The 53,672-nt window shown below is 42.5% G+C and overlaps 2 protein-coding genes across 4 annotated transcripts; one reads left to right on the top strand and one right to left on the bottom strand.

The window, feature by feature from the left end:
- Positions 1–21,150: 21,150 nt before the first annotated feature.
- LOC148645289 (lipopolysaccharide-induced tumor necrosis factor-alpha factor homolog) lies at positions 21,151–37,365 on the bottom strand. 3 transcript variants are annotated; one of them, XM_088613436.1, is made up of 6 exons: positions 37,208–37,343; positions 35,422–35,498; positions 27,705–27,837; positions 25,830–25,901; positions 23,746–23,890; positions 21,151–21,895 (listed from the first exon to the last, which is right to left on the bottom strand). In XM_088613436.1, the coding sequence occupies exons 3-6, from the start codon at positions 27,823–27,825 to the stop codon at positions 21,787–21,789; spliced, it is 447 nt and encodes a 148-aa protein (XP_088469562.1). In that variant the 5' UTR covers positions 27,826–27,837; positions 35,422–35,498; positions 37,208–37,343; the 3' UTR covers positions 21,151–21,786. The 3 variants fall into 3 exon arrangements, with proteins under 3 accessions (XP_088469562.1, XP_088469559.1, XP_088469560.1); XM_088613433.1 differs by lacking the exon at positions 35,422–35,498 and having other exon boundaries at positions 37,208–37,365; XM_088613434.1 differs by lacking the exons at positions 35,422–35,498; positions 37,208–37,343 and adding an exon at positions 29,984–30,335.
- Positions 37,366–40,377: 3,012 nt separating this feature from the next.
- tekt4 (tektin 4) lies at positions 40,378–51,971 on the top strand. The gene is made up of 6 exons (XM_088613432.1): positions 40,378–41,432; positions 42,988–43,058; positions 43,828–43,971; positions 47,270–47,492; positions 50,643–50,797; positions 51,351–51,971. Exons 1-6 carry the CDS (start codon positions 40,899–40,901, stop codon positions 51,562–51,564), a joined length of 1,341 nt encoding a protein of 446 aa, XP_088469558.1. The 5' UTR covers positions 40,378–40,898; the 3' UTR covers positions 51,565–51,971.
- The last annotated feature ends 1,701 nt before the right edge of the window (positions 51,972–53,672 follow it).

The raw sequence follows: 53,672 nt of genomic DNA, 5'->3' as shown, positions 1-53,672 counted from the left end.
TTGAAACGTTTATGTTCTTTCTTATGAGACAGGTGACCTTTGAGACTAACTACACTGGGTCTCCACAGGACCAGAGCTGAAGACAGATGGGTAACATCTATAGAAACATTGCTAACTTGGATACATCTAAACTTGGGCTATCACAGGCCTCTTCAAGACTAGTAAGACTTGAAAACAGCTTTATCAAAGACTCCTAGAATAGCAGCTTGCTAGTGAAGATCACCAGATCTGTTCACATAGCAAACAACTACTGGAATTGAACCATCCTCTGTTAAACAACAGTTTGCTTCCGTAACTTCATGTGCTCGTTGTGATAATAGCGGTTTTGGAAAGAGTGTGCAGGCTGCATCAGCATTGCTGCCTCGCAGAGCTGGGGCCCCGGTCTCTATTCCGGACCTGGGGTGCTGTCTGTGTGGAGTTTGTGTGATCCCCCTGCGTTCTTCAGGGTGCTCTAGTTTCCTCCCGCAGTCCAAAGACATACTGGTAGATTAATTGGGTTCTGGGAAAACTGGCCCTGGTTTGAGTGTGTGTCTTTGTGTGTGCCCTGTGGTGGACTGGTGTCCCCTCCAGGGTGTACCCCGCCTTGTGCCTGTAGCTTGCTGGGATAGGCTCCAGCTCCCCTGTGACCCTAAACTGGAAACAGCAGTTAGAAAGTGGATGGATGAAAGAGTGTGACTTATGCATGAGGTGACTTGGAAGCCATTGCATATACAGCGGTAAATGGATTTCTTCACTCTGCAAGGGCTTAGCCAGTATTCAAGTCTGTCTCCTACCGGACAGTGTGTTCTCCTCTCTTTCAGTCAAAGGGACTCCATGTCCCCGACAGGCTGTAAGCACGCAGAGAGAGAGGATCTCTCCGTAACAGATCGGGAAGCACAAAAATCTATCACCCAGACCTTGTTTCAAGAAGGAGGTCAGCCTACATCGGATTGAATTAGCTCACAGACACCTCAGAGCCTACACCACTCAGACTGCGTGCGGGCGCTGTTTTGGGAGAAGAAACCGTCTCTTTTCAGATTTAGCCGATTATTTTTTGAGAGTATGCATGGGGGTGCCTGGTTATTTCTTATTGGTGTGTGCATTGAGTGCATGCCTGTCTGCGTTCCCATGTGCGGGCGCAGTGTTTGCACATTCATTTACACTAAATGACAGTAATTGTCTCCTGCCAAGGCAACTAATTTATCAGGAGAACCAACCAGTTCAAATTAACAGCAGCATTCTACACCGACATTGACCCAAGTTACAAACAATGGAAATAAAAGCAGGACCGCATGTCTGTATTGGCCTGTTCCAACACCTCTCAATGTTTCAACTGGCTTCATTCTAAATTCACAGCTCACCCATTCAATACACAGGACAGTAAAGCAATCTTAGGAAACAATGACTTTAACAATAACCCTACATTGCACATATCCCTGCATCAGAAACAGGAGGGGTTTCTAAACTTCAAGTTAAAAGGTCCCTTTCAAAGCTTTAATTTCCAATAAAGAGCTACTGCCGCATGTAATTATTAGACTGATGTAAATTAGACCAAAATCGCAAACGCATATGGTATAGATTTGACTCTTTGTGAGTTGGGAAACGAATCCCAGCTTTTTCTGGGGAAACCCTGGACTGTCCAACTTAGAAGCAAGCGACTCGCAGCACAGTGATAACTCAGAAGAAGGGAAGTTTTTTTTTTATTATTTACCTTGTGAATTAGTCTTAATGAAGGACTCAATGGACTGTTATCCTCCTGACTCTGCAAAACTCACAAGAAGATGTTCAGTGATGGAGTGTCGCCTGAAGCAGGACTTGTGTTTCTACATTCGAGCAGGTTCACAGAGATTAGAACTAGAGGACACAGGATAACAACAAACCATGTCAGTGTGCACAAAATAAATTTGAAAGTGAGAAGTGCAAGGGATCTATATAGTGCGTGCAGGGTGCAAATCACAAACTTTTACTATTAATATTCAGAATGCATTTTTTTCTTGTCCTCTCAAATGTAGCGGAACAGTAGTGAATTAGCTGGATTATTTGCAAATGGAAAGACTCTGGATGATTCCCAGCGGTCTTGCATGCCAGCTGTCACTCCAATACAGTCACAGCTGTTTTATTGTGTGTATAAAACAAATACAAAAAATCATTTGACAGGAGATTTAACACCTGAGACACACAGAGGGGATTAACCCAGACTGGAGCATGCAGGGTGAAACCCTACATATTAGTTCACAATGGATGTCTTTTACAGGAGCATGAACTGATGAAACTGATCATCACAGTAAGGATCAAGGTCAAATAATCTCCTTCTGTGGAGATCTCACTGATCTTTAAACAAATTGTAAACTCGTGCAAAATTCTGGTACAACATGTGGCAGGTGGCTAGACTAGCAGATAACAAATAGCTAAGCCATGCAGAACAATCTGTGCATGCATGTAGCATAATTGGGGGTTTTCAATTAATGTAAATACGGATATCAATAATACTACTAATGATATGAATAATAATTCCTATAGCGCTTTTCTGGACACTCCAATCAAGGCAGTTTACAGGTAATGGGGACTCCCTTCCACCACCACCAGTGTGCAGCCCCACCTGGATGATGCGATACGCTCCCCATACACCAGCTCTCAGTAGGGAGGAGAGCAGAATAATTAGGAGGCCATGATTGGTAAAGGTCAGGGGAGAATTTGGTCAAGGCACCAGGGTAGCGCCCCTAATCTTTTCGAGAAACTCGAAAACTCGAAACTCGAAACTCGAGAGTCAGGACCCACATAGACTGTGGGGTGAACACCCCTACTGGCCCCACTAACACCCCTTCCAGCAGCAACCTGCGTTTTCCCTGGATGTCTCTGATCCAGGTACTGGCCAGGCTCACACCTGCTGAGCTTCATTTGGTTGCCAGCGAGTTGCAGGGTGATATACAGTAGCTGCTGACTCCGCTATGATATCACACGATGCTCAAGAACATCAACATGCATTACCTCTTCCAGCACCGTGTCAGTTAGACTTCGATGTTGACTTGAATGCTGTGAACTGAAGCTCCTAGCGATTGGTACAGTATGTCCGCACTATTCTCAAATCCTGGGTAGGCCTTCAAGGGTTTCTGTCCAGCTTTTTGTCAAGTCCAGTCTGAGCTGGTTTTCTGATTTTGATTTTATATACAACTGAGGACACGGGCATCAATGACTTGTCATCCACCTGAAGAAAGTCTTTGATGGTAACTACAAAGTCATTCATTCAGTTAACAAAAATCTACATAAAACAAGACCTACAACCCATCCTAACACATATACTGTAAGTTAGCAAAATAATCCAAGGGCCTTATGACAACATTATGCAGTAAGGTAGATTTTATGAATGTTTATGAAAGTTCTATTAATGTTTTAAACATTTAATAAAGATGTGGCAAAGCATTAACAAAGGTTGTTAAAATGCCCTAAAAAGAGGACCTATTTATGTAGGCCTAGTGGAGCTGAGAAGACATTAGAAAGTATTAGTACTACATTTAAATAACCTGTCTGTTTCAATAATCATTCTGCAATGCATTTATTTAATACTTTATAACATTGATTTCAATCTTTCATTTAACTTGCATGAAACAATATTAACACAGATACAAACCACACCTAAGTGGAGTTTACAACCACTTCAATGGCTGAGATTTACCACAATACATGACTGGAAAGTCGTATCCTTCTGTCCATGATGAGAAGATTCTACACATCCCACACCAAGTGACATTATAGCTGGGTGATGTATTATTACCAAGAAACCTATAAGAGCAGCCATCTAGATTAATGGAGTAATTAATTTTGCATTTAGCTGCGCATTTGTTTTTTCAAAGCGGCTGTGGCATTTTTCCTGAACATGTCATTCTGGAGAGATAAAGATCAGAGTTGTGACTTGAGAAACGCATCTCTTACATCGATACAAGATTTCTGAAGACACGGTCACAGACAGACATGTTGATAACGGTGCCTCTCAGGTGCTGATGGGCAACTCTTCCTTCCTGATCGTCCAAAACAATGTGTGGTAGGGATTTCTGCCTGATGGCGCTTGAATGAATTTAGTTATTCGCATGATTTATTCAACAAAACTCCTCTCCGTACCTTTGAATTAAAGATCTCATTGCTGCCAACGAAGAAAGTACTGCATCAAAAATAATGTCGTAGTTATGGTCAATGGGAAGTCTTGTCATTGATGTCTCAAAAGAAGTAACCACTGAGATCTGTTGCTCAACCACTTTAGAGGTCCTCAGGCCCGGCCAATACTGTAATACTGAAAAGTGAATCTCTATAAACAGTTCTGCCTGGCCCTGTCATATCCACATGCAGCTTCTTGTATTATTGCTATGCTAATATCTAGGATGAGCCAGTTGCTGGCCAGAATATGGCACTACTGGCACTGCCTTAAGTTTAAGGGACACTATGAGATTCAGTGAAATCCCAGAGATCTCAATGCATTGTATGTCAAACTCTGTACTTTAGCTTATCCAAATGGGTCTAAAAGAAAAACCCAATAACAAACAAAGTCATGAATGCTACACAAATTGCACATTAGGTTATGTAATGGGAAAACAGCATACAGCAAAGTGCAGTATAAGTGACTCCGTTAAAACACAACTACTTGACAGCGAAAACAAGTCCTTGATTTTCATATAAAATGCCTCTCTCTTTAAAATGCTTATGGGACTTTTTTGTAAAGATGGTTTTGCACTTCTGAGGATACAGCATCCTCTGTTCTCCCCGCACAGTATTCAACTTCTCAATTAGTTTAATGTAGGTACAAAAAACCAAAAGGGACTAAATGTTTTAAATGCCTCTTTTTGTAAAGCAAGCTCATTACCAGCAGTTGAAGGAGGTCGTGCAAAACCCTTTCTAGAATAATGCAGTCATGCAAATGACCGTATATGTCTTTTCATGCTTGCAATAAATATGTAAAACCTATTCAAGGCATCCCCACATTGCCCAGATCCTCAACTTTCATCTTATTAAAACAGCATCGGTTAATCCAAGCCTGCATTAGTGCATCGTGCAAAAGTACAAAGCAGGTTGCCATCGGACATGCAAAGCAGAAGAGCCAAAGGATTGGTAGAAAAGTAAAAAGAAAAGCTTTGAAACTTGTGGCTCACGCATGACTGCATCCTCAGCTCACTGGAGGCCAGAACCATTATTGTTCTTCCGAAGGAAGCCCCAGCTGAAACGTGCGCGAGAAATCAAAACTGAATAACAATGACAAACAGAATTGAATTGAAGTCTGCTTGTCTTTAATCGGAACCTAAAACATCTCATGCTGAACAGGCAAATTCAGTTGCTAGCACACACACAAAAAAATAATCAGTTTTTCTTTCTCTTTTGGTGAACAAGAGACAGCAAGAATTCAACTTTCTAAAACTGTTGGTAGTATATTTCGTATTATCAGTATTACACTGCACTAAGCAATTGGTCTATTGGTCTGACTTTGGATATTCTGATGTCCAGTTGGTCAAGAACATCCAATTCTGAGATTGCTGTGAATGCCCTGCTCCATTCTGTGGTTAAATATGTGTTCTGTGCTTGTCCTGACATTTATGGCAACTCAAGAGTTTGACCGGGGCTGTACTCGGATTATAAAAACCCTCCAAGAATGATCATATTTACAGCATAACAGGGAAAGATAAAGTTTTGTGCTTCTCTTCTTCTCTCGGAAGAATGGCACTTTTTTGTCAAAGATTGAAACTTGCCTCCCTACACTTTCCTCCCAGAGAGTTAGCGCTGACTAGATGAGCAACAAATCTCTCTTCGCTTCAGGTCAAGAGGATCCTGACAGATGAGCATCAGTTCTGCTCCTGCGGGTCTCCGTTAGTTTTACACCACTGGTTAGGGATCACTGGGCACAATCGGCCTGAGATCTGTGTAGACCTTATGAATCAACCCACACGCTGAGCAATTGTCTTTACAGGCCCAATCACCCAGCACCCACTAAACCTTTTTTTTTTCTTACCGTTAAGGAATATCCTCCAACCAAGCAAAACGAACAGCAGGGAAATCTACAAAAAATGCGGAACATTTAATAGCAAAAGGCACTTCTTGACAGAAACCACTGGGCAACCGCAGCACGGAGCGCCTGACCTCGTGATTTCTGATTTATATGAAAAGAGGTTTCCTCTTAAGCTAAAAGCTTTTTTATGACCCGAAGAGAGAAATCAGAAAGCCCTGTAGTGTTTGCCAGGGAGGTCGGTTCAGACAGTGGTTCAGCCTTGCGAAAACGGATGCATGTCCTCATTCTGCTGAGGAACGAGTAGAGGTCGATTCCTCTTTCAAAAGCAGAAAGAACAACGTGTTTTGACTTTTTCGCATGCGTGCAAGCTCTTGTAGGGCTAAAATAGAACACTGTAGGGTTTCACTCCATCCGTTTACTAATCACTTCTTCCATTACGGGGTCACGAGGGAGCTGGAGTCTGTCCTGGCAAGCAACAGGCACAAGGCGGGTTACGCCCTGGATGGGATGCCAGTCCATTGCAGGGCACACACCCACACCAGGGCCGATTTCCCCAGCAGCCGTAGTAGGATTTCGACATCTGCAAATCTAACAGTCTGGCCGATGGGGTCTGGGTGGAGGAGAAGCAGGGTGGGATGAAACCGCGGCCGAAGGCTGTCGAGCGCAACATTCAATTCAGCCACACAAAACTGACTAGTATCCCCAGTACCACTGGCACAGCTTAGCTGATGTCATGATGGTGAATCTAACCAGTGAGTGATCTTCTCCCAGGCACCCACAACCCAGCGACCGAATTGTAATGAAAGCCCACGGTTCAACTGCAAGGTCACTGTGCTCTTAAAAAAAAAAAAACTCACCCTCTTCACCTCCATCAAAAGAGACACCGCAGCCTGCTTGGCGACTTGGAGACCCACTTGTGCACCCCTTCCTATGGTGATCATCATCATCATCTTCACAGTCACCGCTTCTGTACGTCGCAAATTCACGTTGCCGATTTTAGCCGATGGCTGTACGATTATGATTATTGGTGGTTGTTTTAATAGATAGATGTTATTTTCATTAATTTAAAGCCAATGCATTAGTACATTCATTAGAATATAGGGGAGAGTTACTTAGAGTACGTCATTTAACCGTACTCCCTATACACTGGAGTACAGTATGCAATGAGGTGGACTTGGTTAAATGTGAAGTTGGGAATTCGAGGCAATTCTCTGCACTGAACCCTCTCGAATATCAAGCCCCTGCTGTGGATGGATATTGTCATCCATGTGGTGCTGAGTAATCTTGTCAGACGTGCTGCTTGCAGTGTCGAACAGCTGTAGATGAGGCTGCTGGGAGGTGTTTCTCTTTTTTTAAAAGCTGCTGTTCGCCGTTCCCCGTTCCTCCCTTGAAAGAGACAGCCGATATTCTCTGAACCATGAAGTCTCCCCCCCCCCTCCACTTCTATGCATTTAATTACTGTGGCAGTGCAGGCATGCCCTGTGTGCCGCTGGGATTGCATCGATCTGAGGACAGGCAAACAATGAGAGTGCCGTTCATTTCGGGGGGTCCCCCTGTCAAGCGCTTCGTGGAAGCCTGTCTCTGCGAGTCTGTGCTCCAAAGACATCGACGTCTATCCGACTCGCTGACTGCAATGAGAGGTTTTAAGCAGCAGCCTACGCTGTTGGAAAGTCAGGGTACATGCACTCAAAGCCAAAAGTGATATTTCTCATAGTGCACAAAATAAATACAGTATTGAATGTATGGCTTTTATCATATCCTGTATGAAATAGCAACCAAACTGGACAATTTTCACTCTAGATTAAAATCCAACCCCAGACATAATTCCAAAACTTCATACAACCAAAATTACGTATGCATTTTCTATTTTCACTTCAGTTTTGTGCCTTTCAATTTTGGCAGCCGCTTTCTGACGACCAGGAAGCAATTTTGCTCTGGGACGCGGAACTGTGATAATCACGTCAAAAGTCTTTGCACATTGGGAAATAAAGAGTGAAACTGCTTTAAAGAGAATCTGCCGAATGAGATTAAATCAAAACATGGTATATTTTGTGATAGGTGGCCCAATTGTGATGTAAAGGGATTGTTACCAGGAGATTTCCTCTTCAAAGCTGAGCTATGCCACTGTCTCAGCTTTTATTACCCTTAACATCCCATTAAATAATCTTGTGGTCAGTCTTTACAATGGCATAAAACCAAGGCCCAATTGTAATTATTTGAGCATATCCTATCTCCTAGTCTATGTTAATTACTTTAGACAAAAAGCAACCTGATAAATGACTAATACTCAGAATTTGTCTTACTGCAGCATCTAAATAATACTCTAACACAGAGACCCCCCCCAAATACCAGTACATATTGAAAACATTTAGGATACAGTACATATAGGATGATAGGACCTACTGCATTACGGTCTTATATTTATAATGATAATTGTACAAAGCTGTTGAAAATAGAGTGTAACATCCTGTCTTTTTTTTTTTTACAATTGCTTGAATCGTTATTGTTGTGCTCTTTTAAAGATTGAAAGATTGCACCCAAAAAGGTATAAGCCTACAAAACGGTAAAGCAAAATCTTAACAAATACAATAATTGTTACTATAAACAGATGCACAAAATGGGCTGAGAGGAGAAAACTGTACACGTACACGGGGTGCCAGAGAGCGAACGATGCTCTTTTTATTTGTCTTTGCAGAACAATGGATTTCTGTGCTGTCTGATCACTGATTTCCAGCTACGGTCTCTCTGAGCTTGGAGAGGTGATGCCACTCTGTCAGGACGCGAGCTGTCTGCAGAAGGAAAATCAATTGTCTTGCAAGAGGGGGAAAAAAAAAGGAAAAATGAGATGGAGAGATTTTTCGGAGCCCCGAGATTTTCAATTTAATTAAACGTCTTTGTCACTCCGGTGATTTAGCTTTGATACACCAGAAGTTACCAGCCCCTGTGTACCTCCCTCCCTCACTTCTCCACCCACTCTCCAGTGTGACTGCCAGCAGTGAGCCTTCCGGGAATACATACAGCTCGGTAAGGGAACCGTTCACACTAAAAGTCGCTAATTAATCAGGCATCAAAATTTAAATTAAAATTTGATTGTAGGCAGGCTTTCAACGCTGACAAAAAAAAGGTCTTAAATCCTTTATCCGTTTTCTTCCAGTACAAGGAAGTAGAAAATTAGATTTAGAGAGGTTCCGCAAACTGAGAATGTAATGCTTTTGGGGGGCCAATACGTTAGTGCTAGGAGCCCAAGAAAAGAGAACATTAGGCACTCTTTACAGTGACAGTGCTTACTGTGGACATGAAATGTTACAGCGATATAGCTGTAGAAGTAAGATGCATGTAGCATTGCACCACAAGTGTGAGATACTTCAGGATACTGATATGCCCCAGATGTGTTATTATTCATTTATTTGGCTCATGCATTTTATCCAATATTTACATCCACTTACACAACTGGACTTTTTTTTCTGAAGCACTCTGTTTGAAGTACCTTACTCGGAGATTCAGCAGTACCTCACTCAGAGAGATACAGCAGCAGTTCTCACCTCCCAGGGATTGAGGTGAGAGGTTCGCAGCTTGTTTGGGTTGTGTGGATCACATGCTTGGGGGTGTGAATGTGATAACAGCTCAAGTCTGGGGTCTGACTGCACACTCGGCAGGGGAACGGTGATTCACATTAACTGGAATGAAGGCGCAAAATTGGCAGAGCGGCGGCTCTGTGGCTAAGGATCGGCGCCTGTGGCTGGAAGGTTGCCGATTTGTATCCTGTGGCCGGCAGAGGAATCCTACTCCGTTGGGCCCCTGAGCAAGGCCCTTAACCCCAGCTGCTCCAGGGGCGCCGTATAAATGGCTGACCCTGCGCTCTGACCCCAAGCTTCTCTCCCTGTCCGTGTGTCTGTGTCTCTCATGGATAGCAAGTTGGGGCATACGAAAAGACAAACTCCCATTACAAGAAATTGTACAGTATATGGCCAATAAAGTGATCTTATCTTATGATTCACAGCTGCTGTAGTTGCACAGGACTTCCAGCAGAGGGAGGACCAAAGCCTAATAAGTGTGTGGCAGTCACAATCCACTGGGCTTGCCTGTGCTTACTCCCTGGAATAGCCTACCAAGTCAATAGACCGGGGATTTAACACTGTCTAGCGCCCATACAGTACAAGGTAGAACAGGTATGAGTTCCCAGAGCTCTGCAGGTCTGGTGCAGTCACATAAAACCGCACAACCACCCTGGTACAGAGTGAGAAGTTGTTCTGCGACTCCAGCATGGACACTTTCTGAACAAACCGATCTGGCCTGATGATCCAGCTCCATCACACGCATCCCTAAAGAGGAAATAAAGACTTTCCTCACAGAACAATGGGCATCTTAAGCCTCGATGTCACCTTCCTGGTCCGAGGAAAGGGAAAATCAAGAATGCTGCTTTGCCTAGCAACATGTTACAAAGAGACAGACTGGGACTTGTGCCAGCCCTCCAGATGAAGTGATTTGCCAATAAGGTCGGGATTCTGATGAATAACAGAGTATCAGACTTCCATTTGGTTCTGACTCTTTTAATGAATGTGCAACCTCGTTCCCCCCCCTCTTCCACCCTCCATCTTCCCCTGCCCTGTTCAGGATTGATAAATAAAACTCCACGCTAGCCTCAGGCTCAATTTAAAAGCAAATGCATAAGAAAGAGATTGTTAAATATTTTCCTTCGACCTAAGTGAATGCATATTCACAGTGCTACAATACTGCTGCTGCTTTTTGCCGACTGCCAGCAGCTTCAAGAACATGTCCCAGGTTCTCAGATCTTTTGTACAAATGCAAAGCAAGTATCAGCACTCTCTATCGGTCCTAAATGAAGTCACTCAATAGCACATTAAGTATAATAGATAATCCACTACAGCATGCTGGTTTATCACTGTTCCATTTCCTAAGTCTTCCTAGAATGAAGTAAGTAAATTTTCCTACTAAACTATCGTAGGACACAGAGTTGCAACATGCCCATCTGCAGCTTTAAAAGCATCTAAATAAAAGGGGATGTTTCCACAAGTAGTGATATAGACCTGGCTTTCATGGTGAGATCGGTTAGGTTTTTTTCACCTGAAATATAAGGTAAAGTAATATAAGGGATTGTGTGGAGTTTGCATGTTCTCCCATGTCCGTATGGGTTTTCCCCAGGCGCTCCAGTTTCCTCCCACAGTCCAAAGAGAGACTGGAAGTGAAACCGGCTTCTGGGAAAATTGACCCTAGATCTGAGTGTGTCTGTGTCTATGTGTGTCCTGCGATGGACTGGCGTCCTGACCAGGGCGTATCCTGCCTTGCGATCGTTCCTTGCCTAAATAGGCTCGGGCACCAATCCGGCCCTGGATTCGATGAAGCGGTCGGAAAATGATGGATGTCGCGTGTGATTTCTCCAACATGTGTAGTATATGTCCACCTGTTGGTGTAGTCCTGCCTCACAGTCCACTTGCAACATAATCGCCCACACGCCATCCTTTTGAGGCGGCTGGCTTTGGTGGTGCTTCTCTTTGTTCTAAACCAGGATGAAAGCAGTTCTGTGGGAAGTAGCGATCGAGAGGCTGTAAGTCCTGGGCTTGGGAAGTCAAACAGATACGGGGGCAGAGAGGATGCTGTGATGGGCTCCCCTGCCCTGCAGTACAGAAGCCCCCAGCAGGCTCAGCCCACTGCCTCGGGAGTCATGAAAGACACAGCGCACTTCTTGCAAAAGGTCAGGGGCCATGTGGGGCCGCTTCAGACGGGAGAGAGAAACAGAAGGCAAGTTATAATTAGAGCCAGCCAGGGGATCAAGCACAACTTGTTTTATCTCTCCCTTCCCTTGCGGAAAACTTAACATACCGCTCGTTTTCCCTCAAACCGAAAGGACGATTTTCGCGCCTCCTCACCAAAAAATGCTTCCCAAAACACATGGTGCAATTAAAGGGCACTTAATCAACTCCATAACTGGTAGGCTAACCATTGCAAATGATTGCATTATGACTAGATTTGTTTAGGATGTGACAGTGCCGCCCAGATAAGGTCATCAAAATAGATTTCCACACTGTTTCTCTATTTGGAAAAGAGTTGCAATGTGGGTTCCATTTAATCTCTGGACATCGCTTATGGGAGGTAAGGTCTGGGCTTCTGAAGTGTCATTATTTGCCAACAATACCCTGGCCAACATGAGGTCGCCTGGCCCTGGCAGTGTTCAATCCATCGAATGCCGCCAATCTGGAAATACTGACATACCCCAGACTCAGATTCATCAACATGTGCTCTGAAAGCCCAGGCTACACACCTGACTTTCATACCAGCAAAGCTAAACAGTTCTCAAGTGTTGGCTAAATCAGGCTCATATGCCTTGAGTGATCCCTTTTTTTTTAAATCGCTTTTTTGGGGGACAATGGACAAAGATCAGGTGAAGCTGCCAAGTTTACAAGAAACTGACCTGTAGTTTTTCCCTTCCATCCATTTTTAATTCTCTGTCATTGCTTCTGCCCTGTGGAGCTCATTATTTGAATGTACAGTATCAATCCACATAATAGTGTGCTTGACAAAGACGGAGGCCTGCATGACCGGAGATGAATGTCAGCCTACTAACGAATTATAGAGGCTGTGCTCATGTTTGTCAATAGGAGATTATGGGCACGTTATGAGAGTTGTTAAGCATTTGTAGAAGCATATCTCAAAGACAAATGATGAAAGCCACAGTCAGCTGATTTACTAGGTTTTTGCCCAATCTGAAGATTTATTCCACATGCATATGCAATGGAGGGCTCTGAACACTCCATCACAAGCCTTCAGCTCCGATTATGAAATAAAGTTGATCTGGAAGACATACATCAGCTTTTCCTCGGGTCCTTTTACACACCTCTGTAATTACTAGCCTGACAATAATGGAGGAAGAAATATCGGGGACACTTTACGATGAGATAAATAAAGAGATGGATATTTGATATTGTATGAAGGAGTGGGGACACTACAACTCGTGTTTCATCAATCTATCAACATAATTATTTAACACAATAGGAATGATAACTAAAAAAAAACATTCCCGTTTTCGGCTTGGGATTGAAATAATTCCTAGCTCTGACAATGCTCCATTCCCCTTGTACCTGAATATTTTCTTCTGAGAAGATCTTAAGTACTGTACTGTATAGTAGTTGCCCGTTTTTTTGTTTCTGTTTAGAAACGCATGATGAAACACGTTTTGGAAAGGAATGGAATTGAGAAAAGATATCAGTGTTACACCATGTCTTTTGTGGCCTATATAACTTGCTATATTTAGTATAAAATACAGGCAGTACAGTGGCACAGTGGTTAGCCTAGCACTCAGTGTGAGGGGCAGCGGTGATCATGCTGTAAGTGTTAAAGTATAGCCAGGCTGGAAACATGTCAGTTGTGAAGTGCTTTTTAAGGTCAGCACATCTTAATAAACTTCCTTGGCTAACGAGGGAACAGGAGCATTGTTTGAGGGCCATGGGATGGGAGAGAGCAGAAGACTTCTGCATAGGGATCAGTTTCAGATAAGGCCTTGTGGCTTTATGAAATGGACCTTAAACACATTTAATAGGGAATGCTACCGCTAACAGGAAGACTCGGGTTTCATAAATCTCCCCGTTATAAGGGCAGCTCTGAAACACAGCATTAACAGCTCTTCTCCATCTGCCCACCTGAGCCAGGCAAATCCTGAACCCTGAGCCCAGCTGAGCCAGCCCCATGCAGGGCTACCAGGTCTACCACCGCACAGTGGGGGCTCAAGGTCTCACACAGCGGGCAGGAGAGGGAGAGTCGCAGGACAGCAAAGCTCGGGGCGAGTGCCAGTTGCCACCTTAAAAGAATTAGGCTGGGTGGGAATTGCTCTCCCCCGTTTTAGTTTTTTTCTTCTCTGCAATGCTTCCGGTTTGTGCTCGTTATTTTTAATTCCAGACTCTGCATCCGTATTCTTTCTTGGCTTGACAAAATAACTGAGGGAAATAAAACTCATACAGTAGCTACTGGGTCACTGAATTGTAAAATAACCTTCCAAAACTCATAAAGGGTGTCCCTGTGGACTCTCCCTTTGAAACAAGACTCAGGACAGTTTTTCTGGGCCTATAATCTAAGAGAGCTGTCTATGTGTCACGTGCAACACAATCTTATTTACCTTAAACCATGGTCTTCCCTCTGGTTACTGTAACACACTTTCCTGGTTGTCCTGTTGGCCTGTGATGTCAAACCTGGATCATTAGACCCAATGTGACAAGATCCAGGAAATCGTAGCTCCCAAAACCGACCTAAGTAAATCCCAGACTCAGGATCCAACAAAAAGAACCCAAGTCCAGGTGGCCTCCTCATTCACAAGGAATTTCTGAAGTCAGTCCAGGAACCTTAAGATTTAGGCTCTTGCCATTGTTGAGATTGCCATGATCCGTTTCAATTAATGCAACGCATATTCAACGCCTGCGGAGAGGGGAAGCCACTGGACCTGGGAACTCAGGGGGTAATCTTCTGCTGCTGGGAGTTTTCATCTCTTCCCTGTGTCCGCATGGTCTACTGTTGGTGAGCAGTATTGAGGAGCACTATCTGCGCTAGAGCAAAAAAAGATTGACTGAACTGTACTACACGGAGCCCTCGTGGTTAACGCGCACCAGCGAAAGTGGGTAGTGAGAGCCAGCGTGTGGAGGGTGGCATTTTTGCCCAAAGCCAATCTGAAGGAACAAATAACAGTAACCAAGGGGTGGCATGAGACTGTCGATAGATTATCAATAGACTAACAATCGTGACAATTCGGGTTAAGTGCAGGCGTTTCAATAACTGTCAGCCGGTTGCTGGGACCGTTTACACAGTCCATGTTAATGAAGGTCCTTTTCCAAGTGGATCGCACCAGGAGGGGGCCACTCAAGACCCGAACCCCGCACAGACGTCTAGGTTAGATAGAGCTCGGTTTCAAAACTGAAAGCGCGCCGACAGGTCGTCCGTAGCAACTACCACAGTACGTCCAGGCCCTCGGCTTGACTTCGAGCAGCCTGTCTATAGCTCGAAACCGCGCGCACCCAAAGCCTTCAGCAAGGTGCAGAAAGCGCCCTGGCACTCCGCCGAGGCCCGATTCTCTGCAGGGTGCTTATCTTGCAGGGACAGTTGTGCCTCCTGCCCGGCTGGTGGTCAGGGAGAGCACAGTAGTGGTCAGTGCCAAGCGAGAGGCTCCTGCTCCATTCACTCTTAATTGCCAAAGCCCCGGTCTCTGGGGCCTGTGGCCACGCGGAGCAGCCAGGCTGCCAGCTGATGCAGTTCAGCGGGTTCAGACGCTAATTAGCAGTCTCCCGGCGTGCGGGCACACAGCCAGCTTCCCCCAGCCTCGCAGGGCTGTGTGGCTGAGAACATTACACAGCCCGCAATGTCAGGAGCAGCCACTGCCAAGAAACAGAGAAGGCGGAGGAAGATAGATTGGGTTCTTCCAGAACTAGGCCACAGGTCCATGAACAGAGAAATAAAAAAAAAAAAGTAATAAAGTAGTAGTTGTTACACTTCGGAATAAGGGAAGTGAAAATACTGTTTCAACAGAAGCTTGCACCTGACACTTCGAAGCAGGATGTGAAGCTGTGGATATGTCATCAAGCAGAATATATTTAAAGTGGTACAACTATTTATTATGATGTTGTATGTAAAAAATGTTCATCGGTGTGAACGTGGATTGAAAAAGGAGCAACAGGTGGCAACGTACAGTAGCGAGCGTCTCTCTAAAGCAAGAGGTGGGCGGATGGATATTCCATGCCTTGAAAATATGGCACATTGGACACATTGATTCACAGAAGATAAACCAGGGTGTAGAAAATCATTGTACTTCGAAGTACAAACGAGTTTGTCCATTTGTTGGCAGGAAATGTCACCTAAAGTAAACCAGCTAATGCATCCTCTAACTTTACTCCAAAGCGGTCGGACAACCAATTTCCTTATTATTAGGACAGAGAGGGATAGCACAGGGGTCAACATTGCTCTCTTGCAGTGCTGGTCAGTTGTGGCCCCGGGGGAGCTATCTGTGTGGAGTGTATATGTTCTCCTACGGTTTGCATGGATTTCCTCCAGGTGCTCCAGTTTCCCCCCCCCACAGTCATGTGGTACTTGTAGGTAGGTACCCAACACATACTGGTGCCTGTAGGTTAATTGGCTTCTGGGAAAAGTGGCACTGGTGTGAGTGTGCGTGTCTGTGCGTGTCTGTGCTGGCCTGCCTTGCACCTGTTGCTTTAATGGTTAGGCTCCTACTTTCCTGTGACCCTGTATTGGATGAGGTGGTCAGCAATTGAAAGTACTTATGGAGTAGAGAGTGAGTATGCTGACTTAACACTGCTGGATTACTATAAGAAGAGCGATTACAGACATAAAAATTGCCTGAACTCAAACAAATGTTACCATTCCTACTGAAAGCAAACCAGCAATCAACCATCCCATCGCTCTGCTACCGTGTGTCAAGTTGCATCTTGTGATTCCCGCTGATGGAAGGGGAAACTAGTCGAAACCCCCGATTCCAAAGCAAGCCTTGGCACATTGTTTAAAAGCGAAGTGTTCCATCCCTGTCACTGTTAATGGAATTGATATTGAAACAGTAAATGAATATAAATACCTTGGCACTATTGCAGATTGTAAATTGACTTGGACTGCCAATATGGAGGCAAGGTATTTGAAGGTGCAACAAAGGCTGTATTTTTTTTTAAGGACACTAAGGAGTTTTAATGTAGAGAGCACAACACTGACACTTTATTAATAGGTTTTATTCAGAGCATTCTAATATTTTATATCCAGAGCTGGGGAGGTGCTTTGTTCTTACAGAAAAAAAATACAAGCTGAACAGAGGACAGGTGGCAAGATTACCCATAAATAACATGTCAACCAGAGTGACATTATTCTCGCCCATTAAAATCTTAGAACACTCCTCTCATCCACTCTTTTTAGAACACATGCTCCTACCCTCTGGGAGGAAAAACCAGAACCCTGTATAAAGACAAAGAAAACACCTACTTCAGTTACACCTGAAAACATTCAATTCAGTTGAACAGTGAAAAAAATATTGCTGGTAGGGATGTTACTTTGACTATTGTTGTCTAACCTTTAATTAGCTTGTTTTTTATTCTTTGGTACTGGCAGAGTTCTGATTGAGCAATGTTGTCGAATGTTCTTTTGCATTATGGTATTGTACTGTTGCTGGACTGTATTATTTTCACACGTTATATGTTTATGAGCTCTTGATGTGCAAGACAAGTAAAGGTTAATTCATTCATTCACTGTTAACTTTGATAGAAACTCCGAAGATCATGTGTGGCTGTAAACATTTAATAACATAACATTTTGATTTCAAACATGCTCTCAAAAGATGCTCCTCTGTTATAAAAGGAAATTTTACCCTACAATGTTTATTACTGTAGGGATTTCTCTCACCATAATAGAAATCATTTTATATGATTTTGTTTCTGTTCCAATTTTTAGGGATTTAAAATGGTCTGGTGCAGAGGTAAAAATCATTTATCTGGAAGAGCAGTTTTTACGTGCAGAAAAGGGTCGCATGTCCTCATTTTATAGGAAGGATTACTACAGAAATCTTATGTAAATGGCGGCCTCCGCTGTTTGTTTTAGAAACTACAGTCTTATTTGGGTGTTACTAAACTCCAAAATATGAATGTTTTTTTTTTAACGTGGACGTTATCTCACGTTCCTTTTCAACTACAGTAAAAATATAGCACAAAATCAGAGCACTGCAAACTATGAGACTATCTCAGAAGCAGAGGAAAATCTCACTGAACTGAACTGGGACTTGATATCGTTCCTTCTTTAGGAGGGCTGGTCCACTAATCCAGGAAAGCTTTGAAGAGTTTCTTTTAAATATAACCTTTCAGATGAGAGAAATAACAGTCACACTAAACATCTCAACATTTTTTGCAAGTACAGTATTCATAAGCAGACAAAACAAGTTTATCTGTGTAAAATATATTACTCATATCAAACACATCTACCTTCTTATCCAGTATGTTGAGGGATACTTTTAGGTTTTGTGATGAAAATAAGGTTATTTGGTCATTCTAATTCACTCACATACAATACTCTGCAGATCCTGACTTAAAATATATATCTGTGCCCAGTTATCCAAATTAAAGGCAGATACTGCAAGAAGGAGAATAACCTGTATCCCCTGAGGACTGAAATGTGATGCCAGGTTGTACTGCTTAAAACAGAGAATGCAGAATGTATCACATTGTCTGAAAAGCTCAAGAAGGAAAATGCAACAATTTATAAAGTTGTATTTCACTTTATGCTAATGAATAGGTTGTCCTACTTCACAATGTGCAGTTTCACCCCATCAATCAAAGGGTGCTGTACACTGGGGAAATTGTGCTAGAGGTCTGAAATTGATTGAAATGGTTCCCCCAAGTGTATGGTTTTGATGGAGTGGCTGTCAGCAAACTTTATAAGAGAACAAATTATTTTGGCACAACTGCTTCATCAATTCATGTTGAAGATTTCAGAAATGTTAATTAACAATCACTTAATTTGTGGTTAATATTCAACTTTATATAGAGACTCCCACTATTGACTAATATCATTGATTTTTAACGTTGCTGTAAGGAGACCAAAGTTCTAGTGTGTTTTTTCTCTAAAGTGGGTTATTTGCAAAAGTACAGTTATTTGTAAAAGAAAACAGCAAATCAAACTTTAAACACAAAATTGCTCACTTGTAGAAATATGCCACATCTTCCACTCTCAAATGATTGCACAAGTTCTCTATACAGAGGATAACCTTTTGTCTTGTGAACAAAAAAAACATTTTTTCCCCAAAGAAATCTTCAGTGACTGAGCAGGAAATACAAATATACACTCATTTAAAACTGGCAGCTGGCAAACTCATCCACTTTCAAAATACATAATGTAAAGCACCTCCACAGAAAATTAAAACAACCTTTCAGATTAACAAGAACAACCACCAATACAGCATTATATGTATGATGTTGTTTTGTATGCTCGAGTCAACTCAAGTCTCCAGCTGTTTTGCTGGGCTGATCACATGACCTCTCCCTTAAGATTCAATATTCCTTTTCAGTTTGGAAGTTACAGCCTTCTCCTAATTCTGCCCCTGTTGTAAGGGCCTGTCTGGAACAGCCAGGAAAGGAATAAGAAATATATATACTGTATAAAACTACACTATTTGCCTTGTGCAGAGCTGAGAATATAAAAATTGTTTCCTTGTAACACCACTGATCTTACTTGTTAAAGTGCCACGGTCAGGGGCTGAAGGCTGGCGAATAGCAGTTGAACAGCGAGCTGCAGGGGTGAGGCAGGCAGGCAAAAGCACAATCCAAAGTCAAAATCCAAAACCAAGAAAGGGTCAAAGCCAGGTCAGCTAGAGAATTCATTACCAAAGAAGGACAACTCCAAGATCAGGAAAACTCAGAAGTAAAAAAAAAACACAGTCAGGACACAGAGAGCAGGCCAAGACTAGTAACAAAGCACTGAGCCTGAGGGGCAGAGTATGCAAAGGCAGGTCTTAATTAGCCAGGTGCTCAGGCACACACAGGTGAGACCAATTTTCAATCAGAAGAGGTTGTCCTGGCAACCAGTGGACTGACAGGACTCTCTTTGTTAGTGGTGATTCTGTTGTGATTTATAGTTCTACAGCCAGGGCAGGTACACTATGACAGTTCCATTTTGTGAAATTAAAAACAAAATGATAGATGAGGAGGGGGACTCCTTAGGGTAAGATAAGTTACAGTACAAGTCAGCAAAAACTTAAGAGAAAACATAAACTAAAACATTTGAAGCCAAGATTATCCTGAAATTTGCATATATATGAAATTCTTCACAGATGAAATCCCCTCCATTGCTTTATATGTGTTAGCTTTTTACTTGTCTTGATCCCTCTTGGTGTGCACACTCTTCCTCACCTGTGTGCCCATTCTCGCCTGTACTTTACATTCCAGTTACCTTCCTTCCTCTTCCTCAACCTGAAGACGGCTCAACAGCAAAATGCTGTGTTTCTCCTTTCTGTTGTTCACTAGGGAATTAACCTTTACTTGTTCCTTTGCAACGAAAACTGAAATCTGTTAATTGCATAAGTATTCAGAGCCATGAAATCAATAATGTATTCGGTGGTAGGACCTTTGACAGTTATTAACAGTCAAGTCTTTTTGGCCCAGGTTTGACTTACTAGACATAATTGTCACCAGACATTAACGAGAGACATATTTACAGATTTGACTTTTTCTCTTTGTGTGGGAAATCCAGGCGTATAACTCACAGCAAAATCATTTTATTATGAGATTATACAAGGCTCTACATATCTTTGTATCTCAGTACTTGTCGGACGTTGTATCACTCTACTCCCCACCTCACAATCCTTGTTCATCTATTTCTGGTCTTGTCTGTCCGCCAAGTCTGTCTATGTACTATGGGTGACAGGGCCTTCTCCTGCTATGCCCCAAAGCTCTGGAACTCCATCCCTAAAGTTATCAGAGAGTCACCTTTGAATCAAGACTCAAAACCTTTTTCTTTAGAAGGGCTTTTATTTAACTGGTTCTCCGTCTGCTGCCCCTTTGTTTTCTTGCTGTATTGCACTCTCTTGTTGTTATTGGAGAATCCAGCTGTCTCCTCTCCTTGTGCACTCACTTTTTAACTGCTTTGAGAAGCCACATTTCAAGGTGCTAGATAAATAAAGTTTCTAATTATTGCGTGAAGCACCAGTACAAATACATCTTCCACCTTCGGAGTAGGATCCAACCCGAGCATAGCAAGTAAGGCTGTTTAAATAGTGCCTCTCTCACAGGGGCACATGTGTGTACGTTAGATCAGGAATAGGCCATTGCACACGTAGTGTTTTATGGGAAGTTAATTAATATATGGGGAAGTTTAAAAAATTGCCCTTTATAAATTGAAGACGGACCATCTCATACATTAACTTTCTATGGTGTAATGTGTGCCTTCTACTCTTCCTGTTAACATTCCGACAGCCATACCCGTTTATAAAAAGGCGAAAAAGAATGAACTCCGTAATTACATACCAATCTATATCATGTAATCAATAAAAACAAATTATAATATAACCAATGTAGTGGTCAACAGTTTTAGTACTCTAATTTATAACGGTATGGATTGTGGTATAATTAGGAAAGCTATTTAGATATTCAGGTGTCACAGAACTAGGAGGTGTCATAAATAAGCAAGTGAAATTCACAACCTGAAGATATTGTACTTGTCATATTTATTACAATTTGCAAAGCAAATACAACTGAGTAATGTAAAAAGATACAAATTTCACATTAAATGGTTGATTACTTCATATAGATTCAGGTGGTGATCTAATATGATTGCATATTCATATAAACAACTGTGCAAAAACAACTGTGACATATAAGCCAGGAAAAGAACAATTTTGTGAAAGCTATGCTCCACAAGTGATAAAAACGACCACAACTTGTTTCACACAATTTACAATTTTTACAAAGATTTAAACACAAGCTATAAAAGGGACTGCTTGCCGATACATCAGTTTATATCGGATACAAATTGCTGCATTTCATATACTGAATTATTGTAAAAACCAGATACAAAATTCTGTTAACACTTTGGCACTGGAGTGCTTTGCATGTAAATGTTTTATTTCCAAAACAATACATTAATTTGGTGTAAGCTTGATGTAAACTTCCAGGGAGCACTGACAGAAATGGGAACGGAGTGGTAGTTTAGGTAAAAGTCCAAATTCTTTGCGTCATGGAAACAATATTTTTCCGACGTGTGTGCTCCGTGTCACTGCTGACACAGCTGCAGAAACTGCCCCAAAGCCTGTCGAGATCTTCTTTTATCGGCAAACGATCTGCACCTCATAGCCGCTTGTACACATAGAGAATCTGCTGGCAATTGGGGCACCTGTGTTCCACATCCTTGCAGCTATCCACACAGAACGGGATGAGGCAGCAGCCAAAAATACACCTGTAGAACAAGAGCAAGATGAAAAAATCTTGTCAGCCATCTCATCCGAATCAATTCCCATGATACAATACTGTGCATCGGAAAAATTGTCCCCGGTTTGAGTGTGTGCCTGTCTGCACTTGTGTCTGTGTGTGCCCTGTGATGGACTGGCGTCCCATCCAGGGTGTACCCTGCCTTGCGCCCACTGCTTGCTGGGATAGACTCCAGCTCCCCTGCAATCCTGAATTAGAGGAAGCGGTTAGAAAAGGGATGGATGGGGATATGGTGTTGGACTCTGCTATAAAACAAAACAAATTTTCCTCCAGGGATAAGATTGTTTCTATCATGGGAACTGAAAATCAAAGGCAGTAGTGCAAGCATGTGGATGCGAAATAAACCAGGGTTACTCTCGTACAGAATGAGGAGGATGCCCGTCCTAGGTCAAAGCCAACAAAAACCAACAGTGATCGCTCAATTCTTTGTCACTGCTTCGGGACTCACAGTCTTAGGGGTCAATGCAACAGCCCCCAGTCAAACTGATAAAGTCTGGGCTGTAGGACTCACTCTGCACTGAAAATGAGCACATTTACCAGGACAGCTGTTTCGGAAACCTGCAGTCACCCCACATTTCCTGCAAATAAAAGTGGCTCACACTGATGTTTTCCTTTTAAAGTTGTATTTAACTTGCTGTTGCTGCTGCTGCTGCTGCTGTCCCGCGATTATGTTTTTGGCAAGTCCTTTAATGTCCTTGTATTGGAGCATACATGCAAATAAGCATTTCATTGCACTTGGGCATGTGACAAACAGGAAAAAAAAACACTCTTGAAATCACCATGCCCATTCCAAAGGTCCTTTGGAAATAAACTGCTGCCTAAAGGAAATACAATAGTCGGGACAATGGGATGGAATATACATTATATTTAGAAGGGAACAGTTTTATTCCATTTGTTTGGAGGCAGAGTTAGTCATTTATATACTTATCCATGTTTGGCTCCATTAATATCCTCTGTACAGTCACGAGCAGGAAATTTTAATAAGTCTAGTGCACATATTAAATGGACGTTGACAAACCACTGAATGAGCTGAATGAAACAAAAAGACAGGTGGTAGGCACGACTCTATTAAATATACCAGTATGATGAAATGTTTCCCCAAGTGTTTTCTTCTGCGTGATTTTTAGAACACAAGGAGGAGTGTTTTTAATGCCCAATCTGCCGTTTGATTTCATGCCTTTTCTTTAACAATAGAAATTAAGAAAAGCAAATACAATTGCTCCTTCTGCTTTATAAGGAGGTAAGAATGGTTACAAACGAGGAGGCCATTTGACCCCCCCATCTCACTTAGTAGCTGACTGATCCGAGGATCTCATCCAGAACGAAGCCAGGGTATTCACCTCAACACCACAATTCGCTTACTAGTTCCATACTGCCAATACTCTGTGGATGAAGTACCTTCTGTTCTCAGTTTTCAGCACACCTCCATGTAGTTTCCTCTTGTATCCTCAATGGAGAATAATGGATTCTCCTAGGTTGACTTTGTGAATGTCCTTGGGATTTCAAATTGTCTATTGGGTCCCCTTATAATCGTAACTGCACGAGATACATCTCCTCCTCATACACCGATACCTGCTGTAATTCGATCGTAGTGTCACATCATCGAGGTGGGGGCTACACATTGGGGGTGGTGGAGGGGAGTCCCCAATACCTGTCAAGTGCTTTGAGTGGAGTGTCCAGAAAAGCACTATGTTAGTGAAAAGATTATTATTTATAAATCTTTAAGAAAGAGAATGTAACTGGTCACTCTTCTCTGGATGGTTTCCAGAGAAAGTCTGAAAATGACTGAAAAATGTATCTCAGTATGTGGATTCTCACCCAAAGAGAGTCAGTGTGCCACAGATGAGCCAGGTGAGCAGGCCAGACTTGTGTTCGGTGCTGGTGATGATCTGGTGCTGGCAGCTTGGGCACAGCGTCTGCCCAGGCACGTCTGACAGCACAGGACTCACTACCACCTGGGTTACTGGCGAAATACAGCAGAGAAGGCAAAGTTCAACAAAGAGTGCACGTTATTAATCTAGCGTACCACCTGAGCTTTTCACCACGTCACTGTATTCACAGAACTTGTTTTTTAAGTCAAAAGACAAGCATATCATCACAATTTCAATTTCAATAACCATGTATCCATTTGTCCAGATCCTATCCCACCTAGCACAGAGCACAAGGTGGAACACACCCTGGACAGGACACCAGTCCATCACAATGCACACACAGACAAAAACACACACACTCACACCAGGGCCAGGTTTCAAAGAAGCCAGGTAACCTAACAATGTCTTAAGACTGTGGGATAAATCTGGAGCACCCGTCAGGAAATCCACATGAACAGGGGAACATGCAAACTCCACGCAGAGCATCTCAGGAATTGAACCTAAGGCCTCAGTGGGGAGCATTTCTAATCACTACGTTACTGTGCCGCACAACGACAAACACAGTAAGGGCTTAAATTACAGCCTTAATTTTCCCCCATTCAGTTGGCTTTTAAAACCGTTTTAATTATTGTGACAACAGGAGTCCTGCTTTTCAAAACGGACTGATGCAAGCTTCAAGTGGCAGAAAATAATTTTTAAAAATGGCCCAGTGTGAGCCAGCAACTGCAGACCCGTTAACCATCACCACACTCTGCTTGAGTTTGTGTTCTATATAATATTCACCCTGCTCTTAATTTGGTATCTTTACTGATCGTGGACCAGTTTTCCCAGCAGGTAAGAATTCAAAAGAGCGGTCATTTTGGAGTGAGATCTTTAAGAAAGGAGCTGAAGAAGATTGTTGCTGAACAGAACAGGGAATATTCTTTTGGTTTGTGATGCTCCGAGATAATACCAGTTGACACGTCGGCCAGTGAAAGCCACATCCAGCAGGGTGCAATTACAAACAATGAAGCACTAGAGGGCACTGCAGGTCGGTTGTAGCAGGAAGGTTTTTTTTAGCGACAGCCTGGGTTGAAAATTAACACGCTGTTTACGTCTGGGCATTTAGGCCATTTTATTCAAATAATCGGCACAGATGAAGAAGGGGAGTGGATCTCTTTTTTTTAGACAAGCGTGATAGGAACGGGCACTGGGTACTTCATAAAAAGCAAAGGGGAGAAAAACAAGGTGCCTTGTACGTTAAAGAAGAAAACATAACCTTGCCTTTAGTTAGCACAGGATAAATGGTGTGGCTCCCCGCACTATTTAAATCTTAGGAGTAGGGTATTAAACTATTAACCTTTAAGCAGTAATGCTGACAAAAACAAAATCAGTTGTATTTTAATTAAATTCTTAGCTCTGCATCTGCCAGGACTCACTCACAGTCATGGACTGGAGAAGACACATTGCCTCTTGCTAGGCCAGTGGTTCCCACCCATGGAGGAACACTGTGTCTTCTGATTTTGCTCCTGGTTCGTTCTCAATTGGTTTCAGTTTTGTATCTGAGGTACATCTGAGATTCATAATTATATATAAAATGAACATTTAAACAAGCAAGCGGATCAAAGAAGGCATCAGTTTGCATGGAGATGTGGAACTCGGCTGGAAAAGAAACCAGCAAATGGTGTCCATCCAGGATCAGGGTTAGGAACCACTGGGATCGAGACTCGGTGTCCCTCCAGGACCAGGACTGCGAGCCGCTACTCTAGCCATCATTGTAGTTCTTAAATCATGCTCCAAGATCAGAGGACCTTCCCCACACCTTACGGATAAATTATAATTTTGTTTCCCATTGTTCAGGTTGGCTTTATGTGAGGGTTCTGCAAGCAGGGAGACTGGCAATTCCAGGTGTTTAAAAGGAACAGGGAAGTGAAATGTAGCTTAAATTAATGGTTAGGGTCAAACAACACATCCCTTATACCACCCACCCCCTAAAGGGCATCACAGGCTGGGTGGAATCAAGGGAGAGATGAAAAGGCAGGCAGGGCTTACCGACTTGAGGAGGCACAGTAGGGGCAGGGCTACTATATTGAGGTGGTGTAGGATACGGCCCAGGATAAGGTCCTAGAACAACAAAGAGAGGATTTGTCAAATATACACGGAAAACTGTTTATTTAATGAGCAGATTTGAATAAACTCTTTATTGCAGTGCACTGGTACTTCAGACCTGTATGGCTCCACTCCCTAATCCCTCTCTCTGCTGCCGAGAACGTGTTTTCCGTCTCGATTCCTCAGCATTTTCATTTACCTTGGGATCAGACCAAATCTTTCAGCAGTAATGTTGACAAAAATAAAATCACTCTTTAATTAAATGGTTCTGCCTTCGCCAAAGAAGCACTAAAAGGAGCCCTTAAGTGTCTCTTTTCATTAACATATTTAGCTGATGTTTTTATCCAGAGCACTACATTGCAATCCTTTTAATACAATTTAAACGGGAACTGCAAAGCTATTTTGGGGGGTTAGAAAGAATCAGCATTGATGGGTCCAATTAAACCACGATAAAAGTACAATGTTCATTGTAACTTGTAAAACCTTCAATCAACATCACAAAATAGACAAATTTTCCAGGTATGGGCAGTGCCATATTCTGCAATTCAGAATGAGGAAACAAAACTTCTGGTAACGTGTTGCGACACTGTTACATTGTAAACCAGCAGGTTTGTGAGGACACCTCTTTTCATCCAACAGAAATCGACTTTGGGGCAGTTTTGCCGATAAATGGAGCCTACCTGTTAACTTTGCACGCAGATCACGTTGGAAACTTTCTGCGGTGAAAGGTCTCCTGCACAATCTGTACTCATTCGCTCGTTCATCGCATTACATGTGTCATTACAGGGACTAGTGAGCGGGGAGGGCTGCTTCACTTCACAATTCACGTGAGCTCTCACTCTCGCAAGGGGTTTGCGACAACTTGGCGACTTACAGGGCTTTTACAAACTGCGGGATTTTGTGCTTAATTCAAAAAATTGTAACCTTTTTCCTATGCCATCGATGAATTGATTTTGTTACTGAGATTTGATCACCAGTCTGAGAAACTGGGACCGCAGTTCCCCTTTAACTGGAGCAACCCAGGCAAACTGCTTCATACAAGGGTACAACAGCAGTCTGCCATCCCTGTGAAAGAAATCAGAAATGGGACACCCTAAGCCAAGGGAGACCTGAGAGGTAGCATGCATGTGAAGGCCATGAAATTGTAAGTGTGGATACTGGGACATGGCCACACAAGTGTAGAGCCCTAACCCCTGTTCCACACTGCCCTTACAAACTGTACTATTAAGACGTTCACACTCCCGAGACCCCTAAATAAGACGACATGAGTGAAATGTTTTGCATCTTCTAACAGCGTAATGTTATGAAAAAATACAACATGTTATAAAGAATAAAAGTCAACAGTTACAGTAATAGGGAATGCGGTTTCAGATTACTTTTTTTTTTTAGAAGATTGAAATGCAAATGCAAATCTCCTAGGATTTGAAAAGTAAAAAAGTGCACTTGTGTGTACAGGATACTGTATACCGAATGTACCTGGCAGCCTTAGGATACCAGAAAAAATACTAGTTTCAGCTAGCTGCTAAAAACCAAAATATGAACATTTTTTTTTTGCACTTCATTTGCAATTTCTGTCCTGATGGACAGTGTGATCTGAACTTTTATCAAAACATCACCTGCAGTTCACACTTGTACAACTACTGAGCAGAAAGGGATAATAACATTCTTTTCTATTAAAACGTGCCTGCTGTGCGTCGATCATGACCATCAATTGCCCGCTCCAACGCTGAATTCAACGAGTGTTATTTCTGCTGGATTTCATTCCGTTTTTATCATCCGGATGTCTGAATCTACCAATAGAACATGGCCAATACTCACCACTCTGATACGGAGTGCTCTGGTACCCTGCTTGAGGTGGACCCATGTCATAGCTGGGGCCAGGTGGACCAGGGTATGGGGGACTGGCCACGCCCACAGGTACACCTTGTCCCTTCTCCATTGGCTGAGGTTCCTTTGGGGAAGAAAAACCAAGGATTGTAAAGTCATTCAGGATCAGGATCAAATTTCTGGTCCACACAATTGTGTGACTGCAAAAACATTAGGTGACTCAAGTCCGTCTTCTTTTCATCCGTTTCTTCCAATTCAGGGTTGCAGGGGAGCTGGAGCCTATCCTGGCAAACAGTGGACAGAAGGCGGGGTACACCAGTCCATCGCAGGGCACACACTCTCACCACACCAGGGCTAATTTTCTCAGAAGCCAATTAACTTACCAGCATATCTTTGGACTGTTTTGGAGGAGACCCACTCATACAGGGAGATAACTCCACACAGATAGTATCCCAGGGTCGAACCCAGGGTCCCAGTACTGTGAGGCAGCAATGCTAATCACTGCACCACAATGCACTTAGTAGTACAAGTCACTTGACTAAAAATCAATACCTGTAACAGAGCTGCAATTCATCAGGGCTACATTGTTGTCCAGGCACAGAATTGTATTGACATGGCTGTGTACTGTACAAGGTACACTGAGAAACACAAATCTCTCTCTTTCGCACAATGGACAACCCATCCTTTCCATTTTCTAGTCAATGCGGGGAAGGCATAAAAAGGTCAATAGAATATTAGGCTATAGAGATAACTGTACATCAAGGGTTGTTATGTTAAAGTTATATGACGCACGAGTAAGGCCTCATTGGGAACGTTGTGCGCGTTTTTGGTCACCACCTCACAGAAAAGACGTTGCTGCTCTGAAAACCATCCAGAGCAGAACAACCAGACATATTCCAGGGCTTAAAGGGATGCCCAGCGTTGACAGACTGAAGGGATCAAACCTTTCTCGTCCTGAAAAGGGAAACTGCAAGGGGTCCTGATACAAGTCTTTCCTACCACTGAGAAAGTCAACCCAGTGGACTTCTTCAGATATAGCCCAGACACGAGATGAAACTACTGTACATGGCAGTGGGTTCACACCCGAGGACAAGCAGATCTCCTCTACCCAGAGAGTTCGTGGTGGGTGGGCAACAACGTGTTGCAGCCATTACATTGGCTTTTTTCATGAAACAGTTGGACGGGCTCTCGCACCTTGGGGCGATACAGGGCCACCTGCGGCAAATTAGTGGGCAGACACTTAAGAGACCCACTATCGGCTATTCCAAATTGTACAGCTTTTAATGAGTTACAGCGATCATACATTTTAAAAGTCCCATTGTTTCTGGCAGGGTGTGTCCTGTTTGAGTGAGTGGGTAGACTCCCGATATAGTAATAGAAAACAATGAAATACAAGCACTGACTGCGCAGTAAATTACTTCATTTGCCTCGGTCAGCTACAGTACACGCAGAGCACTTTTATTTATATCTATAGCTCTAATGAAAGCTTTCTTTTGTTAAAAGGGAAGCAACTCTTTATTGCAGTTTTAATTTCCCCTTTCGAGACTCTTACGGAGTTTCTCTTAAATGCAAGGACCAAATCCCTTAACTTAAAGTTAAAAATACATGAATAGGTTTTGTAGTCAGGAAGGGGGTAGTAACTTTCTGCTGGCGTAGAGACGGCTGAACGAAACAAGCTGAGGGAATACCGCAAAAACACAGAAAAGCAGTAACACCGACAGAATCAATTGTGCTATTTCTTTTAATATAATATCAAGTGTTACTTCTCCAACACAGGAGCGGTACATGTTCTGGCCACAGAAAAAAGGCAAACATTTCACGAGCTTAACCTCAAAGTCTGATAACTTGAAAACTGTAGGTGCTGCTTTAAGCATCAGTTGTTGCTTCTTGACGGTAAATACTGTAAAAAAAAACTCTTACTTTTCAAAATTAGTTTCATTTTTAAACCGGCCTTCTGAAAATTGCGAAATGTATTAAAAAATAAGGCTACTGCTGTTGTTTTGTACTGGTGCTTGGTTTGATTATAATCTCCTTAGTAGTTTTTGAGATCCATTCAGATTTTCAAAGAAGAATGCCGTTTTTTTAAAAAAAAAATATTCAGCCTAATGGTGTTTTTGCCACTTTGCACCAGAAAAACAAGGAATTCACTTCATTTCATTTACAGTCCTCAAAACTAACATCCACCCTATCTGCTCTGCTGTAAACGAGGCAAAGCAATGAAGTCAGCACACTACACACTGCCCCCGAAAGATGTTTAAGACGTATCTTACCTTAAATTTCTCAGGAAATCAAAGCCGTGGCAGCGAATGTTAGTGAGCCTGGGCAACAGCTAATCGCAAAAAAACTAAGGGTGGGGTTGGAGAGATACGAGTGAGTACTAGTTTTGATGACTCCGGATAATCTGTCATGAGACTGCCTACTTCTACGTAATTTAATTTGCGTCCTTCAATAATCTTTCAGCGGCTCTTCGTTGGCTTGGGGCCAATGTCGAAGGTCATTCAACGCCATAGTTATAAATTAGATCAGAGTTGAATTTAGAACTCGAGTCGGGCTAAATCTAAATTTGGCATAGATCTCATAAGATCTATATTTCTAAAGTTCAGAAATATCTTACGTGAGTTTAGAAAACACTATATCAATGTGTTCGTTTCGTCCCCTGCGCTTAGAAGCAGGTTTATATGTTCATTGTTACCATTATTGTAAAACGTAGTATTCTGAACCTTCATTTTCGTGACTATTGTAGAGATATATAAAAATACAGGGTAGAGCAGAACCAAAACAGTACATCAGTGAAGCAAATTTAAAGCAGCGAGTGCAAAGACTATATCAGTTTTAAATATGCTTGTACAAAGAGCATACAGTGGAACGGCCTTCAACAAAGGGCTCTTGTGATCTTATCTGTCTGTTAGAAATGTAAATGATTTATGTGGAAAGTGTGTTAGAGTAGATGCACGCCCTTGATTACAAAACAAGGAAGGTACGAAATGAAATTAAAGAAGTATACCTCCGATCTCAGTTTCGTAAAAGCCCGATTAACGGAAAGCCAGACAAAGTTATATGGCACGCACACCAGTAGAGAAAGTTGGTGAAATTCAGCGGGCATTCTCCAGTATGAGCAGGACGCCATACAGCACTGTCGGACTGTAGGGCGATGTACTGTATACATTTGAGCATAAGGTTAGGGGAACCATAAATCCTTTCAAACCCCCCACTAACTCCCAAAAAACCAATGCGTTTCACAAATTTTGATAATTGCATACATTGAGTGGACATGGAAAGTGAAAAACTGACGAGAAACTATGACTTTTGAGATCTACCTCTGAACCCACCCAGTTTGTAGATGGATTAGGCACTAGTTGTCGTGCTGAATGTTTTAAACACCGTTTCCTTCGTGTTTAATGAAACGTGCAGACACACTTAACGCGGTCGAGATCAATTAGAATGTTATCTTATGAAAGCGTTGCGGGTTCGAGTAGGGAGCTCATCGGCGTGCTGTGGCCCCCGACGAAGCTTAATTCACTTGAGGATGGGGCTGGAAAATTCCAGTTAAAATACACACAACAATAAAACAGGGAACGGCTCGTCGCTCTGCGCTCATGGAACATGCTGTGACTAGCTGCAGCCCTTTAATCCAGCCTCGACTAATGACGGATCACTCTGCAAACAAGAAATGCAAGGACACGTATTTACGTTCGTTTTGTCCGCCTTCAACAAACACAAAGCGTCATACAGTATACACACTCGCACAGAGAGGGAATTTATATTTTTTCATTTGACCATTGTTCATCTTTTAAACAGTTTAGCAATTTTTGCCTGAAGAAACACCAAATGGCTTTGTAATTGTTTCATAACTTCTTAACTGTAAACTTTGATATCCTGTGTCAGGACAGTACATCCTTCTCTATGATCAATCGCATTCCACAAGCCTGTTCCTCAATACCTGCTTTACTACTTTTCGCAACATCCTTCTGTAACTATTCAGTACAAGCAGATATTACCATTAGGTTCCTCATTCGCAGCTGGTGAGCTATCGGAAGCACCGAGAGGAAAAGCACCTGTGCTCTTAAATCATGATTGAGTGTCGGTGTGACTGTTTTGCCTCTTGGCTTGTTTATACGGGAAGAGACAAATGAAGAGAAAAGGGAAGCTAAACTCCATAAATGCCATCATAATAAAATAGAATATAAACAATGGACTCATTGTGTGAAATGAATGTGTAACTTAAATAACATGCGAATTTAGTTGCTGATGAAATCTGCGCCACAGCGTATTACGCCTACTCAAGGTAGCACGTGGCGTTAGCAAACACCCCCCCCGCCAAGACCCTGTTAAATTCAAGACGTACATTTTGTGTACCGCCTTGGTGAGCTGAATTGACACACCCGCAACGTTACTTTAAATGCTAGGTGCAGCCTGGATTTCAATGATAAAGCTATATCATTGCACTAAGTGCAATTAGCGATGTATATACAGTATATTGTACAAAAAATGCTGTCCTTCTGTGTTAACAAGTCTTAACGCACTGAAAAGACGATTTTGGTGGCACGCTTGCCTCCGCAGTATGCAACAGTTATATTACGTTACTGTATATCGTAGAAAAAATGGACGACCGCAGCGAAATTGATAAACCTGTTGGAGAAAATCTATAGGTCTATATCCACTTCTTAAAAACGATAGTAATGCCCTCTATTAATATGTTAAAAAGAGCTAAAGAAAAAAGCCAGTCCCAGCTTGTTCCGCCTAAAATGCTTAACGTTACACATTTCGATTTTGTATTTTGGTTTACATCGATACTGACTGAATCCACCTTTCAAATCGGTAGACACAATCTGGCATTTAAGATCTTAAAATCGTAGCCTTAACCTGAGGCATTTTAAATAGTTGTCAGACGGGAAATTCCGAACCAAAGGCAGCTGGCAGCAACAACCAAGCCGTGCTCTCTGGTTCAGCACTCAGGAATGTGGATGTCAGCCCTTCATCATTTTTAGTGAAGACTTTTCAGACAAGGCTTTCTTGCATCAGCCCGATTCAAGAAGAGCAGGAAAAGGGAAGGCGAGGGTTATCCTCCTGGTCAAAACCAGTTCAGAGTGGACCTCTGAAAGCAATGTTGCGGAAGGGTGTCTCGCTACAGATACACAACTGCATGTGGCGAAGGGTGCTCAGTTTCAGTAGGTTAGTTGGGTCCGGTTGGCTGTTGTTAGTTGACCACGTATCATGCGTGACTGGGTGTCTCCCCCCCCCCCCCCCCCATAAATGCATTTTAGAGCCCTATCTTATCATTAATTCTTAAAAATAATAAAAAAAGATCATACACATCACGCGAAGGCTGTCCACAGACTCTTGTTTTGAATGACGTTTTATGACCTCCCTGTAATGGAAAATCAATAAACATGCACTTTCATCCTGTGTATTTTTATTACCAAAACGCTTTTTGAAAAAAAAAAACCACGTTTCCTAATCGTTCTGTTAGGTAACGCATAATTTGAGATTTCTTCCTTTATTCACAATAATACTGCGTTTATTATCAAGTTTAATTTTTATCCAGTGAAACAGGTTTTGAAAGGTTTCTGAGGGAAAGTGGTACAGAGGAGCAGAATCGTTGTTTTGCCAACAATATCATGTTTTGTAATCTCGTTCCTTGTGTTCTCAGCGTGTCGATGGGCATTATCAGAATTTTTGCTTTGATTTTGCAGCTGTTTACAGCAAAACAAATACAGCAGGATCAGAAACATTGACTGATCTAGAACGTGCCTAAACATTTTCTGAATTAAATTACACAGAAGAACTAAGGAAACCACAAATTACAGGCTTTAATACAAAAGCCACGTTATACCCATTGCATGTATTGTAAGACAGTATAGACACCACCAAGAGCATTTTGTTATTTCTTTGCACAAGAAAACTGGAATTATCGTACACTTTGAAAGGTACAATATAGTAGGATATTAGTATATGTATACAGTATATATGATGCCACAACCTTGCTTTCATTGACAATTCTCTCATTGTCCTTGCATAGTTACACAGTCACACTACAACAGGCCTTCATTCAAACAGCTCTTTCCTCACAGTAGTCTAGTGCACAGGCACCTTCGGAAAAGAGAGGCTTTTACCGAACATTATCGTCTTGCACACCCAGAGGTGTAAAATGCTATTTATGTTGTACTAAACATCTATCCATCCATTTTCTAACCTCTTAATCGAATTCAGGCTCATGGGGCAGCGGGGGTCTATCCCGGCAAGGAAGGGGCATTAGGCAGACTACACCCTGGATGGGACTCCAGTCCATCGCAGTGCACATACAGACACAGACACAAACCCACTCACACCAGTGTCAGCTTTCCCTGAAGCCAATCAACCTACCAGTCTGTCTTTGGACTGTCGGAGGAAACAGTAAATTGGAATAACATGAGGAAACCCAGTCAAACAACACCCGCTAAGCCCTTTGCACACAGGTAACCCGAACAACCACGGTCAGTCTAACACTCGTCTGGCACAACTACTCTGACAGGTAGAGGACTGGTTCCGTAGAGTCCACAGGGATGCAGACTGTACTTCTGAATCATCCTTTTTTCGTGTAGGAAATTGGACTCAGTACGTTTTCAGAAAACAGGTTTCCCAAGCCCCCTCAATAATTATTTCACTATTTATGTACATGAATATGTTAGACAATACAGACATTGACAAAGCAATCGTGCATGTCTCATCTACTCCCCCTACGATTTTCAAAACGTCCCCATAAATCTCATAAAACAGGCACAGGGGAAACAAAGAAATAAACAACTTCTTTGTTGTAATAGATCTTAAAAGATTCCTACATGCAATTCCATTAATCCTCCCACAGGGATCAGAGGCTTTGATTTTGTGCACATTTCGAGGACTAGTTTACTGTACTGACTGCAAACAAAATGCAAGCAGCTGTACATTGGAGAAGCAAAACAGGACAAATGTTGTGAAGCCTTAACAAAGTAATTGAATCAAACCCCACAACACTGAACTTCAGGAGCAATAAAGCTGATGGCATCACTGCTCTAGAATTAGTGCTGTGGAAACAAATTAGGCACATAAAGCAGGGAAGGGCAGAAAAAAACAGCAACTCTGAAGCATCTTATCAGTCAATAAATGCAGAAACAGATAGCCCATTCAATATTCTTGGCGATGTCATTGGGAGCACTGAAACATGGCCAACAGAGAGTGGTGGTGCCACATACAACAATGCGGACAAAAGGCAGTCTGAAGAGATAGAAAAATACATTACAATACATTTTATAGAGAACATCCTGGGTTGGGAGGGTTTCAGAGTTCACATGAGTCAGACTTACAAAAAGACATTCAGAGGACATGAAGTTAGATGTAAGCTATAGACTGTTCACTGCAGATATTGGTTATAATTAGGACCTGGGGTATTTCTTGTCTAATTTTCTAACCCGTGTTTCAGTCCTCTTGCAATTAGAGGATGTTATAGCCTCTTTTAAAGGCACTTACTATACAATTATCCCATTGTGATACCTTAATCATTTCAGCTAGATATTTAATTACTACTAGATACATGTATAAACATGTATCCATCCATTCATTTTCTAACTGCTTCTTCCAATGCAGCATTGCAGAGGAGCTGGGGCCTATCTTGGCAAGCAACGGGCACAAGGCAGGGTACAATCTGGACAGGACGCCAGTCCATCACACACACAGGCACTCACACTCATACCTTGCTGTCAGATGGTCAATATACAGTATATTAATGAGATGCAGATTCAGTGTTTAGCTTCCTTGTGTTCGTTTTTGCTATGGATTACAGAATAAATAAATACCCATTCAGCATTTTCAAATCCCATCTACAGTAGTTAAAACTCAATTTCTTATACTAGTTTTTAATTCTGTTTAATTTACTGTATTAATTTGTGTACACCTTTCTGGGTTTTTGCATACTGCAGTTATACAGAGCCCTAAGTGATGCCCCGTGAAAGGTTATTATTATTATCACCACAACATACATTCAAAACTAAAAACTGGACAGGTTTGACTTTGCGACTTTACTGCTTTGACCAAGAAGGGGGCCTAGTTCAAGTTTGAATCTTAGACCAAGTCAACCCACCGCAGTTTTTCAGAATAAACACTGTAGCAAGTGAATAGGAGGTGATTCCTTACACAAAAGGTTGTGGGAGGGTGGAACAAGCCACCCAATAATGTTGCTGAATCGGTTACTGGCATCTTTCGGGAAACATCTGGATGAAATCTTTGGCAAATGGGTGGGGGAGGCTGATAGGCCAAATGACCTCCTTTTGTCCAGAAGATTATTTTGTTCCTGTGATGGACAGACTACTTTTAACTAATCTAATGAATTCTCAGTTAGTGCACGTACCAATTTAAAGGAGAAAGGATCAAGGTGTGGAAGAAGAGAACATTGATTCTTTTTCCAATAGGAAATCATTTTTAGTTTAAAAAAAAAAACTTCACCTTCACAGCTATGGCATCTAGCTGCCCTAAATCTTTGTACAAGGACACCTTTTATTCTGTATCCATGAAACTGTATCCCATAGTAAACACCCATGGTAACAGCAGTTTCTTCCTGTGTGTCTTTTCTAAGGGTGTATTTCTTGTTCCAAGATGGCTTTGAGTCCTTTGAACTTTCCATTGCCTTGTATATACTACAATTTCACAAAACCTTTCAAGGTTTTACTTGAAATGCTAAAAAACAGGTGTCAGCCACAGATAGAAACCTCTTTATGAGATTGCAGACATTAAAACATTTTCACCTAGATAAGACCATATTTTCAGTTTACAGTATTACTGTACTGGTTTTTGTCTGATACAGATTTTGGTTCATTAAAGCAGTAAGATTAGATATTAGTTGGTTATTTGTAACTGCTACTGCATGTTTACCAAAAGAATAAATGGAAAGACTTTTATCAGAGGTGGACTAATTATGATTGTTTTGTCTAACGGTTCAACTGTAGAAAATAATCCCTTGTTATCTGTACACCTTTTCAAATTGAGGATTTCTCTGCTGGATGCAATTAATTACATTTTGGTAGTGATCTCAAAGACGTGACAGAACACATTTTGGCAAGTGGAATTTAAAGAATTAAGAACTAGCACCAAAATGAGTGTAGAAATAGAAATTTGAGTAAGACCCGCTGGAGTGAAAACCATAAAAACAAAAAAAAAGTAAAACTAACATTAGGCCAGGGAAAATGAGGATAATGAACTTTTCTAGCAGATCTTTTGGGAAGTGACAGGCCATGTAATTTGCCTTCAGTTCCAAAGGAATAATCCTACCTTGTCTTTTATAACACTACTTTTATCACAGCCATATCGATATTTGTGAGAGTGATTAAATCCTTAAGAAGAAAGCTGTTTACACGTAAAGTGAATAAATGTGCAAAAGCAGCTAAGCATTACTATTAATATTTTTTTATTTCAATATAACATCAAGTAATAATAGAGGAAGTATAAGTAGGCTTATAATAGTGAGAATATAGTTTAGCACTTACTCTCTCGCAAGAACACAAGTCTGTGGTCGGCTCTTTCAGTTGATGTGGGAAGCTGTCCGTACTCTGGGCTTATCGAGTGTAGAACCGTTTCCTATGAAAGGCTTTTTTTCAACTTCATAAACCCTCCTACAGCAAGTCCTTATATGGTAAATAATGAAGTATTGCTTTAAATGTGATAACATCTGAAGTGGGTTTCTTTTCCAATCCCTGTTCAGACTAACAGAACCAGACACACATGGTTGGAAAACTGGATCCGAGAAAGAGGCAAGCTTTTTTTCTGTTCAAACATAGAAAAAAGCACAACTATCATTCAATTAGGTCCAAGCAAATGTGATGTCTGCTTAGGTTGGAATGTAACTCCGTGTTCATTTGGTTTAGGGCTTGAAGGAAACTTGACTTACAAAAATGTGTGTGGGAGGTTTTCACAACAGAAACTGTGGGAGCAGGCTGGTGATTAGATCGACCTACCAACTTTCAAATCTGGGCCTAATATTTACTCCTGTGACCACTAGGTGAGACAGACTAACTTCATATTTGAAAACTATATAACTCAGATCTATGAACACATACTGTATAAGCAGCTTTGAGGGATAGAATGACAGAATCAGGTTGTCACTGGAGCTCCTATTCGAATACATGATTGATGAGGACGTGGGACTGAAGGTTGGGAAGTAGAGATAGCTTAACAATATCTGCTATTCGAGATTTATTGTGTTAACCAGGACAATAGTCATCAGAACTATATGTTTCTATCACTGCTTGGGCTAGCAATACTGGAACCCAATTAATGATTCCTCATTACTTTAAATATATAAAGTCTCTTGTTAAATTAGATATTAATTTAATTGGTGTATATTTATCACCACTTTGTACAGTCATTGGGGGATATTTACCATTATGTTTTAGTAAAAGTATATGGTTTCTTTGTTGTTTGTTAGTATGCAGCCCTTTCCGACCACAATTATTTCCTGTTCAGATGTGTGTGGCTAATTTCTGTAACCTCACAAGATGATGGAGCTCTTGCTGTTTTATCATTTCCTCTCTCTGTCTGAATTTCACATGACAGGACAGTTCTGAAATCAAATTGTGAACGGAAAATAACAGTCATGAAGACTCACACGCACGTGAATTCTTTCCTAACCTCTGAATTGTTTTTTCTGGCTTTGTGAATTACAACACCGGCAAAAGCCGTCCATTATTGAAAAAAAAAACCCTACTCGTTCCTGCTTCGGATTACAGCAACCTACAGCCACCCAAGAAACCGATGGGGAATACGAGGGGATATGCCCTGGACCGGATACACAAACATGCGCATTCAGGGGCAATCTGGAGATTCCAATCAGCCAACAGGAGCCAAGGTGGAGGTTTACTGGGAGGTGGGAGGAGAGAGGTGGAAAAACCCATGAGAACACAGGAAGAGGACACCCATGTCTGGGATCAATGCCAGGATAAAATGGGAGGCAGCATTCCTCACCACTCTTCCACCATGCTGCACTCTTGAGGTTAATCTGTCATAGGCAGACGTGTGGAGGAAGAGGTTAGGGAACTGGTCTCATTGGGGGAAGGCTGTGGGCCGAACTCCTGGTGGCACTGCCGTTGTATCCTTGAGAAAGACACTCTACACAGACTGCTTCAGTAAAAATTCCCAGCTGGAAAAAAGGGATAAATGTGCAATAAGCTGGTCTGGATAAAACTGTCTTCAGATTAATATGGTCATTCATTTTTCGAGACGATTTTCCAGCCTGTCATGGGGGCGGGCGCAGTGCTTCGCTTTGCGGTCTCGCGGCGCTGGGACCCTGGGATTAATTCCAGACCTGGGGTGCTGCTAGTGTGGAGCTTGGTTATGTTCTCCGACCCATTCGTGTGGGTTTCCCGTCACGCTCCAAAGACACACCGGGAGGTGAACTGGGCGTGAGCGTGTCAGTGTCGGGGCCCGCCCTGGGACGGACTGGCGTCCCATCCCAGGGTGTATCCCGCCCTGCGCCCGTTGCTTGTTGGCACAGGCTCCGACTCCCCCTCCGGCTCCAAAGCGTTTAGAAAATGGATGGATGAATGGACCTTCAACTTGATGAGCCTAATGTAAGAAGTGTCCTGGCGGCCTCTAGTGGTGGCTATTGTCATGGCAGCCCCCAGCTTCACTCAGGCAGGGTGGTATATCCTAACTGGTACTGGATTTTACAGGAACAGAAACAATGTCACAAGGGAACTTTAACTCAGTGGTATTAGTGGGCATAGGTGCACCCAGGTAAACTTCATTGAACAAGACGTTCTCAAGTGTGCACGGTCTTGTTACAGAAGGATTTCATGAACCCTCAACTGTATGATTCATGCATTTTTGAATATAAAGAAATGAAATAATTAAAAACGATAATGGGAGTTATTTTTTTTTAAACGCTTGAGTTTCCAGCTAGTGGAAGTAGCCAGGAGTTCTGCACCCTTTAACTTAAACTAAATCCTGAGTTGCTGACTAGTCATTTGATTTAAAGAAATGCCTGTGTTTTTGATTTTTAATTCAGACTGTTACTAGAGGTTCTGTGTCCAATTACTCAGGATGAAACTGTGCTTGGATCCGGGGTAATGTTGACCCAGTGACATTTTCTCTGATCTCAGCCTCTGGGCTCTGAAACTCTTTCAAACTGGCCACTGGAGATGATGTGGTGTCTCTAATCAGTTCCCCCCTTGCTGGGCTGCTCATATTGGAGGGAATGTCTGATTTAGGGGCCTTGCTGTTCCTAATGACCAAATTCTCAAAGCCATATATACTGCATTAAGGGTTTTGGAGATGTGTGTATGCCTTTCTCTCGATCTGTGCATTTATACAGCTGTCACCCTGAGTTGTTTTGAAAACGCCTTGGTCCTCATGGTTGAGCATTTGCTAGGAATTCACTACATAACTGAGGAACGTTACAGAGACAGGTGTATTTCTTCTAAAAGTATATAAGCCATTATTATTGCCCACAGATAGAGGCCACACAATTCATTGCATGCCTTTTAACAGTAACTTTGTGCACCTAAACTCATTTACGTTCGCCACCACAAAGGGAATGAATACCTTTCCATTTTTCTTTCTCCTTAATGATCCATTTTAGTCCTTTTTTATATTCGCTTCGAATGTGTGGAATAGCTTTGTGTATTAATACAGATGAATCGTTGCTTCAAAGCAACACAGTCGAAATACACTGTGCGGATGTACTTTTTGCCAGGCACTGGATATCCCAACAGCCAGCAGCGGCCAAATATTTTGCATTCCTTTGTCAACGGCGAATGTGTTTGTATTTGAAGAGGAAAGAGCTGGCTGCATAAAGAAGACACGTGTTCCTGACTGCTTTACCAGCACAAACATTTCCCTGGAAAGACGGTGACCTTCGGTCCCACAGATGACGTCAGTTTCCATGGCACCGCCGGCAGTAACAGAGCATGAGCATGTGGGTGTCCGGTCGCCTCTGCGCGCTCTTGCCCTCTCGCTAACTACACCCCGTTATGAATGGGCGCTGGAGGGCCTAGCAACGCGTCCTTGGCAACAGAAACCCCTGGCAACGCCAAGCTAACAGAGGCGAGGAATCGCCTGCAAACAGACTGAAGCTGAAGTACCGGCGCGCACACCTGCGAGGCACATGCATGGGCGATCCGCCTACATGCCTACACTGTGACTTGAGTTGGACGCGATCCTGAGGCCCGGAACCAAGCAGTCATGTCGGCCCACGTTTTAGCGTCCAGACCCAAGTTCGACACCCGGCGGGTGGCTCAGGAGCCGCTGGCGCCCGGGACGCCGGAGGCTGCGGTGAACGAGGGGATGCTCACGTCCGCCGGGGAGGCCACGGCGGGCTACCGCTCAGCCAAGTACACCCCGGACGAGTGGCATCACAACAACCAGTCCGCCTTCCACCAGGCGGCCGCCGACCGGGACCGGTCGGAGAGGCTGCGGCAGGAAACCCGGCAGCTGTGCAGCCGGACGCAGGCCGCCACGCTGGCGGCGCAGGCCGAGGCCACCAGGCAGCTGGGCGAGCGGCTGCAGGACACCCACTTCTGGAGGTCCGAGCTGCAGCGCCAGGCGGAGGCCCTGGCCGCCGACACCGAGCTGCTGCAGGCCCAGCGGCGGCGCCTGGAGCGGGCGCTGGACGCCGCCGACATCCCCTACGCGATCGCCACCGACAACCTGGCGTGCAGGGGCCGGCGGCTGGGCTCCGACCTGGTCAGGGACGGCGTGGAAGTCGAGCTGCTGCGGGTGAGACCTCGCCGTTCCCGAGCTCAGTCCCGCCCCTGGTCCGTCGCGGAGAGCAGGCAATGGGGGGGAGGCTGTGTCGCTCCCAAGGAAGAAATTCGGCCACGACAGCTTCTTCTTCTGTAGGCGGTGCTTGCTGGGGTCGCAGAGGGAAAGAGTTCCAGCGTTGTGTAACGCTGAAAAAGGCGCACGCTTGTGTTGGGCATCCTCCACTCAGCGTGTGTCCATGACAGAGCCCCGCCTGCTTGCCCTCCACAGCTGAGCGTGTCGTGACCGTGGCGGGTTGCAGACTGCAGATAATAATAATAATAATAATAATAATAATAATAATTGCTTACACTTATATATCGCTTTTATGGACACTCCACTCAAAGCGCTTTACAGGTAATGGGGACTCCCCTCCACCACCACCAATGTGCAGCCCCACCTGGATGATCTCACGCAGAAGTTTGTTGAGGCGCTCAAACATCACACAGGAAGCCCCTATTTGCATAGAAGATTACACCGCTGCGCAAAAAGCAGATCAAATTCACGAAGTAAATATTTGACAGTGGGGAGGCAATATGAACCACAATATGTATGATCCTGAGTATTAGCCAACACAGCAACCGACAGGTGACACCTGTTCCTTCTCTTTGCAGTAAACGATTTGTCCACTTGGTGGCACTCCAGCACTACATACTAGGTACATACTCTCCATCCAGAGCCTATCCCGACAAGCAACAGGGCAAAGGCAGGGTACACACTGGTTGGGAGGCCAGTCCATTGCAGGACACACAAACACGCACTCCCACCACACCAGGGCCAGTTTGCAACTCCTGTGGCCAGTTAACCTTGCAGTATGTCTTTGGACTGGGGGGAGGAAAACAGAGCGCCCAGAGGAAACCCAGATGAACACAGGGAGAACATACAGGTGTGGATTGGAACCCGGAGCGCCAGTGCTGTCAGGCAGCAATGCTAATAACTGTGCCACCGTGTTGTCTCTGCTATTATCTTAAAGCAGCAGTTATTCTCATCAAAAGGAAAAGGGGCAAAATAAAAGGATTAGCAAAATAAATAAACATGTAAATGTAGAAAATACAGACTACTGAAACCGAACATCATATAACACGATAGGCTAAGAGTCATATACAGTATAAGCTATCTGTGTATTGTTTTTGTTTATACAGATGATTATTTTCTATAGAATCACTCTCCTGGAAAATCCCCTTGATCCTATGTGTACATTCATGTTGTTCAGAGTTTGAATTAGTCACTCTAGTATTTTACTGAACATTAGAATTCAGGTTGTACTGCTAACTGCATGACAGATTTTGCGTACAATGCTGAACATCTTGTAACTTAAAATCTGACCTCAATGTCAGTGCACTTAACCTATTGGATTTTCTGATTGATCTACCTTGGTATTACAACACCAAAAACAAACCTTGAAAGCCTAGGTCTTTAATGAACTTGGTTTTTCAAGATTAACAATGGCAAGTGGGCCCATATATTGTTTCCTGGGGCTCTTTATAGTCAAATACTAGTCATGTTGTGTTTATCTGTTGAACTGATGTAGGAGGTGGAGCTCATCCGGAACGTCCAGGAACTTTTGAAGAGAACATTAGACCAAGCCATCAATCAAATAAGGTGAGGAGACGCTTAGGGTCACTTTGATTTAACTTTCCATTCATAATCTGAAACCTTTTGAATAGAGAATCTGTAAAGTGTATATTTGCAGTGTTTGCGCCTGCTATTTATTGAAGGTAACCTTGATCATCCTCCCCTGCAGGCTAAAATGTAAGAAGAAGCCCAATGCTATTGTCTTTTCAGGGAAGCTTTTGAGCAACCTTTAGCAGCTCATGGAAATCCTATATAATATTGTTTGCCCTTCTGTGCTGTGTAGAATGATACTATGAGTTCAGATTATACTGCAAAACTACATTTCTCTAATTATTTTGACTGGGGTGTAATAATGATTTCTACTGAGGCAGCAGTGCTTAGGGTTCTGGACACAAAACTTAAAGATTGTGGGTTCGGATCTAAAGCACGGCACCGTCACTGTTTTGGGTCCTTGAGCAATATACTTAAACCGTACTGCTCCAGTCAAATACCCAGCTGTATAAATGGGTGCAGTTGTAAGATGCTTTTGATAAAAGTGTCAGCCGAATATGTTATTAATTTTAGTGTTTTGAAGACTGCGATGGCCTGGCGTCCTGTCCAGGGTGTATCCTGCCTTGTGCCGGCTGCGTTAGGCTTTCCTGGTGCCCTGTACTGGAAACGTGGATTAGAAAGTGGATGGGTGGATATTTTGAAGAACTCCATACGATAATCGTTTTCCCCATGTCATTAGACTTGAGACGTAAATTGGATTAGGAACCTAGGTCTTACTTGTTCTAACATGAAACTCTGTGTCAAGGTCAAACAGAGATGTCAAGCAAACCCTGGAGCTGGACTGGTCTGACAAGTATGAAGCCTACAACATGGACGACCAGTGTGGAAGATACAACAACCTGAGCGCAGACATTCAGTATCATTTCAACTCTGCCAAGCTCCAAGACAAGTAAGAAGTGATCCAAAGACAATATTTACACAGGCAGGATGTAACACGTTGGGGATGTTCGTTTGAAACCTGTTCCTCCCTGCCTTGTTTTTTGTCTGATATTGTAAGTTGTACATGTACAATTAGAAACAACAACAAAAAGCAGGTGGGTCCTATTCAAATGGTAATTTATGCTAAAGCAAAACATAAATACAGAGTGCTGTTTGAGGTTAAATATGAGTTCAAGTAGGGTGGGTACTCTGAGTTCAGCAGGTTACTGGATCATCCTTAAATCATCAGTTTCTAAACACTTTGCACAGTTTTGCTTTGACCTCTTGAGCAGGCTCTTTCATCCAGTTAAGAAGGATGGAGATCATCTGAACTGAAAATATCATTTTCATTATATTATAAAATGCAGGACGCTATTGTAAAATACAGCCTTTAACGCAAAGAGGAACTTATCCTCCAAACAGTGCAGAAGTGCGGGTAACAGTTCTGAATCACGCAAAAGGTCACAGTTAACGTTTAACTTAAATGATTTGAAAGGAAGTTAAGTAAATATGATGAGGTTATTACCCCTACAAAATGTTACTTTTTATATCACTGTGTCTGTTATACCTGTCCATTGGTCCCTCTCACTGTTGGAATGATCTGACGCAGAAGATGGTAAAGCCAATGAGATCTAATTCAAACACTATGTTCCAAGCGATCAAAGGCACTGACAAAGTTTACCCTGTGGACTTCTGTAGAATCATCAGTGAAACTTGAACCAGATGACACAAGTGCGATCTATGTGATAGTGCATTTAAATCTGAATGCACTATCATTAATCTTTCATTAATTACCCTAAAGAGCTTAGATGGGCCAAGTGGCCTCATCTCCTTTGTAACAGTTCTTATGTTGCTAGTCAACTGTCAACTATTCATTTCGTCTTTGGTGAATGATTGAGAAGAGACCACCTACATTTGTTTCCATGTTTCTTCAGTACCTATTATAGGTCTTCTTCTAGGTTCTTTCTCATAGAGGTCTTATGGACCATTCAAACAACATGTTTTTGCTTTATTTAGAAGTATTTCATTTGCTCTGATGGAGCTAGACAGAACACTTGTATCTATTTCCTTGTCTCAATAATTGATAGATATATATTAAAAGATAAGATCTTGCTAGGCTTTTAAGATTCCAAAACGTGACGGCCTCCCTTCCTTAATTTTTTTTTTTAATTTACCTTTTAAGGCTGAGTTGTGGCCTCTGATTATTGTTAACACGGCACCAAAGCCGACATCTTAAAAAATACACCTGAAGAAGGCTCCACGGCCGAAAGGTTGTGTTCTCTTTCTCCTTTTTTTCAGCATGGAATAAACCTATTACTTGTTCCTTTGCAGCCTACACATGCTGACGCAGCTACCCACCTGAACTATCTTAAAAAATGTTTTTTTTCTGACTTTCTAAGCAAGTGAATCACAGAATCGCACAAGCACTCGATTGTGTTCCTGGAAGGTCTGAAGTTGTCACGGAATGCCTTTAGCATCCTGTTCTTCAGGGAAAAGTATATCTTCTATTATATTATTTTATATAATAGAAGACATGCTCTGGTCACGAATACTGAAACAGCTTTCTGGTCGCCTGTAGCTTCAACGCACAGCCAGAGCCTATCTCACCTCCTGTAATAGGAGACAGAGACCACAGGACACCATGGAGCTCTGTGATCAGATTAACAATGCTGTCCATCAGCATCCTGATTCACAGCAGGTTCTGTTCTGGGCGAATCATATTAATCAAATAGATTGAGGAAAAAAACAGCGTATCCTTCATTGTGCTACACCACTCAGGTCATAATAAATGAAATGAGTTTGGGAGTGTTATTTAGTCTCCAGCAGAGTCTGTATTACAGTAAATAAATAGCACTTGGGATAGCTCACCACCGTTGTGCAATTCTGGGTGCAGCATGGCTTGTAAAGACATCCTTAAAGAAAGACAGACCTCCTCTGAACAAAGACGTTTAATTGAAATATCCAGTTTTAAGATATTTAACAATTAGAAAAGTGGGTGTTTTGGATGGAAAATGTGTCTCAATTGCAGTGAACACAGTGAATTATGTGTAAATGTACATACTGTAATTTGGGGTGGCAGCACTGGGACTCTGCGTTCCCGGGGTGCTGTCTGTGTGGAGTTTGTATGTTCTCCTAGTCTTTGCATGGGTTTTCTCCGGGGGCTCCAGTTTCCTCCCACAGTCCAAAGACATGGTGGGAGGTTAATTGGATTCTGGGAAGAAGTGATCCTGATGTGAGTGTGTCTCTGTATGCCTGCCCTGTGATGGACTGGCGTCCCATCCAGGGTATATCCTGCCTTGTGCCCGTTGCTTGCTGGGATAGGCTCTGGCTCCCCTTTAAAGAGTAAAACAGTTAGGAAATGTATGGATGGATCGAAATGTTTAATTGTGTGAAATTACGTTTGTAAGCTGTGTAGCATAACAGTTTCAGGATCATATTTGTTTATATACTGTACATGACTATGTTTATTATTAAGTGTGCATTTAGTAGATACTTTATGAATACAATTCTCAACAATCACCCCAAATAAAAAGCTGCACTCATGTATATAATATATTAGAAGGAAACTTTAAAACAATTAGAAAGCACCCTTATTCCTAGACATAAAACAGAAGAAGAAGTGAAGTGAAAACATTTAAGAAATATAACCAGTTGGCACATCTTTACAGAAAGGGCTGTGGGAATCTAAAATATGCTACTCAATCATAGCTGAAAAATTGGCTTCTTTTGAAAATAGTCTGGATAGCATTCTCAGATCAATTAATAATAATTAATTGAGCCAGATGTTCTGGAGTGAGCCCAAAGGATCTCTTTAATTTATTTAGTTGCTTTATGTTCTTTTTTATGTTCTGTGTGCTCAAATAAATATTGTACATTTTTTAGAAATCTTGCCTTATTTTAATACTGGTTCTCCAACAGCTGGAGCTGACAGGAGTTTCAGACCTGAGCGGTTTCTCCCTCATGTTAAAGTGTTAAATTGCAGACATTCCTCCTCGACTTTGTCCGACAGCCTTTTCTGCACCTTTGTGCTCCTATCTGAGAAAAAGAAGAAAACAAATTGACCCCATGACTTTCCAAAATGAAACCAGATAAAAGTGAATAACGTCAGTAAGAGAAAGTGCTTGAAAGTTGCTTCAAGAAAAAAGGAAGGTGGATACTATTTTCTCAGTCAGTTTCATGCATATGTAATTAGTGTTGTAAGCAAACAACTCCAGCTTCTAAGCAGTGCATTGTCTGTTATTTTCTTTTCTCTGCATGCTTCTCTCTAGTGTGTCGACACATGAAACGTGGACTAAATTCACCCAGGACAACCTCGTCCTGGCCGAGCGAGAGGAACAGGCCTCCGTCAGCCTCCGCGCCCTCATTGACCGGGTTCTTCAGGATACGGCGGAGGACCTGCGGGCTCAGTGCACCGTGGTGGACAGGGCCTTTTCCCAGCGCTGCGAGGAGATGAACGCAGCCAAGGTCAGGCTGGAGCAGCACTTGAATCAGGTACTGCCGCGTCCCGTGCCCAGAGGTGTAGGGCAAGCTACCGATTACATCCACCACCCCTAGTCGTGTAGACTATCCAGTGAACTACTGTGGAACCCACAGTAAAGGAAATGTATGTTTCCCTTGCAACGTGGAACGCAGTCATCTCCTACAGGGGAAGGGCATCACCACTGGCGCAGTATGGTGACCTATCCCTAAATTCGATGAAGGGGACTAAGCCACGTCATTAAAGTGGTGGTACACTGGCGCCACCTTCAGGGACACAGACCTTAGTCTTGACAGGCCTGTCCCCCGTTGCCTCAACAGGGGGCTTCTGTCATCGAATGTCAGGAAACCCCGAATTCTAACTTGGCTGCTTCTGCTCTGACCTTGAGGCTCAAGACACTTGATTTTGTTGGAAAGTGGTTTCAGTCTTGAGGACATGCACCTCAACCATGAGAGTGCTGATTTTGGCTTTAGGGATCCCTCGTCCCTGTTCTAAGGGAAGGGACCTTACAAGTCTCCACTGAGGGCTTGAGGACACTGAGATAGCTCACAGCAACACCCTCTTTGACCAACACAAGGTTGAGTCAGGAAACATTTGTTGGTCTTGTTCTCTGCATTTCATAGATTGATGCATGGACATGGTCCTAGTCCTTCTGAAACTTTAGAGCTTATCCTCAATTAATTGGACAACTGGCTGCTTCTTAGCTAATTCCAGTCAGAGCTCCACACTCACTTGGAAATGTTGTTGTAAGCCTAATAAGTAGACTAGATCATTAGATGGAGAAAAATGTCCCATAGTGTTCTTGGGTCTGCAAGTTAATGTTGGTAGACATCAATGCATTTCTGTCAAGTGCACAGAATTGTAAGATGCAGGACAAACTGGCACAGTTTTCACTGGACATGTCCCTCTCTGTCCAACTCTCTGCTAGCTGATATCTGTATTACATGTACTCTTACATGCCCAATGCCAATTCCAATGTAACTGATCCCTGGTGCCAAATCAAATGAGCACAAAACTGAGGCACCATGAAATGTAAGGATCTGAAAAATCTGAGGAGGTAGTGAGTTACAGCAGGGATCAAGAAAAATAACCAGTTTGAGAGTTTACCTTATGTCAACTTGAAAACAAAGTCAAATCTTTTACCATTGTTTCTCAATCACTGCGCATCACATCTATTTAGATCTAGTGCAAGGATCTAGAGGGACTCTGAAGTAGATGGAGAGTTCAGGGATCTCTCCAGGTTTTTAATGCTAGATTACAAATAAAATCTACAGTATGTCTATTCCCCTTTAAGGGAACGCTCCAGCAAGTCTAAGAATTTTAGGCTTATGAAATCCAAAAACTGTGCCTCAACTGATAAGTTAATAATGTGACACATTAACATCACTTTACATAATGAAGTATCATTCAGTATGATTGCTAAATCTAATGATAATTTTTATCTTCCTATCAACTTTTAGCATCTCCTTTGTTTTATTCAGAATGCAATTATGAGCAATCACTTCAGGGTGCCTAGTTTGAAAAGTGTAAACATTAGCAGATAAATCACATAATGTAAAGTACCGCATAAAATATCTATGTATATTTTGGCCACCCACATTCCAGAATGTACTGTAACATTACAGTATATGTCATTGTCTAGCCCATCAGTGAAGAACTTACTCCCTGACAGCAGGATCCACAATATAACATAACACATCTGTAGAGAAGAAGGATGTTTTTCAGCAAATGTAGAACAGATAACATGCTGAGATTTTTGAAAAACAAGAAAATGCTATTGGTTCTAATATTCAGTTGTTTCATTTTAAACATTACGCAATAAAGTTTATGATCAGGTGCCAAAAGATGAAATAGAAACGTTAAATTCAGTTCACAATAACATAATGCCGAGCTCCCAAATGCTTAAAGACAAAAAAGTACAAATGTAATGGAAGATGTAACTTTCACAGTAGCCAAGGAATCTTTCTTTGGTTTACTCATCCCAAATTATTTCAGGACAATCCGATTTCTAGTGTATGCTGTGTGCTCAGAATGTAATTGATACTGTAGATGAATTGACATAAATCGACTGCTTTGTTTTGCTGGAACCTCAGCATGTCACTTAAGATAATCTAGTGAAACTAAATTGAAAGACAATTCCAGTCTTAGTAATGAGCACTTCATCAGCTTGCTGATTACTGGATATTTCTAAATAATAAGGGGCAATTATGGCCATATTTCCATAATTTGGCATATTTTACAAATTTTACCCAAGGGATGTTTTTGTATAAAGAGATTTCATTAAGTTATCTTGTGAAGTTCTGAGAGGCGTGGTGTTACTATAGTTTTAATAATTGTGTGTGAATTTTTTCAATAAGGTCCTGAAATTAAATTCCTTAAATTCAGGCAGAGATGGGTGTGTAATTGAGAATCTTTTGGCTCTGAACCTTTAGTAGAATTTAATGTCACATTTTCAAATTTAAAATGTGCTGTTAAATTAGACTCCACATTAATGCTGTTGCATGAATAAGAGAGCAATGAACTCTTGTTCATGAGTCTGAACTCATGAATTTTGTTTCAGCTTTACAGTGACATTGACATTAGCCAGCAGCTATGTCACCCTTGCAACTCACTACTGGCAACCCACTGAAGCTCAGCAGCTGCGAGCTTGGCCAGTACCTGGATGGGAGACTTCCTGGGAAAGCTAAGATTGCAGCTGGAAGAGGTGTTAGTGGGACCAGTTGGGGGTGCACACCCAGTGGTCCATGTGGATCCTAATGTGCCAGTATTGTGAATATACTATAAAAAAGTCCTGACGCGATCATTAAAAATCCCAGGGTGTTTCATGATAAGATTAGGGGTAAGAGTAATTTGCCCCTGGCCTTTACCAGTCATGGCCTCTTCATTACTCTCCTCCCTACCACTAGCTGGTGTGTGGGGAGTGCACTGGCACAGTTTGGCTGCTGGCGGGGCTGCACACTGGTGGTGGGGGAGGGGGAGTCCCCACTTCCTGTAAAGGGCTTTGAGGGGAGTGTCCAGAAAAGCTGTATGTAAGTGTAAGGAATTATTGTTACTTAGCATCAGACCCCAGAGTTTTAAAATGCTGCTATTCGTGTTTATATGCACTAGTTTTGGGGATGTAGATGTAACATGTCTGCTTACTTTGTCCCTTTTGTGTCCGTCAGATTTTGGAGCAGATAGGTGGTCAGGAGAAGAACATAGTGACTCTGCAGCAGGCTATCAGAGATAAGGAGGCTCCAATGAAGGTGGCTCAGTCCCGGCTGTACCAGAGATCATTCAGGCCTAACATGGAGCTCTGCCGAGACTCATCACAGCTCAGGTCAGCTCTTTTCGTGGGGAAAAAACTATGAAGAAGGGTATTTCAAAAAAAGCGAACCCAGAAAAAAAAAATACACGTGTTAACTATATACTCTCTCACACCCATACACAACAGTCAGGTTAACAAGTAGTGATATACTGTGACACAGAGTCTTGCGAATTAAAATAGAGGAAGATTTACATAGATACTTGAATATCTAAAATGATGATAAATAGGTAATGTTTAGATTGTAAAGCATATAATAAAACTTACAAAACTTTCTTTTAAAATGTTTTTTTTTGCTGTTGGAGCAATGTTTGTACTAAAAACGCAGCTGGATCCAGACTGCCTACAACCAATATAGCTACAACCAGCCATCATGCAAATGAAGCCGCATCACAACTGCTGTTTTACTTTCCAGTGTTGGCTGCGCCGCACTGTATAGTCACTGGCTCATGTGGGGTTTCACTACGAAGCGCTTGGGATTCTTTGATTTAAAGTTGTTTGCCTTAGTTTCAGGACTTTTTAGGGCTTACATGTTTTGCACTGATTTCTTTGCCGTTTTCCCAACCAGGCTGGTTAGCGAGGTGGGGCAGATTACCGATTCCATCGAGGCCCTGAAGCAGAAGCTTGAGTTGTCACGGGAGTCCCTGAGGAACCTGGAGGACACCCGCATGGTGCTGGAGAAGGAGATTGCCTGCAAGGCCAACAGTCTCTTCATTGACCGTGACAAATGCATGACCCACCGCACCAGATATCCCACTGTAATCAGACTGACTGGATACTGAGCTGCTCCCTCTTTCCAATAAAAGCAGAAAGAGCACGAGTGCTGATCCACCCAGAGATTAAGAATAGTAATCTGTGCTTTCTGAATTCTGTTTTCCTGTGCAGCTGCGGTGAGCACGTGGCTCCACAGGCGTGCTGAGCTGGGATTTCTGGCGTTTTTGTTTGGAAGGAATCCAGTCTTGTCAGTGTACGTTGTGAGGGAGTTTGGTGACAAATACAGACAAAAAGGCTTCCAAAGTTATTTGTCATTCTTTTCATCTTCATTTTTATTTTGGTATTATTAAACGTACCGCTTTATTGTGTTTGCAAAATTAGCATTAACATTTGAGAGACACAGTAATCCATGCTGTACACCTCCCTTCCCAGTTATTGGTGTGGAAAATAAAGGCTTTCTTCCTTGTGTTCCTTACCTTATATCATTTTGTAGCTTTTGTAGGTGTTTGGGATGACTTTTGAATATTGACTCTAATAGTAGCACTGGACTTGTCAGTGCAGAATCCTTAAACTAACCCTTTCAAAGTTACAGGTAGAAAGGGAGGATTATAGCGCATTATTGCACAGTAGTACAGAGGCAGGAAGGTAGGAAATAGAAGGGGAGGGTGGAGAGAGAGAAAGAAACGGAGGTATGGTGAACAGAAAGAAAAAAAGCTAGCCCAGCCAAAACCCAAACTGAGGAGAAAACAAGGGAGCAAAAAGGACAGCAAGGAAAAGGAATTAGCCCAAGAAATCATAAAAAGAGTGCTGCCACGAGGGATGGTATATGGTAACATATTTATTTGGGTTAAAAATAAGATGAAACACTCAGTCTATATAAATGCGGTGTGACTGTTTTCATAAAACACTGGACACTGAAAAGGATAACAGTAAAGACAATCGCTTGTGTCGCCCTTTGTCCTTAATTATAAAGGGCATTGTTCCACCCCCGCAAGCACAATCCTGACAGAGCCTGGCCCAGAACAAGCAAAGCACTAGTTTCATTACCCGCCCTTTGAGCGCTGGAGATGAAGTGAAGAGTAATATAAAGATTATGCAGTTTGGATGAAATTCAATTCAATTAAATTATTAAAAGCTCCAACATTTGGGACTCTCAATCCTCATTAATCAAGATGGTTCATGAGATACAAGGCCAAAACTTCATACAGTCCACCACCCCTGTGACTCAGCCTCATTTTTTTCCCCTGTGCAACGTACCAGCTCAAGCCACAGAATCCCTAGCTCAGATTCCTCGCTGACATGTCAGTCCAATGTGTATTGCTTCCTTTCAAGAAGATAAATTAGCGCAACCAGCCTAATCGTTTCTTGCCCTTTTGCCACAAAAGGCATTAGAAGTGGATAATGAATCTCACTACAAACCAGCCCGGCATACTAAAATTGAAGATTCCCAGTTTTCTTAGTCTGAGTCTCAGGGTTGAGCCTACTTCCAAGACAATTGCCCCAAACATAGGGCCACTGGATTTGCCATATATGATCAGAAATACTAGATAAGAGGAGGGGTGAGGACAATTGCATATTTCTAGGACTTCAGAGGGGAAGGTGCCACTCCTTGGTCCACCAACACCAGACAATCTTTAAAGAAACATGATTTTTCTTAGATGCTTCATGTCCAAGTAGTATGATGTATTCAGCTCTGTGCATTCATTGATCATAGCCTCTCAAAGACAGCTCCAGAGCTCCAGAGCCATACAGCAACATTTTCCATACAGAGGCTAATTCGGCTAAGCCAAATGACCCAATGGTGGGAGAATACAAGTTATCATGTCATCTTTCGTAACAGACTCAGTACCAATGAGTTCAGTTACATCACAAAGACCTGTTGTGCTTGTCTCTTCACATCTAAAAAGGTCAAACCTGAAGGTTCAAGGTGATATAGATGAAAAAAGTAAAAAACAAAACAACTTTACCTTCACAATAAAACCCCATGGCTTTCCTGGAAAAAGGGTTTTGTAGACAAAAACAAAATGTTTTATTTTTAGAAAAAATGATAAACCCATGCTGGGAAATTGACTGCTTCAGAAACTTCCAACTAGGTTATTACATTGGCAAGAGCCCTGTTTGACAACAGAGCTTCTGTGGAGTTAGTCACACATGACTTAGCTCAATGTGGGTCCAT

This window comes from Lepisosteus platostomus, chromosome 19 (assembly GCF_059453375.1).
Source record: "Lepisosteus platostomus isolate fLepPlt1 chromosome 19, fLepPlt1.hap1, whole genome shotgun sequence".
In the NCBI taxonomy this organism is placed as follows: Eukaryota; Metazoa; Chordata; class Actinopteri; order Semionotiformes; family Lepisosteidae; genus Lepisosteus; species Lepisosteus platostomus.
Note: the sequence above shows the minus strand (reverse complement) of the source record. Positions and strands in the feature narration are given on the sequence as shown.

Bases quoted from the DNA above. Each gene is read 5' to 3' on its own strand.
- LOC148645289 (XM_088613433.1), bottom strand. From the start codon at position 27,825: ATGGAGAAGGGACAAGGTGTACCTGTGGGCGTGGCCAGTCCCCCATAC. The intron at 25,902-27,704 runs GTGAGTATTGGC...TTGTTGTTCTAG, and splicing joins GAGCACTCCGTATCAGAGTG to GACCTTATCCTGGGCCGTAT. The intron at 21,896-23,745 runs GTGAGAATCCAC...CTTGTTCTACAG, and splicing joins GGCACACTGACTCTCTTTGG to GTGTATTTTTGGCTGCTGCC.
- tekt4 (XM_088613432.1), top strand. From the start codon at position 40,899: ATGTCGGCCCACGTTTTAGCGTCCAGACCCAAGTTCGACACCCGGCGG. The intron at 41,433-42,987 runs GTGAGACCTCGC...GAACTGATGTAG, and splicing joins TGGAAGTCGAGCTGCTGCGG to GAGGTGGAGCTCATCCGGAA. The intron at 43,059-43,827 runs GTGAGGAGACGC...CTCTGTGTCAAG, and splicing joins CAAGCCATCAATCAAATAAG to GTCAAACAGAGATGTCAAGC.